We start from the raw sequence: 72,089 nt of genomic DNA on the forward strand, positions 1-72,089 counted from the left end.
CAATCCATGTATTAGAATGTTTCCTTTTATTGCCATGAACTGGCCAGAGAGCTTTGGCTACTGGGCAGTACAAAAATGGAATGAATGATGGAATGTTAATCGAAATCATAACATGAATATGCTTTGGAGCTTATTAACCCCCAGTGTAATGATTGAGCTTTCTAATTAAAATGCACACAAACAATGAATTAAGAACTGGAAACCAGCCTCAGAATCTGGAGCATCCCAAGAGGCACTTCATGGGACTGCTACAACAAAGCCAGTGCCCCAAGGGTCTGTCAGCCTCCTGGCCAAATATCAGGACCTGGATGACATGTCTGAGAGGAAAGGCATTGCCACCTCATCTCCTCTGTGCGTCTGCCCCATTGATTCGCAGTCTGGTGCCAAGATGCCATTTGGGAAGACTTATCTCTTCAGCTGCTACAGCGGAAAGGACTGCCACTCAGTCCCTGTTCTTCCTGAGAAGGCATTGCTAAATGGTTCCTTCCTCTACCACACACCAGCTCTCCAACCCCTAAATAGGGCTTGAGTAGGTAGCATGTAGCAGAGCCCAGTCACTCCCCACCCCATGCGCCTGCTGATGACATCAGAACACCCAAGTTGATGCTTGGGCACTTGCCTAGAGCCTCTTGGCTAGAGCAGTGACCGTTTCTTTGCCACTCTTATTGAGGGCTTCCAGAGCCTTTTATCATGACCATGATTTAGCATCTTGGGTCTGGATGACACACCAAGTCAATGGTGGGTTAATAAACCCACTCCAAGCCTGGCTTATTGGGCTGGCTTATAAACTACACCTTGGGAAGCTGGGGGCAGGTTCAGATTACATACTAAGCCCCCCCCCATGGCACAGTAAGGTGTGCCATGAAAAACCAATAAATGTTGATCTTCAAAGGTTATTTATTTAAACAATTTCTATACTGTACCAAATTAGCCTCTATTAAGAATCCTTTCATCTCTAAGAGAGTCTTAGTGCTTTGCTAACAACTTAAATCTTGTAGCTTCTGCCCTTCCCTTCCCTTTAGCTGCTGAATTTCAGCCTATACAGATTACAAAGAGAACCTCTTGGTACCGGTATAGTTCTGCATCACTTTTTTCCCTGTGTTTTATTTATTTATTTTTCTATTTATATCCTGCCTTTTTCTTACAAAGGGCTCAAGGCAGCTTACATCATTCTCCTCCTCCATCTTATCCCCACAACAACAACCCTGTGAGGTAGGTTGGGCTGAGCGTCTGTGACTGGCCCAAAGTCACCCAGTTGGCTCCATGGCTGAGCGGGAACTAGAACCCAGATCGTCTGAGTCCCAGTCCCATGCTCTTAACCACTACGCCACACTGGCTCTCACTGGTGTTCACTGGGGGAAAAAACCCCTTCCCCATTAGTGAGTGCATGGAGAGACGTTGCAACCTTGTCCCCATGCGCTTGCATATGGAGACTGCTGGGCAGAATAAAAAGAAGGGAACAACCTCCGAGTTTCCTCCCTGCCCCTCTTGAAGGCCCCTCTGAAAGTCCTGCACAAGATCTTCAAATCCTGCTTGCTTCGCTGCCTTTTCCGGGCTGCCCAACTTTAAAAAAAAGCTCCAAACTCCCGGGCCGGAAGCTCTGCTGTAGTCAGCTGACTAACAAGTCATGAGCCTGGAGGACTGGGTTGGGTCTCAGCGCGTTGTCTTTTCCTTGTTCCGCTGCCCTCTTTTTTGTAACTGTAACATGTTTGCTCTCCTTTTGCTGCCTCTGCTGCATGCAGGATTTGGAACGCCTGTGAGTATATTTGTGCCCCCCCTTCCCCCACGCCCGATCGCGATCATGGGTCGCTCTTCGTAGAGGAGCGGGGGTTGGGGTGCTTCCTTAATTTATGCACAGAGAGAAAGGCTCGGAGCTGCTGTGCAATGGAGTGCGGTGTAAATGACTTGAGTGCACAGCCCGAGGAGAAAGTGGGATTCATGGGAGACGAGGGCTGGCTCGGGCTTGCGAAATGGGAGGGAACCGATTGTGTGGACTTTGTAGCTGTGCAACGGGGCCTGCGTAATATTTTCAGCGGAGCATTCATTCAAAGAAAAGAGCAAAAGCTACGGAATGGTGGGGTACGTGCAAGTTTGTCTTTGCTTTCTCCTGCGTTCTGCAAACTCGGCTTAGTCCGCAATCTTGTAAGGGGGTTGCGATCTTGCGAGAGGGAGTCATGTGCGGCCAGACAGAATTGCACGAATGACCTGTTAGCTTGTTCTGCTTTTGCAACTTAATTTCCGAAGTACACTAGTTTAGTTCCCATTGTAGAAAGGAAGTAGCTAGTGGTTTGGGAAGAAGGTGACTGGTTGAAGAACCTAGTGATTGTGAAAATCCTCTTACGTTGGTTTTCGTGTGTGTGTGTGTGGGAGAGAGAGAGAGAGAGAGAATGGGGGGTGCTACTACCTTATAGTCTGGGAAAGAAGCCTTGGGACCATTGAATTGCAGCATTCAACAGAATTTAGAAATGGCTTCTTTCTTATTTGAAACAATTTAGGAAGTTCAAAGCACACGTTTCAGATAATTACAGGTAGTTGTTTAGTTGTTCCCTTTTTAGCAGCAAGCATCTAGACTCAAACCTGTGGTTATATATGCAGTGTTACTACTAAATTATGCAATTCATGTACTTTTTCTTTTTGCTTCTATAATTGCATTTTTAATTCTTTTGCAATGATGTGGGCTTGCCAGATCCTTTAATGCAATGTATCTACACTCTACATGAAAATTATTAAATAATAATTGTTATATTCTTATTAAAGAGTAAAAAATGGAAAGTTACCACCTGAGTACAAGCGGAGAGCGCTTATTTGCACAAAGATTACATTTCTTTATATCATATTGTGTGACTGTTTTCCTAAATATTGCAATCATTGATTAGTGTAACACATGGAAGCAGGTAGCATTGATTTTTGTTTCATTTTTGTAGCAATAGCATTTACTTTTGACTTTATTACATTACTGCTACCTGGAAGGGCTAATACATACAGCCACACGTTTGTAGCATTACTTTCTTTCCTAGATAACGCCAACAGGGAGACAGTATAGGGGATTATGTGTCCGGGGATTATGTCTCCAAAACTGTCATCACTATGGGGAAACTGCTCCTACATGGAGCAGTCTGACCTATGGGAATTTTTAGCTTTAGCAAATGCTTATTTCAGATCCCAAGAACCTCTTTGCTGCTGTAATTTAGAATTCTGCAAGGTGACCCAGTTCTACTGCTAGCAATTTTTTAAAGGACAATCCTATTCAAGTTTAAGTAGAGAAAGGCTGTAGCATACTGGAAGTTATAGGCCTGTCTTCTGTCTAAATTTGCATAGGACTGTGCTGTCAGAACACTTTCAAACCTCCTAGTTGTTGTTACAGGCTGTCAAGTTGTTTCTGACTTATGGTGACCCTATGAATGACTGTAGTCCAGAATGTCTTGTCTTTGACAATTCTGCTTAGCTCTTGGAAACTCAAGATTAAGAGTCCTTTTTTTAATAAGTTTTATTCAAAATTATAATCGTAAAAACAAAGAAAAACTAAAAACAACATCAATCATCTAAAACATTGGGCCTGCTGGGTCAGTCCCCACATTTTTTTTCCATTTATGATAATTTAAAAACACATTTAAATCTATACGAGGTCCCGTTTCTCTAACCAATAGTAAAGACTAAGAGTCTTTCATGGAACTGATCTGTCTAATATTTGGTCTTCCGTTTCTTCTTCTGCCTTCAAGTCTGTCTAACATGATTGTCTTCTCCAGTGACTCTTGCTGTCTCCAGACATTTCAATTTACAGCTCCTTTCTGCCACTGATGTGGTATCACCTAGATATGTTAAATTATTGCTACATCTTCCTCCAACTTTCATTCTTCTGGTCCTTATGTTCTGAATACAAATTGAACAGATAGAGAGATAAAATAAACCCTTTTCTGATACCTAGAGGAAAATATTTTGTGTCTCCATTCTGTGCTAACAGTAGTTTCTTGTTTGCAATACAAGTTACACATCAGGCCAATCAGGTGCTAAAGCAAACTCATTTCTGTCAGAATCTTCCATAGCATCTCATGATCCACGCAGTCATATACTGCATAGACTGATTTTCTTAAATTGCTTGTGCTTAAATACATCACATTCAAGTATCCAATGTATATTTGTGATATAATCTCAAGTGCTTCTTTTTTGAAATCCAGCTTGAGAATGAGGCATTTCTCATATATAGGTTAAAACGAAAGTTGAACCTCCTTGTAGCTTGTTATAAGATGCTTAGGCATGACATGAAAGCTACCACTAGAGACCAGATGAACTATGTAACAAGGTGGTTTATTAAAGAGTTATTTTGTACATGAGGGAATATCAATATTTGCTTTGGGATTTCAAAAGAAGGCTTGCTGATTCAAAAGACCCTGATGCCAATAGAAGACTCTTAATGGCTTCTTTTACCTAGGCTTTTGATAAAGGTTCCCATGACATTCTGATTAGCAAACTAGCAAAAAGTGGGCTAGATAAAACAACTATTAAGGTGGATCCACAATTCGCCCCAAAATCAGACTCAAAAATTGCTTATCAATGGCACCCTCTCAAAAAGGGGAGAGATAACAAGAGGGATGCTACAGAGTTCTGCCCTGGGTCCAGTGCTCTTCAGCATTTTTATTAATGGTTTGGATGAGAAAGTATAGGGAATGATTATCAGATTTTCAGATGACACAAAACTGAGCGATAGTTAATACCCTAGAAGTTAGAAAGACAATTCAGGGTGATCTTGATAGTTTAGAACACTGGGCTGAACACAACACAATAAAATGCCAAATCCTACACCTAGGAAAAAGAAACAAAATGTATTGCTACTAGATGGGGGAGACTCAGTTCAACAATAGTAAGAGGGATCTTGGAACTGTTGTAGATCACAAGCTAAATATAAGCCAATAATATTTTGTGGCTGCAAAAAGGACAAATGCTATTTTAGGCTGAATTAATGTTACTTCCAAACCACATGAAGTGGTAATTTACCTATACTAAACATGGGTCAGTACTTCTGGAGTACTGTCCAGTTTTGGGCATCACAGTTTAAGAAAATACAGACAAGCTGGAAAGGGGGCAGAGGAAGGCAACAAGGATGATTCAGGGTCTGGAAACAAAGCCCTGAGAGGAGAGATCTAGAGAAATGGGCATGTTCTGCCTCAAGAAAAGAAGACAGAGGGGTGATATGATAGCACTCTAAAGTACTTGAAAGACTGCCACAAAGAGGAAGGACAAGATCTTTCTTCAATCATCCTAGAAAACAGAACACAGAATAACGGACTTAAGTTACACTAAATCAGATTCTGGATAGATATCAGGAAAAAAATCCTGACCATTAGAGTGGTACGATGATGGAACCAATTGCCAAGGGAGGCTGTGGGCTCTCCCACACTAGAGGTATTCAAGGTGCAACTGGACAGTCATCTGAGAAGGATAATGTAACTTGGTGTCCTGATGGCCCTCTGGCCCCTTCCAGCTCTACTTTTCTTTGATTCTCTAAGGCTCTACTCTACTCAAATACATCCACAACCTTGCCCAGTTCAAGTACAGCCTTTCCCTGACATGACAGCTCCTTCTGTGCACGGGGGGAGGGGGGAGGGGGGTTGTGTGTGTGTGTGTGTGTAGTGAGCCGCCCCGAGGCTTTGTTGCGATGGGGGCGGCATAGAAATGTTTTAAGAAATAAACAATTTTTAAAAAACTGCTTGACATGATTATCTCAGTTTTAATACCTGCTTGCATAACACAGCCAAATGCTCCCTGATCTTCATCAGTCATATATGGTTATCCCACAAAGAAGGAGAAATTTAATATCCAGGCCTTAGCTTTTTGCTTTCTCCTCAGTTTTCTCATAATGTGTTTATATCACCAAGCAACAGAACTTATAACCGACTTACTAATAATTGAACACTACTTCTGAAGTGCTGTTTTCTCATATTCCAAGTCCCTAACCAGTCAGTACAGGCTTTAATTGATCCAGGCGCCATCCAAAAATATCCAAGCAATCTTTTCTGCTCTTCAGGATATCACCAAGCAGACACAAGACTTCTAAACCATAAACACTGGGCCTCAGACCTACACAGATGTCTTTTAGCTTCTTCAAGGCCAAACAGAATATTTATAGAACAATGGTTTGATACATGGTATTTCTTTGATGGAATGCCCCAGTTAACCGTGGCTTTATCATCATCACATCACCATCATTATCATTATCATCATCATCATCAGATAACTAAGGTCTATTATATGGTCACATACCATGTGGTTCAAAAGTCTTAATTAACAGGAATAGGACATAAAGCACTGCATCTTTATTAAGAGGAGAGGATGGTGTTGGAAACTTCTAATTTGGAAAGTACAATTTTTACTGATTATAAAGTTGCATTATGATCTATGTGTGGGCAAAGCTCTGAGTAAGAAACAAGTTAAAGCATTACACAGAAGTAATAGTAAAAACACTATTTTGGGGAAGAATGGTATTAGCAATGCCTATAATTGTTAAGTTTATGCACATGTGGATTTCAAGCACTCTTTGTCTTCTGTAATGCCTATACATAGGTTGTGACTTTTACTGTCATATTATGGCATGAGTGAGTAAGAGTAAGAAAAAGCTAACAGAACTTTTAGCAAGGTTAATTCTGCTCAGGATGAATAAAATGGATGATGGATTTATTGTATTTTTGAGGAGGTAGTTTTCAGTTTTCCAAGGCTGTACTAATGCAATTGTCAGCTTCTGATTGCTGGCGCTGCCATTGGTTTTGAGCAAATGTTTATGGTCCTTGAGAACTGGAAGTGGCATGACCAGTACAGCAATCACCCTTTCCCTTTCTTTACTCACCTAATTGTGAGAAGTCACAGTGGTGCTTCTGTTAATCAGGATTAAGAAAGGAATATGACAAGCTTTGTCCAGATCTTCAATAATATTCTGAAATTCACTTTTGCTGCTTATGGGATCACATAGGCAATACCACAGGCCACACAAATAGTTGCAGTAGGTACCTTTCTGGTGTTCATTTTATTTTAGATCTTAGATTCTGAGCTACATCACCTTTTGACTTTATTGAAGTATGATGGGAGGAACATGCTGTTTATATAAACTTCTCATTTCCCAAAGCAGCTCACAAATGTAACCTCACAAGTAACAATCCTGAAATTGTGCAGGTGGAGGGTTGAGCAAAGAAAGTTAGTAGGTTTAGTTTACAGCTGAGATTTGAATTGGAGATGTGAAGCTTGTAGCCATTGCATATCCATTTCCAGTAGCAAAGTCATGAAACAGGACTTTCTTGAATAATGGGTAAATGGGTGTTCGGGACCCAGTGCATAGCAGATATTAGAAACATACGAAGCTACTTCTGCTGAATCAGACATTGGTCCATCTATCCCAGTATTGTCAACACTGACTGGCAGTGGCTTTCCAAGGATTCTTTCCTAGCCCTACCTGGAGAAACTGGGAATTAAACCTGCGGACTTTTGACTTCTGTATGCAAAGCATGTATTTTACTACTGAGCTACAGAAATAGTAGCTGTAATTGAATTGCTTCAAGGAACACTTAGATTTGTATTGTTTCTCCCCAGGGATTATTTATAATTCTTGTAGTTCCTTGTTAAACAACTAATACGTATACTTCAAGAAATAAGAAGGTGGAAGGAAAATGTTTTAGAATTGGACTCCTACTTTTGAACTGTTGGGATAATGCTGCATATGCTTTCAAATCAATGTGAATCTGAAAATATTTTGATTTACTTTTTATCCTATACTGTATTAATAAAGTGATATCATCAGTTGCTTTAGTCTGCACACTTGAGTATTTTATTACCCAAAGCTGATGGTAGTTCCTGGTTTCAGGCCAAATTGACCAAGAAATCTCTCCAGAACTACATTATCGTTGACTGGAAACTGTTGTAGAACAGCAAGAAGAATCTGCAACCATTCAAGACTAGAGATGCACTTCAAGCAGTTACCACTGGAGGCAAAAGTTGCAGCAGTTGCTGGAATTGTCTTCTTCTCCATGATAGTATCACGGACATACCTGGTTGAAAGGACTGAAGGGAAAAGACTGAGGTGGCTGTTCAGATTGCAGATGGTATTATTTGTTAACACTCTGATGTTCATAGGATCTCTTCACATATGGAGAAGCACAGTGACTGTGTTCTGTAGATCGCTAACTATCAGCCCCTTCTGTTTAATTTTATGGAAAGCAGCTGTGTTTGTGTTCCTGATTTTGGCACACTCAAGCTTTTTTACTGTGCTGTTCCTTGTTGCAGAGGAGCCCTATTACTTCTCTTTGGTTGCTTACACTTGTCTTGGAGGCTATATCATCCTTATTTTTTTCCTCTTCGCCATAGGTTCTCTGGAGCAGGGTTATAAGCTCTTGGTTCAAAGAGATCCAAGTATGAGAAAAATTGATAAAAATAGCAAACTGACCATGAAGCCAGTTCTAGCAGTGATGATAACATTGGCATTGACTGTTCTTGGGCTGCTCAATGCTTCCCAGCCTCCTGCAGTGAAGACGGTAGTAATTCCTGTTCACAAGCTGCCATTGTCTATGGATAACTTGAAGGTGGTATTGCTTTCTGATATTCATCTAGGGCCCACTGTTGGGAAGACCAAACTCAAAATGATTGTAGAAATAGTCAAAGCTTTGGAACCAGATGTCACAGTGATAGTTGGTGACCTAACCGATTCGGATGTGAAACACCTTGGACCTGCTGTGGCACCTCTTGGTGAGCTGGACTCCCGCCTGGGCACTTACTTTGTCACAGGAAACCATGAGTACTATACCTCTGATGTCAACAATTGGTTTGAACTGTTGAAGTCACTCAGTGTTTACCCCCTCCACAATGAGAATGTAAAGATTATGTCGCCCAAGGGAGGAGATACAGACTGGTTGTGTCTAGCGGGCGTGGATGATATTGAGGCTGATGTGCTTCAATATACTGGCCATGGCATGAATTTAGAAAAGGCTCTAGGAGGCTGTAGCGCTGATCATGCAATAATTCTTCTTGCCCATCAGCCGCTTGCAGCAAAAAGGGCTCTCCAAACTCGGCCGGATATAAATTTAGTCTTGTCTGGGCATACTCACGGAGGGCAGATATTTCCCCTGAATATTGGTGCCTATTTCTTGAATCCATTCTTTGTTGGTTTGTATAAAGTTGGGCAGAGTACCTTTGTGTATGTCAGCCCAGGAACCATGTATTTTGGAATACCAATGAGATTGGGCAGTAGAGCAGAAATAGCAGAAATCATTCTGCATTCTGCCTCATCTGCATAACTGCATTGGAATTTATTTTTATTTAGCTGGTACAATAGATAATTGGGTGCACAGAGTCCATTCATTGTACAGTACCAAAGATTTCTTTGCATTGCTGCTAGATAAGTGCTTTGTTCTGTAAATCAGGGTGTCTCCTTTTTTAAATAGAAAAAAGCACAATGATCAGTACCTGTCTGCAACATGGCTAGAATTGCTGAAGGTCTTTGATAAATAAACACTGGTTTAATTTATTCAGTTTGGGAGTAGATGGATGCCACTCCTGGAATGATAAAAGAAAACAGTATAGAGGATAATGGCTGAAACTTATTAATAGCTTTTTTCCATCTTCTCAAACTAGGATGAAATTCCACCCCCATCCCCAGATTAAGCGTTTTCACTGTACACTCAATACACTGACTTTGACAGTGGCCAATATGAGTTAGTCAGAAGAATGAGTATGTTTTGTGAAGATTTAATATTCTGCATCAGCCCAGGCTTCTCCATAAATTACTGTGTGAAAGAAACAACTGTCTGTCTGTCTTTCAAAGTTATTTCTCTTTACTTCAAGCATAGTACCTATTAAAACTATACTTGAAATCTCAGTTTTAAAGAAGGAAAGAAAAATATCTTGGCACTAATGGGACAAGGTAGTTGTATGACTAACTTAACATTAATTTGTTTTAATAGAATTAATGTCAGTCATGGCAGCTTCTTTGGGACCTCCTTATTTAGTTTCAACTTTCAACATTAAATCAATAATCTGGAAACCTGTCTCATTAATAGCCATTGATCAGACCATCAAACTTGCATTTAACTGTTGTGTGCCTAACCTAATTCAGAAGGAAAAACTTCAGTTTGTTTCTTCTTGTGACTTCTACAACCGGAGTGCATGTTCAGCTTCTTCTTCCTTTGTTTTGCAATTGATTTGAAGGCAAACGTGACTCAAGTGCAATCCTAAGCATATTTACTCAGAATTAAGTCCCATTGTGTTCAATGGCACTCACTCCTGGGTAAGTCTGTTTAGGATTGCAGCCGTAGAGTGGTTTAGAGCACAATCCTATGCATGTTTAGCCAGAAAGAAGCGCTGGATCGCACCCTTAGTTCTTTGCATTAAGGGAAGGGTGCAGTCTAATCAAGATGCCTGTAAGCTTCCAACTTGGAGGCTTATGGGATTTTAGTACAAAATGGGAATAGTGGCAGAGATAATATCCACTTTGCTGCTCCTTTTGCTCTATATTTTTTCTAGATAGTCATTTCCAGACATCTGGAGTGGGAGGAAGGGTGGTTGCAGAGGACACATAACTGTGGTATCCTTTGCAATCTCCTACCCGTTGTAACACCCCCTTTTCTAGAACAAAAAATTGTTCTGGATTCTTTCCATTGATGCTACAAAGACAGAGATTTATTGCTCTCAGGTTCTGTAATACAGAGTCTTGGTATGAAAAACATGTTTTTTTAAGTCAACAATTTGGTAAATAAGAACTCTTTTTGTACTTCCAAATACAGCTTTTATCATCTGGTGTATGAACAATTTTGCCATGTTTCTGTTGCCTCCCCTCCCAACTCCTTACACAGCCATGATAATCAGGTTAAGTGTGTTTTACCACATGGAAAGATTCTGCACAATAACAAACTTTTCGTACAACTGGTTCTTATCTGCAACCTCTATCTAGTTGGTTAGGTGCCCTTTCTCAGGCTCCTTCAACTGCTTGGATCTCTGAGGAAGTGGAAAGTTGAAGTTATTCACTCTGCAGAATGTGTGTGCCTGAAAAATTAGCACCCAAAGTTACTGGAACTACCTCCTTAATGCCTTTTTTTGCCACAGACTTAGTGAAAGCTGTAAGAAATAAGTTCTGACATTTATAGAGTATCTCAGTTTGTTCTTGGTACTTCATGTAAAGATAAACGAGAGAGTGTACAACAGCTTTCCAAGCCATGTCTATATTCATATTGCAAATTGAGGAAGAAGACATGTTAAATCAGAGCAGAAACCACAAACTTTAGTAGCAGAACAAATAATAAGGGAGCAAATAGACAACAAATGCATAGTCCCTGAATGCCTTCTCAAGCAGAACAGCTTCCTTCTGATGTTGGAAGGATAATACCTAAAATATGTTGTGTTCTTATTTTCTTGAAGAATGTGTTCCATTTGGCATGTACTGCTTCACTAGGGCTATCCAAGTATAACTCATTCTGAATGATGCACCTGCGACACACAAGTAGTGGCCTGATTCTGTGTAAGAATAAATTGAATTGCATGTTCAGAGTAATTCCACTTTGTAATAAAATGTCTGTGGTGTAATTACATTGAGTTGTTGCAACTGTTGTCCTTATTTTTTCCTGCCTGAGGTCAGAGTGGGTTACACAATGGGGGCATCCACTGAGAAAGTTATTCAAAAGTGGGGATGGGAGGGGGACAGGGAAAAGGAGCTAGAAGAGGTTAGAGATGAAAGATGTGGTGAACGGCAGTGGAAGAGAAGAGTCAATAATACTGAATCGGACCTATTATTTTTCTGTACCAGATGAGTATATTTTGGCCCATAATATTTTCACTGGCAAATATAATTTGGCTCTCAAGAATGTGTTCCAGACTTTGCGGGGTGGGGATGGTTCAGGCTAGCCTATCCTGCTCACTTGGCTGACTTTGCAATACACAGCTGAACATGTGAATGGGAGAGTTCTGCTACTCTCTGAAAATCAGATGGTGATAGAAGGTTATTTGGGGGAATGTCAGGGCAGTCTGGACTCAGTGAGGGACCCTCAGTCCTGTGCATGGCTGGCTGGTTTATGCTGAGAGTTGTAGGTCTTTTTGCAGTCTAAACATGCCTATCAGAAGGCACATTACTTTGGAACTTGGGACTCCCAATTCGTTGTGTTGCCTATTCCCTGTTGCATCCTCAGCATCTGTAACACAGAATCATGGCCAATATAAAGAACATTTCTGCCTTAAACCCTTTGTGTACATGCACAGCATACATATGAATGCACAAGCCACCTAATCTTACACATTTTCCTTGGAGTTGATATCTTTGATTTTTTTCCCCAAGCTCCTGTTCCTTGAGGGTTGCTGCTGCATTGTTCATGGAGATGCTGGAATTTTAACAGCTACATGATCATCAGAAACTCAGTAGGCTTATTTTGCCTTAATCCTGGCTTTCCCAACCCAGAAAGGGGCTGTATTCATTGAACTTCTGCCTTTTCACATAGGCCATTCTCATTTGCACTAGGGGCAAATTCCTTCTGGGGAGAAATAACAGCTTTGAAGGGTATGACAATTTAACTAGTACTAGGAGACCACATGCCAGAGTCCTAATCGTGATTAACCTCCACTGCTGAACTGATTTTAAGGGTAAAAACAAGAAGTCTTAAATGCATATGGGCACATTTAACACATTATCCACTGTTGCCTTCTGGCCATCATGTTTGTGCTTACTGCAGTCCCACTGAACTCAGTGGGTCATCTTACAAGTAATCATGCATAGAATAGAGCTCCATGTTATGCCAATTATACATACAGATGGCTAATCTTCATAAAATTATGTCTTTGTTGGCTGAAGCATATATGAAAAGCTGGGAAAGGTTAACAGTAGCTGTGCTAACTTGTGCTAGGAAATGCTTCTATTACATTCAGAACATTATTTAATCAGGAACAATGATTTGGTTCACTAGTAACATTATTCATTAAAACTTGGTTTGTTGAATCATGGGTTGTCATTGTGTGCAAACCCAGAACTAAGGGTTGTTAACCAGAAACAACCCACAAAGCGAATTCATTATGATGTTAGGCTGTTTTAACCATGGGTTGTCATTCTATATGGGCTCAGAATTGTGGGTTATTTTGACAGGCTACAGAGGGAGCAGACAAGAGTGGTAAAAAAATTCCAGCCTCTTCAGATCCTGGGTAAGATAACAAACCATGGTTTAAATAAACTATGGGTCAGTGTTAAGAACAAACCAGGATAGTGGAGTTCTAATACAGTGATGGATAACAGTTGACTTTAGCAGAGGTAGGGCAAATATATTGTAGGAATTCTCCATGGCTCTGGTGGGTGCTAGTTCACCTGAAGATTCCATGTTACCAACCCTGGGTAATGATTGTAGAAAGTCTTACTTTGCTACTTGCATGGTCAGCAGACACCTACCCATGTGGTGGTGGTGAACTATAGAGCCGTTTTGCCCAGTGTAGAATATGGGAGCCAAAAGTGCTGAAAAGAAGATTGCTAACTACCTTCTTTCCAAACACACATAACCATTTAATGCTCTTTAACTGAAGCCAGGTAAGGCCTTTGTAGCGTCTTCTATTTCTGTAGCTCTGTCCTCTTCTTTCTTCCCTGTAGGAACAGGTGATCTGGTATATTTTTATGTAGGTGGGTTGTGGATGAAAAGTCAGCAGAGGAAATAGTTGGAAAGAGCTGCAGACAGAAATTGTGTGCCCAAAAAATAACTTTCTCATTCTCAGCTTCTGATGTGGATGAGCTGTTGCTATCAAGAGCCAGTCTCTTCCTCCTGCAGCCCCTCTCTTTTTCCCCTTTTCTTTCCCAGCATATCACAATTAGAGGCTTCTGACTAGAGTTGTTTATTATGTTAAAGCTAGCCAGCCCAGATGGGTTTTGTGATAAAAGGGAGTAATATAACGGTCCTTGGCAAGAGGTGTCCATCAAGACAATTGTGAAATTAGTTCTTGCCCTTACTAGGAACTGAGTCCAAACAGAGTTCCTCTCCTCCCTTCCTACCCCAAACAGAGCTGGCTGCACCTTTCAGGAGGTTTGCACTACTCATAGCTCAGATTGCAGGAACACCAGACCTTACTTATTGGTCTACTTACTTGAGTGAATGTCACACTCCTGGTCTGATAAAGTCTCCCCTTCCCACGGCCTTTTTCCTTGATGTCCACAGTGCCTCCCCAAACCAGAGGTAGTCTGATTCTCACCAGCCACTTAGCTTTTCTAAACTTGACATTTCAGCTAAGCATTCTAACCCTGCCCCTTCTTCTGGTTCAGATTCAACATCTGAAATATCTACTTGGAAATACTCTATTTTGGGAGAAGCTGAGCCCATTACCTACTGAAAATGTGGTTAACAAACCTAGAACAGCCTATGAATTGTGGGTAGTTTGCTACACCATGCTAATCAACCACAGTCACTGATTTTGCATGACACATAAGCCTCCGTGACCACCTGTTGCAGCCTGAATGTTCAAAACTGGCTTGCAGGGAGGTGTTTGCAGGTGGTGATGTAATCTTTAAGCTAAGTGACTTTTGTTCAAGGTCCAAGAGCACCTTAACAAAGCGTTAACCACCAAAGCAGTTAACATCAAAGCAGTGAATAAGTACACGCCCTCCATCACCATATAGATTTCTGTTTGTTGATTGTGAAGTCTTGCACAGAGGAGCATTTTGCAGTGGTTGGTCAGTTGAGTCCCTGGCTCAAATCCCCCTTCACCGTAACTATACTGTTGAGTGCTGTTCTTTTGGTAGAAGTACAGGGCACAGATCAGATCAGATCACTGTCGGCTGTTGTGAGAATAAACGGGGAAATCCATAGTAGTATCCTTCAAGCTGTGTCTTAATTACAATGCGCACGATCACTAAAGATTTGGGGCAAGATCTATGTATGTGTTTCATCATGTACATGGGATAATCTTGAGAAGCATTGGGTTCAAATAAATACGTAAATTGAACAACAAAGGAAAAAGATGTAAAGACGAGGGTGCCCAGTTGCTTGTTTTTTTTCCTTTTGGAAAGTTATATACATAGCGCTGCACAGATGGAGTTGCAATCTTTTCCAACAGCCATGGCCTGAGGCGTGTTGACTGTGAGACAGAGGAATAGTTCCCTTTCCTGTTCTAAAATCATTGTATTGCTGAAGACCATATCAAAATGTTCTCTTGGGAGATGCTGCGATAATAGATTGGTTGGACTAATGGGAGGATCTGCATTGCTTTTTGGACACCCCAATGCATGTATTGCTATTAATCCTGAACTGTTGTTGTGCTGTTGTGGTTGTTACATTGCATTAACAACCTGCCTGTGAGGTAGATTATGCTGGGACTGAGTGACTGAACCAAAGTCACCCCAAGAGCTTTATGGCCTAGTGGGGACTAGAACCTGGATCTCCCAGGTTCCCAGTTCAGCACTCTAACTACCACTACACATTGGGTGATACTGTAATGCTAAACACGTTTACTAGGGAGTAAGCCTCATTAAACACAACGGGTCTTCTGCATATCAACACAATCCTCACAATGTTCAGTTACTGCTTCAGATTATTTCAAGCCTGTGCAAGTACTATCTTTGCAAAGAAGATGTAAGGAATGTTATTACTGAATGGCTGCTGTCTAAAAATATCAGTATTACTGCTTCTGTTGTGTAGAATTGCGTAGAAGCTCTTACAATTTTTAGGCTGTTAATCAAAGTCATGTCAGTATTTGCTTGCTTCAGAGTGTGCTAAAACTAATCAGTTTGGAAGAACTGGGATTATTTATGGGCATTGCAATAGGGGAATGACAAAAACTTTTTAAATTATTTGCTCAAACTGCTGCCCCCTGAAATCATCTTGCTTTCAGACTGTTAATGAAACTGTTTATAGGCACTGCTTCAGTTGTGTAACTCATCAGGCATGAAGCATATTATTAGCATTATATGGGCAGTTAATCTACAACTCCTTCTGCATCTTTGGCTAGGATTCCTATTGTAATGGAATATAAACATTGGTTTAATTATACAACACAAAGGCATAAAACATCTTGATATCATTTAGTTGCCACTCGGGATTATTCTAGCTTGGTTAGATATGCTTTATATGCATTGTTTCATCAATGCAATATTAGCCAGTATGAAGTACTTTACCTGGTGCTATTTAGAATATTCTCAGTATTATTTAGTGTCACTATTGGGCATGCTCATAAACATTGCATTAACTGGTAATGTGGAAAGTATGGAATACTTCACCGTTTTTGTTATTAGCTATTTTGTAATTCATTTCGTATTGTGTAGATTTATGTTAAAAGGCTCCCTCTGTTTGTTGGGAGGGGAGACTCATGATGAGGCATTCATAAACAAAACAGAATGATTTACAGTGCAAGCTATGCATGTGAACTGAAAATTAAATCCCATTTATTTCAGTGAAGCTTACTCCCAGGTAAATGCAGCCTTCATCTACTTTGTTATCAAAGGTTGTGCAAACCAAGGCTGTAAAACAAGAAGAAACTTTTTTGTACAGGTGTTTCATTTAAATGAATTAAAATATGCAAAGGACTATTTAAACAAAGCATTGAAAGTAAAATTACAGCTCTGGAGAAAAGAGTTTCCCTAATTTGAATTATTTTGATGGAAATAAAATAGGATTTTAGTACAAAGGCCAAGGCTTGTAACTTGAAGCTTGTAGCTTCAGTCCGAAACAGAGATGTAGGATAGAGCTATTAAGGATATAGGAATGATTGTAAATATTTGTTTATATTGAACCCTTGGTGTCCTCAATACTTTATTGGGTTTGGTTGTGGTAACAAGCATCGTGTAATTCTGGGGCTGGGTAGGTTATATTAGATATTATGCACATATTAAGACATTTATTGTGGCATTTGATAAGCAGAAGCTTTTTGTATTTTTATGTGATGTTTAAGTTCTGTATTATTGCAATGTTTTTGTAGACTGAAGATGAGAGAAAGTGAACCATGGTTGGAGTGAGGGAAGTAGAAGCTTATCTCCCTCTCTGGCATGCTTCAAGCATGGGCGATGCATCTGTGTTAATGAGCTGCTATTTCCCAAAAATAAAAGCTCCTCTCTTTCTAACATCTTTGCAGCTCACATCCCAGCGAAGCTTTGGGATAGATTATGCCCGCAACTGCTTCCTGAAGGATGGCAAGCCATTTCGTTACATCTCCGGCAGCATCCATTATTCTCGTATTCCCCGGTATTACTGGAAAGACCGTCTCTTGAAGATGAAGATGGCAGGCCTTGATGCTATTCAAACGTAGGTAGCAATGGCAGTTCTCCAACTGCGGTGCCAAGGGATGAGGTGGCTTCTGAAGATAAGATATTAATTGAATTTTGTATCACCATCACTGGCATAACACCAGCTCACGTGGTAATATATGACTGTAATTAGAACCATGGGAGGAAAAAATGGCTGGAGTCTATTTCAAAGGAGAATTTTAACCTGAAACTTGTTGTGGAAACTATGTAATACAAATGGTTCCTTTAAACATGTTCTCAGTTCATTATAGACTGGCTACTTAAAAAGAGCATGTCCATACACTCACCTCGGAATATATTGCATCTACTTTCCATATGCTGGGGCAAGGCAAGAAGAATCAATGCAGGCATACATTTCGTTATCTGAAAATGGACTGGCAGTAACTTGCTTTATCTGCCTTACAAAAAAGCAGAAATGTATATACTGCACTGAATAAGAAGTTGCAACGCTTTATTGTAAGCTGTCCCAAGACATTCTGTAGGGGACAGGATATAAAACCTTTTAATACATAAATAAATAAACAGTTTCTCAGCTAATTCATATTCTTTGGGGTTGTTAAGATAAACTGATTTTTTGTACAGAAATATGTTCCTCATGGTGCATTCTTAGAAAAAGCCGCTAGAGTGAGCTAGATACATATACTTTGCATCATGCCTAGTTGGAGATACTCCTTTCAGAAGAACCCAGTGGCACAGTCCCAATCTTCAGCGTACAAATAAAGAAAGCATAATCCATTGCAAAGTTCTCTTACACAAACCGAACAGATGTAAATGAGAATTGCAGAAAAGTTGTGCTGAAGAACTACAGTGCTGAGCATATTCTGTGATCCCATACTTTCTAAGGAGAATTCATTGGATATAGGATAAAACAGATCTGCCATCATCAACCTGATGCCTTCCAGGTGATGACAGAGCAGCCAGGCTTTTGATGGGGACCAGTAGATATGATCATGTAACACAGTACCATCTGTGCTGGCTACCAGTTGAAGTCTGGATCCAATTTAAGGCACTTGGGTTTAGGGCTTCAGTATCTGAAGGAGCGTTTCCTTCTGCATACACCTGCCCAACCCCTAAGATCTTTGTCTGAGGTCCTTCTCTGGGAGCCCTCTTTGAAGGAGATTAGAAGAGTGGTTAACCAGAAAATGGCCTTGTCTATGGCAGCACCCCAACTCTGGAACCTGCTTCGCAGAGAGGTACACCTGGTGCCAATGCTTTATTCACTTTGGCACCAGGCCAACCCATTTTTATCTCCCATATATTTTAAGGGAATGTTGTTTTAATGTTGGCTTTATTAGATATTTATATTCAACTTTTGCATGCTACCATCTTTTTGTATTGCCGCCCTGAGACTTTTCTATAGGATGGGATAGAAATACCTTAAATAATGAATAAATAGCACACAACATTCATTCATTCATTGATTCATTCATTGTGCTCTGTTTCTTTATCTCTCATTCTCCCCAGCCAATATGGTCTTGGGCACAATGCATGAGGGTAATAGTAGTTGTAGTCCAACATACCTGGAAGGCTCTAGATTGGGAGAAACTGGCAAAAATTATATCTAGGCTTCACAAAGTTGTATCCTGTGTGTATTAGGAATGTATAGACTTTGTTTACTTTCCATTCTGTTCGTGCTTCACAGATTGTCAGGTGTGTTTCCTTCCATTGTTCAGTGATGAACAGAATTGGATGCTTTAAACAAAATTTCATTCTACTTGTGCAAATGTGCTTTAGTTAATGTGTGTTAGTAATAGTTCACATTAATTAATATGCTTTTGTGCTGATGCATATTAATACAACTTCCTACCAGAAGTGAAAAAACAGTCTGCAAGTCCAGGGAATCAGCATGTGTCAGGAAAAGCCAGTCTACTGGAAATCTGAAGGTTGGAGTCAAAGAAATCCTAATTCGTTTGAATTTGCTTCAGATTTTTCTGATACCTTTAGTGTGTTCACATTTATTTATTCTTCTTAAAGAAATCTATTTTGGGCTGTTCATGGAAGGGTTCTTTTTTTACCTGTTTATGTTGTATAAGTTAATGTAAAGCGTTCAAGCAATAAATGACTGTGTCAGATCCTGCTTTCTTTCAAAATCTGCTTAGGAATCTTTCCTAATATTTAATGCTATAGCAATTGTACATATAAATAAAACATGATTGACTGTAGCTCTTGAGTTGCAAAACAAAAAATCTTTCCATAAAATGTGAAATGAAATATTTCTTGAAATGTTGGAAAAAAGAAGTGCTAGGTGTAAATAAGCACCATATTGTATGCTTTATGTTATATAAAATATCTGGTTGGTTTTGGGAGTTTAATGTTTCTTCCTTTTAACTTTAATTACATAGATTCCCCCATTTTGCTGCTGTGCTAATTTCTTTTGAGTTGGGAACAGAGAGAGAGAGAGGTCAAAAGTGCACTGGAATAATCTAGGGTATGATCTTGTGCATGTTTAGACAAGAGAAAGGTCCTACAAATTCAAGAATGCTGGCTGGCAAATGATGAGATTGATAGACCTTTTTCTGTTTAACCATGCATTGGATTTCTTTCCTACTTTATTATAACCCACTGAATTAAGTCAAAAAACCTTTTTTTAGGACAATCGGCCCAATTTAATTTAGAGGAACTGTTTAAACCATCTTCACTGAATAGCCCATCATTCCTGATTGACACATAATACCAGGTGGGACACTAGTTGTATAGTTGCCATTCTGAAGGTAAATAAACTGAAACTCTGTTTTCAAAACCATGAAACAGATTTTAAAAATGCTCTGGCCTGGATCCAAGTGCCTACAAGCCAGAAGCAGAAGAACTGTGTTTGGCTAATTGAGAGTGACCTGGATGAAACAGATGAAGGAGTGTAGCTGAAGAAGGCTGCACTTTTTCTTGTGTGATTTGCTTTTCCAACTGCATGAAAGAGCATGTTAACTAGTTGCAATAATTCAGAGTGAAATTGTATTGTTATTGACATTTGGAGCCCCAGCCCAAGAAGATAACAACAACAAATGTGGTCTCTACAGGTATGTGCCATGGAACTTTCATGAATCTGAACCGGGAGTCTACAACTTCACTGGTGACAGAGACCTCGAGTATTTCCTGCAGCTTGCTCAAGAGGTTGACTTGTTGGTCATACTGAGAGCTGGGCCATATATATGTGGAGAATGGGACATGGTAAATGTGTCTAACTTTATTTGATTTAACAGGACCACACTTGAATTGTGCATTATCCTGAATACAACATACACACTAGCTTCCATTCCATGGTTGTAGAAGTATAAAGTGCTGTGGGGAGGGTTGTCACTGTTCATAATGGTGTGATCAAGGGTACCGCCTTATGTTTTCTCAAAGGAGTCGGAGGCTTTTTACATTACTGTGCTCTCATGATGCCTCACCTGTAGTGGTTTAGTCATCCTCCAGGACCCCTCCTGTTTAGTGCAACCATTCTGATATTTAAAACTTGCAAAATGAAACTAGGATATTTGTGCAATCTCTCATGCCACAGTATCACCTAGTGGTTTTATAATGGAACATATAAAGAAAAATCCCCTGGGAAAAAACAGGAGTAAGGGATCTGATCTTAATCCCACAAAGACTCTGGACATCAAAGCCTTTGTAAGCGGTGGGTTAAAAGCCTCATGTGGAAAGGCCATGAATGGCAGGCATTATAATCCCCAAGAATTGCCTGTGTGAACTCAGATGCTAGTACTATCCAGTTTTCAAACTGGGCCGAGGTGACTTTTGAAAGTAACATCAATCAGTATAAAAGACAGATAGAGAAAGGCAGTTATGCCCTCCTTGCCATTGGCGTGTTTCTAAGTCTCCCCCTGCCAAAATACAGAAGTGTAGCTTTGTGCCTTCTCTGGCAGTAGATGTCCCTCCAGATCTAGTAAACGGACCTTTGCTCTTTTTGCCATAGTTGGAGGACACTTTTCAGAGTGCAGCTCTGCTTAATATGAATGGTGGGATGGTTGCTAGGGTGGCAACCTTGTATGATGGCTTCATTTTGAAGATGAGATTTTTTTTTACCTTGTCCCGGATGCTAAGTCAGTTCAATAGTTCATAAAACTGAACTATTAAATAATTTTAAAGGCCATGGCTATTTTTCCTGCTGACCAACTAGAGTGGATATTCTCAAGAATGCTGTCTCTGTATTTCCTCTAAAGGATATAGGTTTAACATAAATTAATTTTTACTTCCTAGGGAGGTCTACCTGCCTGGTTATTAAAAAAAGAATCTATTGTCCTTAGATCTTCAGATTCAGGTAAGGAGGTCAAATGACTCAGCAGAAGTTGTGTGGTAGTCAGCAGTTGGATGGTTTGGAACTAAGATGTTAAAATAATTGAATCAGCTCATATGGCTGAGCTGATCTCTCATGCCATTCCCTCAAGTATGGACACATCTAAAGAAATGTGACAGGATTGCTCTCTGTCCAGTCCCACACCCAGCACAGTTTAGAAATGATTACATGGTAGAAGAAAACAGAAAACAGTGACCAAGTCCTTGAAATTATTTGAGAAACCAGAGGGATATATTTTTGGAAGTTTTGGTCTGATTCAAGTTATTGCTCAGCCATGAGTTAGGGTCGGTGTCTGTTTGCCAGCTAGCTCTATTTCACAGGATGGTTGGGAAGATAAAATGTCCTGAACTCCCTGGGGAAAAAGTAGGATGTAAAAGAAACATTGAGTTACATCTGAAACAACGAAAACAGACCATGTGTGCAGTAGGAATGAAGGTCCTGAATGGACCTTTTCAACAATGGAAAGAAGTAGTAGAGTTCCCCAAGAAACTGTACCGGGACTGTTTCTGTTTAGCTCATTCATAAATTATTTGGAATTGGGGTGAGCTGTGAAGTAGACAACTTTGTGGATAATGTCAAATTATTCAAGAGGCTGAAAATGATAGCAAACTGAAGAGTTTCCTTGTCCAAACTGGAGACAAAAACTACAGCATGGAAGATGAGAAATGGGCAAAAAAATGGAAGACTTGTCAAAGGATGCATATTGGGGAAATAAAATACAAGTGTCAAATGCTGAGATGGTCCAGATCGTGTGTGACCAGTCAGGAAATAAGTTTCTTTGGTGCAGTACCATTTATAATACATAAATGACTTTCTTCCTATAAAACAACTTTTTGCTAGAAATAGTGATTTCATGTATGTGCTTATTTCTGCTTACAATTTTTTTTAGATTACTTGGCAGCAGTTGGAAGGTGGATGGGGTTCTTACTACCAAAGATGAGTTCTCATCTTTATCAAAAAGGAGGTCCAATTATTATGGTGCAGGTAAAATTATGTTTGAATTAAAATTAGCACTGACAATTTCAAATATGAAAATGAATGCTAAAGTCCTGACTGTCATTAAAGTACTTCTTTTTAATTATCATTCTTAAAGATTTTCTCTCTTCAAAGTTGGTTAATGGAATACCAATTGTATACCCAGTTTGGGATATAATTCTATATTCGGCTAGGCAGTGCAAGTGTGATTATTTGGAAACTGTATACATGGAATTATTTATTTCCAAGCAGCCAATTGCTGAAAATCCCAAGCGAATAGTGTATGGTTTAGCAGTTGTGCAACATTTGCAAAATCTGTTGTGACTATCTTTATTTGGAATGGTTCCTCATGAGCAGATGTAAGTCATACTTCCCTGTTCTTGCCATTTCTTTCTTTCTATCTATCTATCTATCTATCTATCTATCTATCTATCTATTTATACATGCAAAGGATTGAATTACAGGATTTGCAGGAGGGAGAAGTAGCTATTTGGAACATCCTTGAGAAATGAAACTTACACTAACACCGCCATGCAACATAAAGTAAGAAAATCTTTTACATCATAATAGAATGCAGTATAAAAATTATAGCCAAAATGATAACTGTTAAAAGATAGCAGCAGCACTTATAATGTAATAAAAGGCTCTAGGCAAACATCTTTTGTTGCAAATGGCTTCAGAAATCTCCAGCACTGCTAGGCATTTTTCTTTCTCTGCATCCATGTAGTAGAACAAATTGCTTGTAAGGCGGCTTCTGACAAGGATATTATACATTAATTGCTATTAAAATCCACTATCATCAGATAAGAAATTGATCCAGTTGCAAGAGAGTTAACCCTAGAAGTACCTTTACATTAAGGAAGAATTTATTGAAGTTTGCAAATCTTTGGGGAAAAAAAGTGATACAGTCAGCTCTGACGCTGCATGACTTTGGGGGAATTGTTGTCTGTGAGATTGTGCAACGTTCTCTTGGCTTTTTGCAAAATGGTTTGTATTTTCTTTAAGTTTCAGTGCAGCAGGATTCTTTGATTTTATAATATTTTTCTTTCTTTGCAGACTTCTGCATAGACTTCTGTCTGCATAGACTTTCACACGCATTGATGTTTGTTAGTTTTTCTTTCTTTCATGTTGTGTATTTACATTTTTCAGGTTGAAAATGAATATGGAAGTTACTTTGCCTGTGATTTTGATTACCTTCGTTACCTTAAAGACCTTTTTCGTCAGCACCTTGGGGATGAAGTGTTGCTGTTTACCACGGATGGTGCAAGCAAGACTTTCCTGCAATGTGGAGCTCTTCAGGGCCTTTATTCAACCGTGGACTTTGGACCAGGTTGGTGGCAGATTTATGCTACTCACTTACTTGAAAATAAGTTTCTTGTACATAATGTGGTCCAAGCACTGGGCAGTTATATCTTTCCATATATGTAGGCTCTACCTCTGTTGCCTGGGTTAAGTCTTCTGCTAGTATAATGCACAGAAGTAAAACTGTGACCGATTCACTGAGCCAATCTAAGGCTTTTTATTCATAGATCACGCTATAAAATTGTGGTTTTGGTCTGCTTGACTGGAGTTAAAATCTCAAAGGCCAGCCTGATCCCATATTAGTTGAACCAATGGACATAGCCAAATGATTCCCCCTTTCTGTGTGTGCTGCTGCAGTGTTCAGGTTAAAGATTCAGCTCAACCTACTTGTGCAGGCTTTTCCGGTTGGTGTTTTTCTTCATACTTTTTCTACTTCTCGAATTTGCTTGATAGATTTGCAGAATTGAAAGGGATGTCAGAGGTCATTTAATCCAGAGATGAAGAAGCTGTTTCATTTTAAGAGTCAAAATTGCTTTTACAGAAGCTTTCAAGGGGACTGCATTGTAGTGTAAAACTCAGAACTGAGCCAAAGGCATGTGGCACTGGGCCAAAATACTAAAAGTACCAGCCTATTTTATCTTACAGCTCCTCCTGCTAATAAGTAAGCTTTAAGAGAAAGATTTCAACCTTTTGGAATGGGAAAAAAACTTGCATAAAAGTCAGGAAACAGGAAAGGGAGTAAAGCCCGGAAAGGGTTGGATCAAGAGCTGCAGAGAACTGAATTTAGTGCCTGATTTAGTCTAAGCCTCTGCTCAATTACAGCTTCCCCAACAGATGGCCATCCAACCTCTGGTTAAATACCTTTAGCAAATGTAAAACTACTGCCTGCTGAGGCGGTCTGTTCTGCCAATGAACAGTTCTCACTGTTAGGAATGTTTTCCTAATGTTAAGCTGAAATCCACTTCCTTGCAATTTCTACCCGTTGGTTCTAAGACGTGCCCTCTGGAACAGCCAAAAACAAGTCTCCTCCATTTTCAGCCTTTTAGTTGTCAAAAATGTGTTTTAACTCCTCCTTTTCATTTCTCTTTAATCATATCTTAAACCAATCCAGCATTTTTAAAGAGGTGTCCTTCTATTCTTGCCTGCCAGCCCTTTACCCTTTTGTGGTACTTTTAATGTGAAAATGCCTATTTATTGAGACCACATGTACTTTGGGTAGCTCTGTTTAGCACAGTAGCAAAGTAAATATGTCCTCATCTAAACAGATTTGAAAAGGCCAATTTTCTGTGTGTGTTTCAGAAATTTTCTGAAGGTGTGTGGTGGAGAGACATCGCAACCTAGGAATCAGATGTGACTCTGTTTTGTTGATTTTCAGGTAGCAATGTCACAGCGGCATTTTTAACGCAGAGACGCAGTGAGCCCAAAGGCCCGTTGGTATGAAAATTTCCCCCCATGTTCATGCAGTACTGCAGATGTGAATACATGACAGCCTGAAGTTAGTCATAGTAACTTCGTACTGGGGAAGGCTGGTTTCTGTGGAAAGTTGGGCTTGGGTTGGTTGATGGTACAGCAGGACATTCCAATAGTACTGGAGGGTTACCATGACCAGGTTTGCACAATTAAAAGAATTGCATGATTTATCACCAGAGCTTGCCAAGTGTGGTTAGGCTGAGTGTGGCCTCACGTATCAGCCAAAGAGGGCAGTATGAAGGAAAATTTTTTTCCTATGATGGCTTGCTTATGAGCTTGCTGAGAATAGCCAGCTGGCCTCTTTGGGAAGTAGTTCTGCATTTTATCATAGCTTGCTATCTTTCTGCTTTATACTCTCACTCTGTTTCTTCTTTTTCTATGTTTGTTTGTTCAGGTCAATTCTGAGTTCTACACTGGCTGGCTGGATCACTGGGGCAGGCCTCATTCCACTGTATCGTCATCAATTATAGCTAAAAGTCTTAGTGAAATCCTGGCCCGCGGAGCCAATGTTAACATGTATGCGAATCACATATATTTAAATCAGTACTTGAGAATTTTGGGTGAAACATCTGAGTGCTTCTTTGCTTCTCTTTTCAGGTACATGTTTATAGGGGGAACTAATTTTGGCTACTGGAATGGTAAGGTGTGTGTGTGTCACTTGTCGTTTCACTTGTCACTTGTCGTTTCAAACTGTCACTGTTGCTTTCAGTACTGCTTTGTTTCTATTTGAAAGGAGGAGGAATATAATAATAACTTGCAAGGTAAAATAAGACCCTATTTTATTCTCCTTTTTTAAACAAAGGAGCAAGGAACAACTAAAATGGAATGGCATTAAATGAAGAAGTGATAGAAGAATATCACTTACTGGGCAACCACAATCCAGAGGTTCACTTTCAAGAACATAGAAGTCAAGCAAAGCATAGAGATATTATCTTGGTAAACGTACTTGTTCCTATGCTCAGCTAGTCTTCTTGGGATGTGAAAGACCCTACATGGTCCACTCTGGGAAACAAGATGCTTCAGCACATGGACCATGAAGTACAGTTGAGATTCTTCAAAACTAAATGCTACTTTTATTAATCAACAAAGATATTCAGGCTGGAGGAAAAACAATTTAAACACTACCTTGCTGAGAGGTCGTATGAAAAGTACGTTATATACAACTATATTTTTTCCTCTTTGTAGGAGCTAATATGCCTTATATGGCTCAGCCTACTAGCTATGATTACGATGCACCACTGAGTGAAGCTGGAGATCTCACAGAAAAATATTTTGCTATCAGGGAAGTCATTTCCATGGTGAGTTTATTTCTAAAGCATTGCTGGCATAAATTGTTCTTCATGGACTTTGGCTTCCAATTTATTAAGGAATTGTAAATGATTGTTGCTCAACATGTCTGAGCTCTACCACAGTGTGATTCAGCAGAGCAGGAAGTGATATGATTATTCAGTCCAGAGTTAGAAAACAGAGGATCCACAGAACACATTCCACCAGCCAAAACTTTGTTTGCTGTTATAACAGGGGTAGGCAACTTGGTGTTAAGCGGATACTTTGGGCTGCACCTCCCATAAACCTTGACTGTTTCATTATCTGGGGATAATGAAAATTGCAGTCCAGAACACTTGGAGGGAACCACATGGCCTAACCCTGCTTTATGGGATACTGTGTAAACAGGATGAGGAAGATCCTTGACAAATTTGATAAAGGCCACCAACCTGTGTTGAAGAACATCAAAGGGGTACGGACAGCCACCCTGACATCATTTGGTCCCCAGTGTGTGTGTCTGTTGGAAAGAGGATGTTTCTGCATGGATACTGGGAACCAGCCTCACTGCATACAGTTTTGGGTTGTTACCACTGGGAAAGGATGTGGAGCAGACAAAGGTCTGTGGCTGAACTCAATTGAGGAGCTTCCCCAGTGGCTCTGGGAAGCTGCCACAGAGGCAAAACATCTGGGATTGAGACGGTTCAGGATGCTTCATGTGTACGGCACCCTCCTCAAGGTGCTGTGCAGGTGCCCCCCCACCTGCATCCCCTACTGCTATCTCTGACAACAGCAAGATTCTAGGAAGGCCTGCCATCCAAATGTACACTTAATCAGCTTAGTGCAATTAATAAGTGATGCAAAACTAAACTAAATTAAATGGTTTGAAGTCGCTTTGTTGCTGGGTGAAAGGGGGCAATATTACAACTTTGCTTCCCATACTTTGAACAAAGCAGCACAGAGAATAGGAGTCAGGCTCTGGCTGAGACAGGGAGAGCCAGTGAACACAGTCTATCATGCTCTTCTATTGCACATTCTTTTCAGTGGGGCTTGTGCAGGATAAATTCCTATTGATTTACACCCCTAATCATTTAATTGTGCTAGAAGCTAATACGGGATTCGAACTACAGATACCACAAACCAAGGAAGACCATGCATTGGTAAAATGGATCTATAAAGACTATCCTTCTCATAGATTAATAGGATGCTTTCGTGACCCTGTGTACGTGAGAATGAGGAAATTGGTTCTTCGAATCTCAAACAAATTTTTGTTCTTATTTTAGTACAAGGAAATTCCAAAGGGTCCTATACCTCCAACAACTCCCAAGTTTGCCTACGGAGAAGTTCCACTGGAGAAGGTAAATAGGTGCATATATAGTTCAGTAGATAATTTCATGTGCATAGGGTGGGTGATACTTTTTTTTCCTTTTACGGTTTAGTATTTAAAAAAAGAATACCTGTTCACTCTCAGCAGTTTAAACATGGTAGAATTCTGTGAGTTGTAGTTGCTGTAATTTTGAAGTTGGAGACAGTTTTTCTTTAAGTTATATCAGTACTGATTTTTGCAACATGGAGTTGAAGAAGTCTGTACATTCCAATTAGATATAGCAACATCTGGGAAATTTAGTTCTTAGATAAGGAGATAAATTTGCACTGCAAGCATGAGTATAATTACAATCTTAGTGATACTGCTGTGAACAAGCCACAAATTCACAGTCCATAAATTCACCTTAACAACGTGCCCAGCAGATGAATTGTTTGAGCCCCACAATGACCAGCACTAACAGGCAAAGTGACTAAACATTTCTTTTATCCTCTATAATACCGTGCGCTTTAGGTCTCTTCGAAACCATGATTTAAAATTCCCGCTTTGTTGTATGCATTCATTGTGCAATCTTATGCATGCATGGACAGACATAAGTCCAACAACTCCCAGCATCCCCCAGCCTGCATGCATTGGATTGCACACTTAATTATAGTTGCAAATCATTCCTTGTTTTTGCTCCACTGTAGGTGGGCACAGTGAGGGAACTTCTGGCCAACCTGTCACCATCTGGACCAATTAAAAGCATCTATCCCTTAACATTCGTTCAAGTGAAGCAGGTAAAAGCTGGCTTCAGCACAGTTTTTGATTTAGCATATTGTAAAATTCATTAAATGATGCATGCCATGTGTGATAATTTATATATGTAACTTTGGTGAGATGTGTAGCATGTGAATGAAGCAGTACTAGGTGGGAAGCAGAGCTGTTTGTTTCAGAAGGGATTGGACATGGAAGGTGCAATCCTACCATATTTAGACGGCACGGATGGGAGTTGCAGGGCCTTCTTCCATTTAATGGACATCAGATTGGGTCCTAAGAGTGATTGTCCTGGAAAGAAGTGTGAGGAATGAGAAGCTTGAGTAAAAAGATGCTGCAGTGTAGCAAGTGGACTTTCTCTGTCAGGGGGTAGATGGGTAAGAGTACTGGGTAGAAGGAAGGATATTTATAAGGAGAAAGAAGACCAGTGTACAACTACTTCAAGCAGGTGAACATGGGTAAGCAAAACTACAGGCCATGAAAATTTCCCTTAAAGAGGTAAAGTGGCAGACCTTAACAAAAACCTCTGAATATTGAATAGGTAATGTTTCTATTTTTATGTTAGACTAAATTCTTGGAATTTAGGGTGTGCTGTAAAATACTCTAAAACTATGAAAATTAGATGTACTGATGCATAAGATAGGGATGTCTGGTACTGCTTGCCATTTTGGCTGACTTGTCATAATAACTTTTTCTGTTAACAACTTTCTTCCCACTTTCTTCTTCAAGTACTTTGGGTATGTGTTGTACAGAACTAGGCTGCCAAAAAACTGTTCTGAGAAAACTCCACTGTCTTCAACGTTTGATGGAATTCATGACCGCGCTTATGTCTCTGTGGATGGGGTAAGGGGAAACAACAGAATATCCAGCTCTCCTGCTACTAAATCTTCATTAGATTTTTCTTTCATTTGCATTTATTTTCTGAGGAGGGACATGCCTGATGAGGGGTTCTTTCCCCATGGCTGGACTAGAGAAAAGAGAGGGATTGCCTCTGCAGTCATGTGAGTCTTTCGAGGTGCTTAGAGGTTCTTGGAAGCACCAGACAACTGTAGAGACAAATTCAAGCATAAGAAAAGGACTGGGGTTTCTCCTTTTCGTGCTGCCTTTCTGAAGTCCTTTGAGTGCCTTGGAAATTCAGCATGACTGATCCCCTGCCCCCTCTATGGGTCCAAACCAAGAGCATAACTGGCTTTGAGGTGGCCCTCTGGTGCATATACATTACTTATCACTTGATGAGTGGCTGTGATGCATGCAAAGCAGATTGTTCCTAACTTACATTGGTTGGCTGGCATGGGAGAGGAGTAGTGGAAATGACTTGGACTATGTTCCTCTTCAAAGCACTTTGTAATTAAGGCTAGAAATAGCTTTGCCAACTAGATTGAGCCTCAACATCGAGTGTGTTAGCATCCAATCAGATATAATGTTGGCTCTGAAAAAAGCAAGTTAGGTCAAAGAGCAGATGAGCTTGCAGGATGCTTCCAGTCCTATAATTATGTTTGAGGATGTTACATCAGCATCAGGACTCGGAGATCTATAAGAGAATGGAAGACGGTACTTAGGAAAATCAAAACAATGGGTGAGAATATGATTGATAATAAGGGTTGCGTCTGACAACGGATCAGGGCTGTCTGAAGCCACTATCCACTTGGGAAGCAATTCCATCTGGAAGATTCACTTTCTCACTACGTTTCAACTATAGTTTCTTTTTTACAAAAGAGCAGAACACCAAGAAAATCATGAGCTATTTTCACTACCTCAGAATAGTTATTTTCAGTACACCTACCAAGCACATCAGCTTGTATTTAGGCCATTTAAACTTCCTGAGCATAGAGGGTGGGGAAATTTAAACTTCCTCAGAACTTGTTATTTGTTTTCCCCACAAAATATGAAAGTATGAGTGATTTTGTATGACAAATGTCCAGCTAACTGAAATTATGAGTAGACAGACTTGAGGGTGGAAAAATGAAGTTCTTACTAAATCCTCACATGCAAGTGCAAAGACATCTAAAAACAGAGACACAAAGGATGCAATCCTATGCATATTTAGACAGAAAACAGGCCTTGAACTCTCTGGCTGGGTCATGCTGGAAGTTGTAAACCTTTGTTTCTGTCTTTAACAAGCATAGGATTCCACCTTAATTCACACTACAGTAATTTGCCTTTGTACCCTGTTTTTAAGATTTTAAGTATTGATTCTTTTTTTGTACAGATTCCTCAGGGAGTCCTTGAAAGAAGCAAAGTGCTAAAGATTAATATTACTGGGAATGCTGGAGCATATTTGGATATCTTGGTAGAAAATATGGGCCGAGTAAATTATGGAAGATACAACAATGACTTCAAGGTACATCTTTGCCTGGTATAATTGTCCTACAAAATGTAACCATGTTGGTTTTTGTGGTCAAACAACATTTGCAATGGTGTGGGGTACCTGCTGGTCCTTTGGGAATGGAAGAGCTGGGAGGCTTGTTGACTTCTTTAACTAGAAAGGAGTATGTCACACTAGCACAGCCGTTCAGTGGTAATCCACGTACTGATGCAACAAAGTACTTGCCTATGGTGGAGGTGAGTGAAGGGTACTGCGCACAGTGTACGATTTGGTTAATAACCAACATGTACATGAGCTGCAGTTGAAATCATGCTAAAGCAGAAAGCCTTAACAGGAATCATTTCATGGGGAGAGGTTATCTTGAGCTACCTCCTTCAGGGGCATGAGCAGTTGTTTGGATGCTGTTGGCCTCCTTGTATATGTGTTAGATTAGTACAGAGGGCTCCCTGACACCCTTCTAAATTTGTGCATATTTGAGTTAGGCAGAGGGTACAGTATGGATGTGTACTTTTTCATCCTAATCTTTGTAACCTGGAAGTCTTTGTTCATCCCATGTCTGCAGTTGATAGTCGATTGCCATGGAATACTGCTTGACTTTTGGGTTCCTTAATGTTCCACTTGGAGGAATGTTACGGGCTCTTCTTGACTCAGCCTTTCTATTTTCCAGTTATCTCCCTGATAATAAAAATAGGCTGTCAAAGAGAAATATCCTATAGTTACTTCCCAAGTGCTTATTTTCTCCCCATGATCCCTGCTAATTCTGTTGTCTAAAGAAACCTCTTAGTGGCCAAGCTCGACAGGGAGATGCTCACAGTGACCATCAGCCACTGCTCCATTTGTGGTGGCCACTTTCTTCCAGTCACAGCGATAGGATAAATGTCTATTAGATGTAGCTGACTGAACCATGTAGAGCCTTGTTTGACACAGGTGATCCTCCATATCGATTGATATGCTGGAGGAATTGGAGAAAGAAAAGAAAACAAGCTTGTCACTATGCCCTTAGTTAAAACATAGGGGAATTGAAAAAAAAATGCTGGGACATTACTGTGTGTTAGCCAAAAATAAAACCGTATCTTGCTTTAGTTTTCTTTAAGAAACTTACCTTTTAAATATGCACAGCCTTCCACAGGATGTGGAAACTTGGCATGTGAAGCAAAATGTACTGTAAGGTTTAAAGGTGAGATTAGAATCCTAGATTAACTTTATCTGACAAAAGATCTTTCAAACTGAAGCCTCAGAGCAGATCGTGTTTAAGCTACTAAGCTGAAAACTTTTGTACTAGAGAACTAATTTTTAGATTTACCAATTCACCTTCACTCATTAATATTGATATACCTGTTTACTATTCAGATAAGCAAATAAGAGCAGTTCAAGTTTATGTTTGTGATTCAAGGGTTTGGTTTTGATTATGTAATTATGGCTTTTTCCTAAATTGCTAAAATATAGCGTTGATGTCTTGGTGCAACTCTTCTTTCTAAATGAAATAATATGCCCAACCTTATTTTGTACTTTTATTGAACTTGAAAATTCACTTTTTGGAAATTTGAAAAACCTAGTTGCATTTAATTTATGTGACTTCGAGTAGTACTTCATTTGAGGCCAGGAAAAAGTATGTGAAATTAATGTCTATTGTCCTGTTTCAGTAGATAGTACTCCGTCTTATGTTAGAGTGCAGTCACATACACATTTTCCTGTGAATAATGCCCACTGAACTCACTTGGAGTAGACTTTTGAGTAGCCTTGGAGTAACTTTTGAGTAGACATGTGTAAGGTTAGTTAGGTTAATGCCTTTAAATGGTGACAGTGTTCATGGGAGAATAGCTGATTAGGAGTACATTATTTATTTTTTTAAGATTATGTTCAGATACAGTTTCCTTTAATGGATTCTTGTGATGATGTGTTTCCAGAGAACATTATATTTCAAAATCCAATTTCTGATTATTCGTATTGAACTAACTATTTTACTGCGGTAATCACAGGAATGCTGCAAAGTAGAAAAAGACAAGACAAATTGCTACTAAACTAAGTAATTTCCTGAGGATGTTTCTTAAACTGTAATAATTTCTTGTTTTATACCAATGAACCTTTAAGAAAAGTCTGGTTTATTTTCCCCTTCTTTTATTTATTTATTATCAATCAATTTGCAGGGGCTGACTTCAAATGTAACTCTTGCTGAGGAGATACTCATTAACTGGGAGATATATCCACTGGATATTGACCGAGCAGTGGGCCAGGACCTCAGAAATGAGAAGACTGATGGGAATCAATCCAGCTATGATGAGCCTACTTTTTATATTGGCCATTTTTCTATTCCTAGTGGAATCCCTGACTTACCGCAGGACACCTTCATCAGGTTTCCTGGGTGGACAAAGGTAATTTTCCTTGTCATAAAAGGTTCATTCAGTTTCTAATTTCAAAATCCTTTGCCTTAAATTAAGTTTAGAGGTGTTGTTTATTGGCAACTCTAATGCTGCTAATTCCAGGCATCAGCTGTAGTGGCAAGACTCTACCTTATACTAGTAACATTTGTTAAGTGATTCAACCATTAGAAAGGGTTGCTATGTGCCTTCAAGACATCAACTTATGTCAGCCCTATGAATGAGTGCCCTTTAAATGCCCTATCCTTGACAGCCCTTACTACCTCTGGGAAATCCAAGGCTGTGGCTTCCTTTATGCAATGGATCCATCTCATATTTGGTCTCCTCTTCATCTGCCTTCAACGTTCTTTAGCATCATTATCTTCTCCAGTGCCTTCTCATGATGTGCCTAAAGTATGATGGCCTCAGTTTCACCATTTTTACTTTCAGGGCAAATTCTTGTTTGATGTGATCTAAGACCCTTTTGTTTGTCTTTCTGTTAGAAACCATAAAAGTCAGTGAATAATGGCCCAACAGTGGCCCTGTCCACATTCTGATAATTTAAGAAGGCCATGTCATTAAAAATGTAATTAACTTGTGCATTTTTTGCACAAGGTTGTACAGAGGCATCTCACACATATTTAGGACCTATAGATGCCTAGTGGCTGAATCTTAATGTTGATTAATTTATGCTGGTATCCTTATTTTCAGAAAATAGTCCTTTGTTATGTAAGGTCAAATTAAAACTGCCAGTCTTCCATACATACAGCCATTGTGACCTTCCATCCAAAATGCCTGAGCAACTAATACAGCTGATCTTGTTTAAAAAGACCATGCCACAAAAGTTCTTACACTAGTTTTCTTATTATTATTATTATTATTATTATTATTATTATTATTATTATTATTATAACATTTCTATGCCGCCCCTTGCCGAAACCTCGGGGCGGCTTACAACATGATAAAATACATTGAAATACAATAGTACATAATAAATTACCATTAAAAATAAAAATACAAAAAAATACATTGATTTACAAATACAAAATTAAAATTATCAGTATAAAATAAAAATATAGGAGGAGAAAGAAAAGGAAGAAGAAGTTGCCCAGGCCAGATCATATGTTTTAACAATTGAAATGATGTTTAAATAAAAAGGTCTTTACCTGGCGCCGAAAAACCAGTAACGACGGTGCCAGGCGGACCTCTTTGGGGAGTGAATTCCATAGGTTGGGCGCCACCGCAGAGAAAGCCCTCCTCCGGGTACTTACTCTCCTAATTTCTTTCATGGAGGGTTCCTGGAGAAGGGACTCTCCCGCAGATCTCAAAGGGCGGTCGGGCATATACGGACGTAAGCGCTCGTTCAGGTAGCCAGGACCCAAGCCGTTTAGGGCTTTGTAGGTCATAATCAACACCTTGAATTGGGCCCGGGCTTCAATGGGAAGCCAGTGAAGCTGATGGAGGACTGGAGTCACGTGAGCATAACGCCCCGTCCCCGTCAGCAACCTGGCAGCTCTATTTTGCACCAATTGAAGTGTTTGGACTGTCTTCAGGGGAAGCCCCACGTAAAGCGCGTTACAGAAGTCTAGGCGGGAAACATATACAAATGGATAGAAGAAAATGTAGAATAGGAAAAAAAACTAGTAGAAACAGGACATACTAAAGTTAAATAGACAAAGTTGCCAAGGGAATTTTAAACAAATACATCCTATGTATTGCAGCCCCCAAAACTGACTTTCTTCCTATCTTCCCTATGAGTGTTTACAAAAAAGAAATCATTATTCTATATATCAACAGATTTTCTAATCAGTTCAAATTCTACTGCTTTCCTTTTTCTTTTCCAAACTCCCCTGAACTTCCATTTGTCATGCTAAGCACAATAAAATTCCCATTTGTCATTAGAGTCTTCTAACCCATTTTCTATTTATATAGTTAGTTAGCTTTTCCCATCACTGCATATTCTGCTAATCTTTTTCTCCATTCTTCAATGGTTGGGGGCTCTGGTGATTTCCATTTAGAAGCTATTGTGATTCTTGCTGCTGTAGTCATACACTTAAATAACTCTGACATGTTTTTTAAAAGAGTCTCTGGAACGATATTCAAAAGCATGTTCTTGGGACTCACAGGAAACTTAATTGTAAAGATTTTCTTCATTTCGGCATGCTTATACTAGCTTTCTTTTGGGACAAGGAACATAAATTCAAAGATGGAGAGGAAAGATCGAAAATTTTCTTATCCATTGTTGTTTCTGATTATAGGCTTTTGTAATTTTGATTGCATTCCTGTAGTTTCTTGTTTAATGCTTTTCATGTAAACTGTGTGAATAATACAGATTTTCATATGCAGTCAGACTATCTTGCTATATCCTGCAGATGGCTTTTGCCTCTAATGTGTCACTCAATCATCTTACATCTGTAAGGAAGAACCTTAAAGGAAGTAGTTACTTAAGGCAGTGGTTTTCAACCACCAGTCCATGGACTAGTGCTGGTCTGTGGGAGATTTCCTGCCAGTATGTAGGGGGCCGCATCCTGTTTGCCATGGACCTTCGTGAGGGCTGGCTGTATTTCACCACCTCTTTCTCAGTTGGCATCACATTTATGGGGGGTGTACCAGTGCTGCCAGGGAGGGTGGGGAGGGGAGAGAGAGCTATGCTGTGCCGATTTCAGTATTTTGTTATTTTGTTGGCATTTTTTGTTGCTCGGTTTCTGCTTGTTTTGTAAAATGTTCCTTTTTTTGGTATTGGGTTTGGAAACTAATGGACAGAATTCTGTATTGTGTATATGGTGCTTTTTGTTTCTGACTCAGTGGTCCCCAAGTTGGTTCTCCTGTTTTTGCCACTCTCCAACTATGGAAAGGTTGAAAACTACTGGCTTAAGGGAATCAGCAAACTGCGTTTATGTAGATTATTGTCAAGAAAGAAGGAAGGAACAAGGAAACCAGTGATTTAGTTAGAGCTAAGACCATGCTCAAGCCAGGGTGATCCTCTTCCTGATTCTTGCATCTCACTGCACCTTCTAATTAGAGAGCACCTTCTCTAACAGGTGGCTTCTCTTGCCCTTTGATCTGTAGCAGAGGCCTTGCTCTGTGCCTTTTTTTTGGGTTGCAGCTTCCATTCTGGACAGGATGGAGTATTGTAATCCAAAGCATCTGCAGATTGGGCAAAGTTGGGAACTGTGGAGCTTCTGGAAGCATGATACCATGGTGCATTTAGCAAGGTGCAGTAGGTCTCTTTACCATCTATTCTGTAAAAACCTGTTGTTGGTTTTTTAAGAAAGCTTTTCCTGTAGGCTGATAGACTTTTACATGGTTGCAGCATTTTAAATCATAGATTTTAAAATAAATGACTTGCCTAAGACAAGCCCACCTGGATTAGACTGCAGTGGCTGAGCAGATGAGTTTGAGATGCCCACATAAGTACAGTATATACTTATATTGTAATTCCATTTCCCTAGTGAATCATATTTAGGGACGTACTGACCTCTGATCCTAAATGTAGCAGTTTAGCCATCATGACTAATATCCATTGATAGCCTTATCCCAAATGAACTTATCTAATCTTCTTTTAAAGCCATTTAAGTTGGTGACTGTCATAACTTCTTGGGACAAGGAATTTTGTGGTTTAACTATGCACTGTGTGAAGTGTTGCTTTGTCTTGCCTGTCTTGAATTTCCTACCACTCAACCTTACTAGATGAGCCAAGGTTGTAATATTATGATGCTATTTTGCATGCCTTTATTTGTGTTAAATTGTTTTGTGTGTTGAGTGAATTTGCAGAAGACGTAGCACAATTTAGACCTGAATGCAACAAATGCTTCAACAGTAAAACATGACCACCTTGCAGAAGAGAGAGTAGTAAATTCAGTTTGCCAAAGCCACAGCCAGAGATTGTTTTGATACTGTTATTTCTGAGGTTGCCACTTATTAACACCTTGCTGAGAGCAACCAATAGTGTCTTTGTCCAGAACAGCACCACTAAGTGTGAAACTTTTTAATATTCATAAAGGAAATGTTTGATGTATGATTTGGAATATTTTAAAATATGGTTTGCAGTATAACCTGGTCTAATTCATTTTTATACTGCTACAAGCTCAGCAGAACTGCATCAGAATGTTTACCAGTTGCCTAAAGACCCATCCCAAAGGAACCAACTTAATCTCCCTTTGGAGGGAATTCCACAACCAGGAGTTTAATGAAGCTTGCGTCATGCGGTTCTCCTCTTTCGGTCCTGAGGGGAATGCTGGTACATTCCCAAAGTCCCTGGCTCATATCCCTCTAGTCTCTAGGTCACAACCTGTTGCTGACACTGGGACAATGCTTTCTGCTAACATTTCCTTTAGCTGTATTTTTTATGCCACACATGACTTGGTGTAATGCAAAATATGTATTTTTAAAGGGAAATTAAATTCTCTGTTGAGAATGTCCTATTTGTCTTTTTTAATATCAAGTAGAATTCAGGGTTAGGTTGGTCAAAACTCTGTTTCCTTCTAATATTCTTTTGCTTTGCAGGGACAAGTCTGGATCAATGGATTCAACTTGGGACGCTACTGGCCAGTCCGTGGTCCTCAGCTGACAGTATTTGTTCCCAGCAACATACTTGTTTCATCTTCTCCAAACAATATTACTGTTCTGGAGTTGGAGAAATCTCCTTGTGACACCCAGAAATGTTTGGTAGAGTTTACTGACAAACCCATTCTCAATGCAACCTTGTACTATGAAAACAGCAATGAGATGTTGTTCAGTAGAGATGTATGGTTGGACTATATGTGAGTAGATTAGATTGCTTCTTTCATTGAACCAGGCTCCCCATTTTGTATACACTCAGCTATGAGGATGAAAAAGCCAGTGTTTCAGAAATCCAGAGATATGATTAAACAGTGGAGATTCTATCGAGTCAGTGGAAAGAATCAAATGGTATTACTTCTTTTTTAAAATAAATAAATCAGTGCCATTCTTGCTTGTAATTAGCAAGAAAAAATACAATTCATTGGATGCTCAATGGTTTAATAAATAAACGGAATATCAGTTAAATAAACTGTTGAACACAAATCAAAATCTGTGGGTTTCTTCTTATTAACTCTGGAGTTTGCCTTTTAACTTGTTGCCCTTGTAGTCACACCGAGAATGTATAGGTTCATATTTTTACTGGAAGTGCTAAGGGCAGTGGTGTATACATTATATGAATGAAAGTAACACCATAAGGGTTCTTCAGATGACTGCATTGTGGGTTCTAGAACTCCTGCAGTGAACAGTGGATTGGCAGGGTGGCTTGTTACTCACAGACATTCTTCAGGAAGCAGTCTGGGTTCACACAGCATGATAACCCACTGTCGATGGTTACCTACAATGGGTTGCCATGTTGTTCAAATTGAGTCAATTTAACCTATAGGCATACAGTATATGCCAAACTGGATTATTGATATTGGTTTGAGTCTGGTTGTTAAACAATATTCTTTTCTTCTACATCCCATTGCAAGCTTTCCATGTCATATACAATTCCTTGTTTTCAGAGTATCTAAGTGACTTTATATGGCATCTGTCTGTCAATAGGAGGTTGTCCACTCAGGTCAATAGGAGGTTGTTCCATTTCATTCAAACCCAGATACTGTGAGTTAATTATTAGTTTAATGGAAGATTATTTAGCCTCCAATAATTGTAAGTTAACTTCAGGTTGGTTAACCTAAAATCAACCCATGTGGTTGTTCACACATTAAAAAACCCATCAGTTTAAAAACTGATGGGTTGTCATACACAAATGGGTGTGCCGTAGTGTCTGCCTCTTCTTTTGTATTGTGTGCAGCATGACATGCAAACCTGGGCTTGTTTAGGGGCTGGGCAAACCAGCAGTTAATGCATCAACAAACCTTGGGTTTGACTGCTCAGTCATTTGGCCCCTGAACCAGGCTGACATGTCACAGTACATAACCTACCAGGGAGCCAAACTTGGGCCATGCTGTAAAGTGGAGGCAGAGGCTTTGTTGCTGTTATGTGCAAACCAGGACATAGTGTTTGAGTTGGAGTAACACTCAGCAGCCTCTCATTGGCCCAGTCAGAGCAGCACCACATGGAGCAGCTGTTGTGTGCACCATGGCAAACTGTGGGTTAACACAGGATTTGCTGCCATCATGCATGAACTCGAACAGTGTTGCAGTCAAGTGCCCAAACCTATGTACATGTCTGTTAGGAAAAGGCTTGTGAATATTGACTGTCAAACCTAGATGGCAACTGATGGGTTGCTTTTACGGTAATGTGAAGTGTTCTTAAAATGATAGGCATTTTCTCTGATTTACATGTGTAAACACTGTGGTTTAATGATGGGCGTACCTTCATAGGATAGAAGATTAAACCTAGGTAAAACTACAAAGATCTATTCATTTGATTCTAATGAATAGGACATCCAGGAAGAAGACTTTCTATGTAGAATGAGCTTGTAGAAGAGATGTATTGTGAACTTTGAACTGAAACCTGTGTAACCTCTATTTTTGCACATTTTGGTTGTTTCCACATTAGCTGTTTGACTGGAATTGCCATACTTTTGTTACTCACCTTTTACTGAGAATTCACTTATCAACCCATTGCATGTTGGCTTGTTACATGTTGTTCTTCCGTATTTTAGATCTAATACATGCTGGTTTTCCCCTTAAAATGCTGTTACTGCACTAGCCTGTGTAAGGCGGATCACTGGGTCTTTTCTTGGCTACTGGGCCTTTAACTGCCCTGGAACTGCAAATCTGGGTTATCACACAAGATGACAATCCATCATGGGTGGCTAACTGTGGTGGGCTGTCCTGTCATCAAAGTCAAGACTGTTTCCCACAGGGCAGCTTATCTTTTCCAGATAAGCCACCCCAGAAACCCATGGGCTGTTCTGGGTGTTGTTTTACTCATGATGGGTTGTTGTGTCATTTGATCCCAGGCAACTGATTCCACCATGAATAAAGAGAGCTGGTGAGTGAAGCAAGAGTGATTGCAACTCCTGGCAATCTTGCCTGTGCACCACCAGTGACAGATTCTCCAAAGTCACTGGTTGGCCACTGCCTTAAAAATGTTATGTCCTGAATGTGCAAAAGTTTTCAGATTTTTTTTTAAACCTATTTAGTCAAACTTGAAAATTGCACAGCATGTGGGTTCCAAAATGAACCCACAAATTGCCTGAGTGAAATCCCAGGGGTTGCCTGTTGTCAGAGTGCTGCAGGTACCAATCCTAGACATTGATCCAGAGATGCTCCAAACAGGAGAGGAGGATTGGCTTTGTTTCTCCTGGCAAAGTCAAGGGAAAGCAATGCAATGGATGATCTTTTTGCACAAAAGGGTTGATTTGATCATAACAAGATCCTCATGATTTTGAGTGCCCCCCCCTTCCCCACCACAGGTCCCAGTGTTCCCAACCTTTCCACCCAGTCCTGAGACTTTAGGCACTTGGAAAGGTGGAAAAGTATACTCCCACCCGTTTCATTGACATTTGCTTCTGACAGCTGTCAGAAGTAGGTTTTTTCTTCTTCTTTGTTTAAACCACCACTACCAGCACAACAGAGATTTAGGCAGGGCAAAAATAGTAGCTTGTACAAGAAAGTGTACAGATTTAATATACTTAAGATAGGAAGATGTACCAGTCTAGATGAGATTATACACCTATGGAATGCGCTCCCCAGAGAGGTCTGCCTGGCGCCGTTGTTATTTGTTTTTCGGCGCCAGGAGACCTTTTTAACACTTATTTTAAGTGTTAATTTATTGTGTAGGATTTTAAAATTTTTAAGCCGAGATGCACCAAGTTTTAATATTTTTAGTGTATAACTTTGTTTTTGTATAATTTTGTATATTTTTGTTTTTGTTGTAAGCCGCCCCGAGGCTTTGTTGCGATGGGGGCGGCATAAAAATGTTTTAAATAAATAAAAATAAATACAAGTGATCTTATTTAATTAATTGGTGATTGAATTGGTTTCATTTCAACCTCCACTTCCTTTTCCTCTGTTTCATATCTATTACGTTAGGAACCTGCTGGCAGGGAGTGTCTTGTGTCTTATCTTTACGGAAGTAAGCACTGAAAAATGAGATGGAGTGGATAAATAATTAGTAGTTGTGAATGGGCAACTGTAATGCTCCTTCTGCACTAAACATGAAACAGTTATACACTACTTGGAGGAAACATTTAATTAATGTTGATGGGGACTTCACTGAACAAGATCTGATTAGACATTCTTGGTCATGGTGAAGACCGCAAGCATAGATAATATGTCCCAATATTTAAGCACAGAGTGGAACCATCACTTTAATTCCACTTCTAGCTGCTAAAATTATATTTAAGAAATACTAAAAACACCGTAATGTAGAAGCAAGCCTAATCTCTGTTCAAGTTTAAAAAGTAACCTATTATTGTTGCTAAATGGGAGGATTTGGGGGGGGGGAGTTGCTTCTATCATGAATCCTCCTTTCATATGCAGACCAATTTTTTAAAATTATTTTAACAGTTGTTAGCAAATTACTGGCTTTCCTGATTACTTTGCAAAACCTGTGTAAGAGGAATCCTAAAATAAAAAGAAGAGCCCAAAATTTAAAATCCTGATCCTGTGAATGTATCCAAAGCAACAAAGAATGCAGTGACTTCTAGTAAAGAGTTAAGACTAATTAAGGTTTTGAGAAAAAGAAGGGAAAGGATAGAAGGGAGATAAAGGCTGCAATCCTGTGTATACTTCTCTGGGGATAGGCCCATTGGACTTGATTATACTTAACTTCCAAAATTAGAGGTAATTAAAACTGGGCTGCATGAAGTGAGAAGTCCAGGAATGCCTTCATGGGTCTTTCATGTATCCTTGTGGGTTGGATTCAAGTCCAGGGCTCTGCAACGTAACCCCTCACCCATGAGCAGTAGCAGAAGCAGAGACATGCATGGTGCCATTCTTTGGAACAACACACAACCCTTTAGTCTTCAGTTCTGTGCCCACTTACTTGGGCAGAAGCCTAACTGAAATAAACAGGCCTTCTGAGTAAGCAGGTGTGTACTGAACCATGACGTGCCTTCTGAGCTGTGCTCCTCATCCTCATCTTTGGGTCTCAGCCCCTCATACCTTATTTATCTATTTTTTAAGGTGCCATTTGCCACCACGGCCTGGCAAGCTGGGATGGGGAGAAAGAGTGGAGCAAGGAGGGTGATGGTGGGGAGACAGCGGTAGAGCACTGGAAGGAGGCAAGTAGGAGAACAGCAGGGCAGGAGGTTATTTGGCAGAAAAGCAGCAAAAGAAAGCTCTTTTGTGCCAAGCTCAGAGCTGTGATGAAACCGAAAGCAGGTGAGTAGATTTACAGCCTCACAGAGAAGAGCTCTAAAGAGACTTAGCGTTCTCTAGTGCTGCCAACTCATGCATTCATCCATACCCCTGCATTTGAATATCCAGCAAGCTTCGCTTACTCCATGTGATCATGCGGTACTGTTGGGTGGGTCTACCACAGTCCTTCCTGCCTGCCTGCCTGCCTGCCTGCGTGTCTGCGTGCCTATGTCTGCAGGTACAGCTGTTCAAAGACCTAGCAGTTCGTTTTCTGGTGGAGTACAGATACCAGCAGTGGAGTGGTGGGTGCATATCCTCCCCCTGTGCCATGTGTCCCCCCTACAGAAGATCTCTTGCAGAATCATTCTGCATTGTACCATCAACCTGCTTTAAAAAAAAGACCAAATCAGAGAAGAATCTGTCTGATATAAGCAGTAATTTGAATACATGAGCAACTTGATAATTCATTTCTATAGAAGTCTATATACACAAGTCACTTTGCTTAGTCTTCTCTTTGCAGCTTGGGTGTAAATGAAGGGACCCCAACTTCTTTTGACTCATTTGGGAATTTAAGTAACTCTGGTGGGAATCACAAAATACCAAATCAGTGAAACTGCTTTGACATCTGCCTGTCACATCTGTGGATCTTGGGCTGTGTTTTATTGTTCTTTTGAATTATGTGTCTGTTATTCCTGGAAATAGAAATGGATTCTCTGTGCTCTTTTAACTGCTTGAAAGCAGAGGATATAACATTGTAAGGATAAAAACTACCTCCTAAAATCCAGTGGATTCAGGAGCTTACAGCACTTTTCATGATTGAACAGGAGGCATATAAACACTATCTTCAAATGGATATTTATTTTGAAATTTGGTCTGCTTTTGTTGAAGCCTGTGTTTCATTGCTAGGAAGTAGCATTCATTCCATACAAGTCTGTGTATGCATATTTTAAAAATGGAAACAGAGCATTAATTGAACTTGTGATTGTATGGGGGCATCCCACTGGGGATGTCTCTGTGGATGCTCTTAGGGTTAAGGAGATCCAAAATATGGATTTCTCATTCCACAGCCCCAAATTGGACTATAGTACTGCATGCAGTGGAGGGGAAGGACATCTGGGCATTTGATCAAATTTGCCACTGCTAGCAATTACATTGTATACTAAAGCTACCTTGTATATTAAAAGTGGTTTTGTACAGTATAGCACTTTTCTTCCCCATCAGGAAATTATTCCTATGCTAGGGAACTACATGCTAATATTCCCAGGAAGATCATATGGTTCATAAAATAGTGTAAAAACTAACTTATAGTGTAAACTACTATCAGTTTACAAAACAGTGTGCAGACTTTTGAACTGTGCAAAAAAGTTATATGGTTTTCTCCTCTTTTTTTTTATTTGTAGGTTCCAATGTATAAAATCCTATCAAAAATGAAAGGACTCATTTAAGAGCTCCAATTCTCTTCCTTAAGTACAGTCTCCCTCAACTAGTGTGGCTTAGTGGTTAAGAGCATGGGACTGGGACTCAGGCGATCTGGGTTCTAGTCCCCACTCGGCCATGGAGCCAACTGGGTGACTTTGGGCCAGTCACAGACTCTCAGCCCAACCTACCTCACAGGGTTGTTGTTGTGGGGATAAGATGGAGGAGGAGAATGATATAAGCTGCCTTGAGCCCTTTGTAGGAAAAAGGCAGGATATAAATTGGGGGAGGGGGGAACCCTGCCCTCCAGATGTTTTGGGCTTCAATTCCCATTAGCCTCAGCCAGCATGGCAAACAGTTGGGAATGCTATCAGTTGTGGTCTAGAAGAACTCTAGGGTGCCAGGTTGGGGAAGGCTGTGCCTATAACTGTCATGAGACAAGGTTCATCTGAGCAGTCAAAAGCCACAGACTTTCCTTGCAAAATGTTCTTTGATACTCCCAAGTACAGTTCACCCAGAATGGGTCTCTGAACATGCACAGAGCAGTTTGGTGAACCCAATCTAGTGTTTACCTCCAGGAACTCTCCTTAAGTACATTCATGGGCCCCATCCTTTTCAGAGGGGCCTTCTGTAAGCGACCACACCTCCTCTCTGCACGTCACTCAGTCAGTTTGGCCTCCCGCCTCTGCTGATGCCTTGTCATGGGGTCAAGACCTCATCTTCAGTGACCCCTCCCACTGGCTTGGTCATCTTGGTCATTCCCAGAAATGGTCTGGCTCAGCCAAATGCCTGGTCTTGACATCATCTCCTCCACCTCCTGCATCTCAGAATCTTGACTCAACCCATCATGCCCAATTTCACCGTAAGATGTTTCACGTTCTGATTCCATTGTCTGGGACTCAGCCAGCAGCCCATGAATACAATTGCCCAGGACTACCATCATTTTCACTCTGCCTCCTTGAATTAGTCAGACAACACAGCTTGCTGGTAAAAGTGGGTTGGTGCATCAGCTCTGAGTCAAAACAGATCTTTCACTGTCAGCTAGTTCTAGTACGCTGTCGAAGAACTGGCATAAATGATGCTGCTTCTGGTAGCATGTTCAGAGCTAGTTTAGCAGTGGGCAAAATGAGCACTTGCCTTGGGTTTTGCAGTGCTGAAATGGCCTCTCAAATTTCTCTGCCTTGTTTTTGGCAGAAAAATTGGGACTATTTCACCATAATTCTCCAAAGGATGGAGTAATTCTTGACAGTTTCTCAGATAAGGGCTCTAGCATAGCTTCTTCCTCTCTCATTTATTTATTTTGGTACTTTTTTGGTTGCACAGGCAGGCTGGTGTCAATTTTACATCCACCACCAAGCAGGTTAAGAGAGGGACAGTGTTTTGCTGAACTCTAGGGAGAGGCAGAGCTAGTCCTCCCAATTTCTTTAAAGTTTTCTTCCCCCATGAAAAAAGATTCCATTGCTCTATCTCATTATCAAAGTGTTTTATCATGTAGGTTTGTGGTGTTTTGAGCTCACCTAACCAGTACAAGCCAGCCAAGGAAGCTGTGTGTTTCCTTTCTATTACACTTCTTTCTGTTGCGTTGCAACCTCTCAGGTAACCTACACTGCCGGGTCTTAAAAAGCCCAAGGAGAGGAATTATGCCATGATATCTTCCCCTGGGCTTTAACTGAAACGTGGGAACTCTGGAGGCTGCCAGTTTTTGGAGAAATAATTGTACACCTGCACAGATTTCTCTCCTGACTTCTCATTAAGAAGAAGCCCTGAATCCAGCCCATGAGAAAATCTGTAATTCTTTTTCACCACTGAATTTCTTTCAACTTGTTTTCTATTGTGCTGAATGAAAATGGTAAAAAATGTTGGGGGATTTTTTGGCAGAGTCCTAGCTCTGAGTGCCAGGCTGAGTTCAGAGATGATGAGGGTTTGGGTTATGCTGTCTCCAGGGGGGGGACTAAGAGTGCCCTGCTATGCATGTTTAGACAAAATAACTCAAACAAACCCTTATTACTCTGTGAAATGACCAGGAACACTGGTAGTTGTAGACCTTTTAATCTCTCAATAGATATAAGAACATGTCCCGAAGCAGCAATTCTATGCAAATTTGGACATTTAAAAGCAGCCTACAACTCCCAGCAGGCCCTGGATAGGAGTTGTAGGCCTTTTTTCCTGTCTAACCTTAAATAAGGTTGTGCCCTAAGTGTTTTTAATATACTTTTCAGGTTGATTGGCTACTAACAACAAGTTGTTTGGAAGCAGACTATAACAATATATTAGCTTTGGGATATTTTTGTAATTCAATGTTATTCAGCCTTGATAAAAAATAAGTGGAATGTGACGCTACTCGGAGGCACTGAACAGTACTAATGAAGACTATGAGCAGTATAAATTATTAAAAAACAACAACAAACTTATATGTTGAAAGGGAACACTGAAGATTTTCCTTACCTCATGATGCTACTTATTCTTACGAGTGCAATCAGTCAACACTCAGGTATACCTGAGTGTAATTGTACGTGCTCTTCCTTTACTACCTCTGTAAATGTACAAATCTACATATGTGTTAGAGGTGTTAGTTGGAAATGATCTTGTTGGTCAGATTTTAAGATAGGAGGCATTATAACAAGCATAGCATTTCATGCTTATTTCCTGAACAGCATTTTCCTTTCATCACTGTAAGAATGTAAGAAGAGGCACACTGGATCCAGCTAAGAACTATCTAGGGCTAGGCCGTCATTCTGTTCACACAATGGCTAAGCAGCTGCCTGCAGGAAACTCACGAGCAGGACTTGAAGGCAAGGCAACAGCACCTCTAGCCCATGTTTCCCAGCAGCTAACCTAGCCCTATTACTTCTCATACTGGAGGTAGCATAAAGCCATAATCCATAGAAAGCCAGTGTGGTGTAGTGGTTAAGAGCATGGGACTGGGACTCAGGCAACCTGGGTTCTAGTCCCTGTTCCACCACGGAGCCAACTGGGTGACTTTGGGCCAATCACAGACTCAACACAACCTACCTTACAGGGTTGATCTTCTGGGGGTTAAGATTGAGAACAGAAGAAGGAGAATGATGTAAGCTGCTTTGAGTTCATAAGGAAAAAAACAAGATATAAATCAAATCAAATCAAATCATTCATTCATTCATTCATTCAATCAGTCAATCAATGTATTGGTCCAATTCCCCTTTAAAGCCCTCTAAATTGGTGGCCATCACTACTTTCTGTGGCAGTGAATTCTTTCCTCCTTTTATCTGTTCTGAATCTTCCAGCAATCAGCCTCATGGGATGACCTCAGATTCTGCTGTAATGAGAGAGGGAGAAAAATGTCTCCCTGGTCACTTTCTCTATACCATGCATAATTTATATACCTTTATTTCCTTTTTTCTAAGCTAAACTGTCCCAGCTACTTCTCATAGGGGAGATGGTCCAGCCCTTGATCCTTTTAACTGCTATTTCCTTCCTTTTTCCAAGTCTGTAATATCCTTTTTTACCTGCAGTGATCAGTATCCCAAGAATAGTTGCCCCATAGATTTGTACAGAGGGGAGAATGATACTGGCAATTTTATTTCCAATTCTTTTCTTAATTATCCAGAACATGGATATATTTTTGCTCCGATCCAACCACTTTACATGAATCTCTTTGGCCATTTTGTGAGAACCATTCTCCCAGTTTTGAGAGCTCCTTCTAGTGTTCCTCACCACCTTTTGTTTGTTTTGACCACCCTAAATAATTTGGTGCCATCCATAAACTTGCTGTCTTCCTTGCTCACTCTTAATTCCAGTACTTGCAACTGCCTATTATAGCTCCCATTTTGATTCAGCAACAGAGGCTGCTGATGCATAATGCAACCCTGATGAACTGTGTGACATGCATCTCCCTCTGGGACTGTCCCTCTGGGACTGCCAGTTTTGTGTGATGAACTGCCTATGTCTGCGTGTGGCATGGGACCCATAGCAGGGTCAGATGTGCAGTCCCCGTTGAAAAAAAGCAAGACCAATGGTGCTTCATTAGCATTCTTAACTATATAAATTTGAATGATGATGGGTGCAGGCAATCTATGTCTCATCTTTTCAGGTGCCTCGGTTGTTCCCTCTGCCGAAATGCACTAGACCTGCATTGTAACAGCAAAAAGGGCCTTTCCAGGACCATTTAGGGAGGATAATTCCCACTTTTCTCATACATAACTCTAAATTGTCACATAACCATGACTCTTCCCTATGTGAGCAGTTTGACGTTCTCCTGTTAAACTGTTCTGGGTAGCTCATGTTTCATCAATAAGGTGAAAGGATTGACTGCAACTATCATCTACTTGATGGGCACCACTTTCTATTTTTGATTGAGCAAGCAATGCCTCTCCAGCTGAAAGGAGGAAGACCAAGGCAAGGTGTGTGCTCATAGAAATTGTACTTCTTGAAGAAACTGGGAGATTTTCCTCTTAACATGGAGCTCTCATGGTGTTCCATTCAAGGAACTGTGCAAATCCACACTTCCTTAACTTCCACAGTCCTGTAGTAACACCAGTCATACAAGCCAGTATGCTTTCTTATTCTTTTGCGATAGCTATAGCAGTCATTTCGCTCCAGGTGTTTAGAATTAATTTTCCTTTGTATTTTATTTTCATACAGCTTGCATAAACTCATTATAGACCTATCCTTTTCACATGCAAACTGTTTATTAAGAAATATATTCATTATAAAATAGCAGTAATATTTCAAAAGCATTAACAGTCAAGCAAAAATAGAAATGTCTTTACAAGTTTTTACTGAACACACACATTTTTGAGAACAATTTCTAGACATGAAAATACAGAAAACACTTGGGCATGATGACAGGGATATAAAATCTTCTCTTCTTTTACAAAAACGGAAAGATGAACAACAGAGTCAATAATATCCTCATGTGTAGAGCCAATATTAAAACAAGGAGAAGTCAGGCAATGTGCATAACAAGGTAATATAACTGAAAACCATACACAATTAGTGCAAATTGAATAAAGTTCTACTATATATAGAAGAAAAATCCCAGAAGATGGAAGGACTTTGCAAGCAGATCTTATATGGTGACTTGAAAGGAAACCCATATAAGATGATTAATCTCTTAGCAGGTACTTGAGTAATCACATTTTTGAGGAGGTGTAAGCTAATAAGCATAAAGCACTTAAAATCTGCATGACTGCACTATTCAGTGCGCTTGGTGCTGCCATGCATAAGGCTTTTGTTGCAAGGGTGGTTTTTTTGTCCATATATCAAGCCTCTGAGTTTCAGGAAAGCAAACTGATCACTAGCCTGAATCAAGGAATATTATTCCTTTGCTTATTCCAGATCTTCAGTCACTGAAGTTCAATGCAGTCAGACTGATTAATTTTATGCCATATCTTTCTCCAATTTGATTTTTTTAAAAAAATCCTCTTCACACTGAATTTCCTACATTTGCTAGTTCCCCACAGAGCAATATTTTTGGGCCTGTGGGAACATTTAGAAAGCTGAGATGCTGTTATAGGCCCAGGCAAAATACTGGCTGCTCTGTGATCTGCCTAGTTAGATTTTCCAAGAAAATGGTTGCATGGCCTGGGTTTGGGCCCCAAATGCCAAGGCTCATATTTGTTCCTACAAAGCAAAAGGTGCCCATTTTACAGAAAGAAAAACTGGTGATGTTCTGATTGTTCTTCCAACAATCAAAGAGGCAAAATACTCCCTCCCTACACACCACAAAGTAAACAGACAGGCAAAAATACCCCTAAACCAAAAAGAAATGAACAAAAATGCCTCCCTAAAAACACAACAGCATATTTCAGCATTTTCAGAGAGGCTCTTCATCACTTGTGGACTGAGTGTAGAGTGATCCTGATGATTCGAAGTAGACGGTATCGGGGAATCCACAGGCTTTGCAAAATATTTTTGAAAAGATGTAGTTCTTAAAGAATAGTTTGATGTATTTCTTGAACTTTTGTCCCATGAAGAAGTAGATAATAGGATTAAGAGAGCAGTGAAAAAACGCTACTGTTTGAGTTACCTGAATTGCATAATCCAGGTTTTTGCTGATTTGGCATTCTCTAATAATGCCTATATCAACCAAACACTGTAAGAAAAGGACAATGTTATAAGGGGTCCAAAACAGGAAAAACACAAGCATAACAGCAAAGATCATTTTGACAGCCTTCTTTTTCTTATTATTTCTGCAGCGCAGCAGGGTCTTCACAATCTCTGTATAGCAAACCAACATGACAATGAATGGCACAAGAAGGCCTAAAATGTTGGTTTCCAAGGCAGTGAAGAGATTCCATGTTGTCTGATTCTTGAAGTACACTAGCTTGCACATTGTATAATTATACTCACTAACAGATTGGCTGAATATTATTTCTGGAATAGCAGCTGTACCAGCAATCACCCATACAACAACACTAGTCACAATGCCATGGCTGACAGTTCTTGCTTTCAAAGCAAACACAACATGAACAATGGCAAGGTACCTGTCGATGCTCATGAGTACAATGAAAAAGATCCCACTGTAAAATCCAACCTGGTAGACCCAAGAGATTAGTTTACAGAAGCCATTTCCAAACACCCACTCATCAGCCACGAAATATGACCAGAAAGGAAGAGCCAAAACAAAAAGCAAGTCGGAGATGGCAAGATTGAGCAGGTAGATATCCGTCATGGTTCTCAGCCTCTTGTATTTCAGCAGCACCAAGACGACAAGGAGATTCCCTGCCAAGCCAAACAGGAACACGAGGGAGTAAAATGTGGGAAGGAACCAAGAACGAAAACGCCTCACTCCTGCTTTGCTGCATGGGGCTGGGGTGTCATCATAACTATAATCATACACCGAATACTGCGTGAATATCCTGGTGATGTTGTCTGCTTCAGGGATAGTTGTCATTTTCCTGTGAAACCTAAACAGAAGGATAAAATTTGTCAAAAGCAGACCATGCAGGCAGAGAAGCTGAAGGGGGTGGGAGACAATTTCAGAGAATTTCTCCAGGGGCAGGAGAAATTGTCCAACAGTTTTGCACACGTAAAGCTCACCATTGGCAGGGCATATAGCACAACTGTTTCCTTTAATTAAAGGACTCCCCTGCCTCCCGTTTTGATTTGGAGAACCTCTAGGGAAGGGCACAAATTAATTTAAGAAGGAATTTTGAGGCCAGTTGGATGAGAAATTAATTGGCTGGCTTTCTATTCTGGGAAATTTAGATCCATCTTAGGAATTATTTTTAGAATTACACATATATATGTGGATGTGCAGATTCTTGGCATGTGGTCCCGGACTCCCAAACCTGTAAGTGCCTAGCAATGGCCCTGGGAACAGTGATCCTACAGAGAAGGACACATTCTTATGCCACCTCAGGTAAACACCACCACTCCCAAAACACAGTCCATGAGCAGTCGTTTGACATTTTTTCCTCCTCTGAATTTCCTTTCTAAAGCCATGTATTTGCTATCAAACTGAATGCAAGTGGCTGAAAATGTGGGAGACATTTTTGGCGCAGCACTATTAACATGGGAAATTTCCTTTCTTCCCACTCAAAGTGGGCTTAAAATGCTATGCAATGAGGGCTTCTGGACAGGGAGAAGGACCAGATAGCAGTTGATCCCTGTGGATGAGCACGACTTACAGAGTAGGGCTGGCGAAGCCATAGCACACAAGGCAAATGCTTCCAAATGTGCCCAGAGCTCTTCTCCCCAAATCAGCAGTGGATTTTAAAAGATATATTTTGGGGCGCAGTAAATGGCGTCTGCAGCTTGAACATGAGTGTAGGGATAACTTTGAAACAAACTAGATTTATAACACCCAGTTCAGTAGAGACACCTTTTCCCCTTCACTTTTTCCTACCAACAAAACCACCAATGACTTCCTTCTGTTTTTCTCAGTGCACTTAGTGATGTCTTGCATAACATTTTTATTGCAAACAGGGCTTATTTATCCATATGTCAAACCTCTGCGTTTCAGGAAGGCAAGCTGATTCCCCTGACCTGTTTCATGGGATATTATTTCCATGCTACCCCAGTTTATTCCAGATTTTCAGTCATGGATGTTTAATGGAGACAGATTGTAGGGGGCACAGTGGGGATGCAGCCCTCTCCCATATCTGCCCTCTCCTGCTCTAAATTTTGTTGAGCCCCAAACACCGTGAGCAACTGCCTTTTGGTGTTTTGAGTCAGTTACTGAAGTTACTGACACACCCCCTGACTGAAAAAATAATTTTTAGGTTCATTTGAAAACTTTTTGCTGGGAGGGAGGTTTTCTGTGTTGGGCAATAATAAAGAAGAATTCAGAAATCCAGAATTTAGTGTAGCCCATGCCTGGGTATTAAGGGTTGCATCCAGCTGTGTTATTCTACTTACTCAATCATGTTGTGCTAGTAAAAACTAGATTCTGAACTATGTATAATAAGAGGATCCAACTGAAGTTACATCTGCACAAGCATATTGCCTAGCTCCTTTCATGTTGCATGAATGCCACAGCCACTATGCAGGATATTTGCCCAAGCAGTCATACAAATTTGCCCAAGCAGTTGAACAAATGTAATACGCCACTGTGTGTGCAATGGGAAATTCTGGTGAAGGTCTGCTAGCCCTGTTTGAGTTTCAGGAATGACACCTCTGGTGTTTGTCAACCCTTAAAAGTAAAAGGGGCAGCAAAGAGTTTATGCTGCTTTCAACTCCCATCTTAAGTTCTAACATAACTCAATAAATGTGTAAACATGTACCAAATATACTCTGTTAATGTATGCAAATAAGACTTTTGATTGTGTCTACATGAGACAGATCTGTGGCTAGGAAACTGGGTTACACATCAGCACTACAAAGTCGCCCAGTAGCGTTATTCCTTTTTTTTAATGTGGTATGTTATGGGGCTTTTAGGGAAATGAAGTGTGGGGAGTGGGGGATGACATTGATTGTAGCAGCCATGCAATTTATTAAGGTGTAGAAGTGCTTGTTCGGATGTGTGTGTGTAGCTTTCAAAGAATCTGCAAGTTGTAGTTCCTGCAGGAGGCATGTGGGGTGGGCACTCTTATCTCTTACTGCAGGCTTTGTAGCTGACATTTGTAGCTCTGCATGTAAATCACTGAAGCCAAGTTTCTGTTGATCTGCTCAACAGGTGTCATTTTTAGACGCAATTGCCTTTTAAGGCTTGTAAGACTAGAACCTTCTTTTGTGATCGCTTCAACGTAAGGGACATGGCGGTGCCCCTTGGACTTTTTCATTAGCATAAAAAGTCCAGCATTAATTCACCATGCTGTATACACAGATACAAGCTGGCAGTCTTTCTTAGTCTTTCTGATGATGAAGACTGCATAAATCAAAGGCTGGGCAACACCAGAGGCTGAATATTAAAATTTATTCCTCTTCCAACCCATAATCAAAGACTATGACCCTTCAAATGTCCAGTTTCTTCAGCCATACCAGCAGATTTTAGTGTCTTTGCACTATTAACAGCAGCATTAACTTATCCCACATGTTGGGGTAACTGACCTCCCCCCCCCCCCTACACCTTACATTCTTTTTTTATTTTTTACATAAATCTACAGTCTAGTCCTCCTAGGACATCATCAAACTCTGCCTAGTAAAAAAAAAAAGTACATACATTTCAGTCTCCTGCCTTTTAAACACCATTTCTCTAAGCCAAAGCAACTCTAGGGCCAAAAATATCCCCAAGATTGCATAAAAATAGCTTTGTGGGGTACTTTTATATCCAAACAAAGGCACAAATGATGGTTAAATATAGGCCATCTTAATCTCTTTTGAACCCCAAGAATCTGAGCAAACAGAATCAAAATCTGTGGAAAGAAAGCTTCTTTATGCTGTTTAAATTTTGTAAGTCAAACTACTGCAATGCAGTTTAAAGGTCAATCAGTCCACATTGATAGGCAGATTTGATTGTTATGCATAGCTTGTGGAAAAAAAATTATATTACCTAAAGCCATTTTTATGCTGACTGAAACCTCCTGGGGGAAACTTGCAGCCAGAGCAAGCGTCATTCATACGCAGCATTTGCCTTGCTGGAGGCATTTGTGTATGGGGTCCAGAATGGCCCCTTATGTGACTAATGCTAGGTTTCATATTGACTGTTCCAGTGAGAGGTAAGATACATGTGGGAGAGAAATATGTAAATATCTTTAGTTATAGTAGAAGAGGCCCTGGTCTTATGGGCCAGGATTGGATATGGCTGCTGAAGCTCCACTGGGTAAAACATCAGCAAAGAAGGCAATCCTAAACATTTCAGCAGGATCCAAAGCACTTCCTGAAAAATGCCTGGAGTTATCCAGAGAGCATTTGAGTACTCTAAAAGTGGTAACAAACAGGATCTGTGTGAATCCAGATGCTAAAACACTTTTTTGAAGCCCTAGTCAGTACTATATGCTATAGACTGGAAGACAAATTAAATCAAGTTTAGTCTAAAGACATTACTGAACCCAAACAGTTCTCAGAGCAGACTGCTCCCATAGACTTGGTGTTGAAATCAGATGGCAGTATAAGGCTTTGTGGAGACTACAAAGTCACTACAAAGTGAACTCTGCAATGAAGTTGAACACATGCCCAATTTATACAGTTGAAGATCGATGTGAGATGTGGGATCTGCCCCTAGAAACTGAAGAGCCTAATGCTTTCCAAAGAGCTTTGGGGGATTTTCACTTGGGGTGACTAGGGCTCCTGTCAAAATCCTGGTCCCTCTATATAATATGGAACTGAGTAGAAAAGTTGTCACAATCACACCAAGCACTTTTTCCCCCTTGGCAGAGTCAGATTAGCCTGTTGGTATGGCTTGGAGTTTTGAGCATTGAGGCAAGTGGGACATTGATTGGAATGTAAGTGGAGAAGGACTTGTGAAGAGTCCAGCTGAACACTGGTTCATCCTCATTATTGAAGTTACTGTGCAGTGGTTAAGGTGGCAGAGAAGTTACTTTTGAAAATCTCCATTGCAACTTCACAGTTTTACCAAGCAGGTGCTTTCAGGTGCTGAAGAGGCTATTACAACCTGATTCTGAGAGGTAATTGGTCTCACCTTAAATAACTTGCTGTGATAAAAATTGCATGAATTTAAATATAAATATTTAAATCCATGCCATTTAATTATAAAATTATCTGTGTTCAGCATTGGGTTCTCCTATTAGGACAGTTCCTTTAACTGAGAGGTGCAGAGCACTGTCTGGTCCAGCTATATTGGTGAAGATGCAGACAAGGTGCTTCAGAGAGATTGACCACCCACGTGTATGATTCAACCCTTGATCCTTTTGACTTGCTACATCTAATGAGGAGATGAGCACTTGGATCTGTGAGGTTCTAAGTTCCTTCTTGGGAAAAGGTGAATTTTCCTTCTTCACAGAAGCAGTAATCAGGCCACACTTGATGAAACCTAACATAGACCCAGAGGTGGACAACCACCACAGGCCATTGGCTGACATATTTTATTTATTATTTATTAAAACATTTTTATGCCGCCCCATTTGCCGAAGCCTCTTGGGCAAGGAGAAGCATGCTTGGTTGCTGATCCACTCCAGATGTTCTTCGAAAAAGTTGAATTTCTAGATCCATTTCAGCCTGAGTTTAGGTCCAGTTTTGGATCAGAAACTGCTTTAGTTGCCCTGTGGGATTACTGTTGCCAAGAGAGAGACCAAGAGCACCACGTTCATTGTCCTGGACCTTTCAGTGACTTTTGATGGTATCCTTCTGGTTTGGGAGATGGGACATTGCTTACATGGGTAGCATTCTTGCCTGGATGGTTACCTCCAAAATGTGGTGATGGAAGATTATTGCTGTGCTCTGTGGCACAAATGTCACAAGTTTCCATAGCACTCAGTTTTATTCTTCATGCTATTTAACTTTTGCAAGAAGCAGCTGGGAGAGAGTATTCAGTAGGTTTCACTGCGATAAATATGCCAGTGATACCTGGTTGTACCTCTCCTTTTTGTCAAACCCAGGTGAGGTAGCAGAAATCCTGACTTGCTGCCTAAAAAGAATAATGAATTGGATGGATGGGCATTTCGCCCCTTTTTGCATGGTTAGCCTTCAGACTGATGCATGTTTTGCACTTTGTCCCAAGTGCATCACACCACCTTTTCTGAGGGAGAAGGAGCTTTGACAGCTATCTGATTTGACAACGTTAAAATGAAGCTAGCTGATTACACTCTGAATCCTTTTAAAAAGGCGGGTTTTGAAGGGCAATGGGGGATTTTTGACTGGGTCATATATAGTGATATGTCCCAGAGAAAAGCCCCTATTGTCCTGTCAAAACTCCCCTTTAAAGGGTTCCCAGAATTTTAACAGCTGGCTTCCTGTTAAAACGGTCAAAACTCTTTTTCTCCTGAAATAGTTTTGGAATGGACTTTTGTACTTTCCCAAACAAGTCTTGTATCACCGTGAGGGCTGTCATGGTAAAAAAGAGGGAAAAATTATGATCTCACCATGAAGGGAGTGTAAATCTCACCTCCCCTTTTTGAGAGATCACTTATGTGTTTGCTTTCCCATGACAGCTTGACCTTCCACTGCTGACAAGAGAAGGCAAAGGAAAGAAAAGGCCTATTTGGACCCTCTTTTGGTCAATCTCTAGGGTTGGTACCTGCTGCACTCTAACTGCAGATACTTTCCTAACACTGTCCCACTGAAGGTTCTGATTTCTGCCCTCATTCAATTGTGCAATTATAAAATCATAATTTTAAAATAAAATTATTTATTTTTAAAATTTATTTATTTATTTTTCATGGGTGAAAAATCACATGTGCACAATAAAAATAATAATTTTTAAAGATTTTTGCAGACCTTCTTTGCATGCAAAAATAATTTTAGTAATAATTTCTCAACCAATGACTGCTTGGATTATAGCAGCACATGAGCTTGGGACTACCATTGGAACATGATCACCTGCTCAGATTTCTGTATGTGCTATTTAAGGTGCAGGGCAGAAGTGAGAAACAAAAGTTGCCATCTCTACAGTGCAGTAGCTGTGTGGAAAAACATGCACATTGTTTGGGCAGTTGTCAATTGGTGTGCTGTCAAAGGAGAAGTGAAGCTCTGATGGTATTTTTGGTAGTGAAGACGGGGGCTGAAGATCACCCACTTCTCAGAGAGGTCAACTTGGTTATATTCCTCTTCCACATTTCCATCCTTTCCTGAGACTAGATGCTTAGGAAAACTGAAAAGCACAAGGTACTTTATTTACTGGATCATGGTATGTGAGAACTACCAAAACTCAGGCTTCCTTTTAGAAAAAGTTTTTTGCTAGGGCTAATATGGCTTGGCTTGGCTTGGCTTTGATAGGGACATAAACAGATTTCATGGCTGCATACATGCTTACCAACAGCACAACCGCAACCGCCAAACATAAGAAACTAGAACACACTCCACTTAGCCCTGTGAAAAACCAGAAATGCCTTCCATAAATGCTCCTTTAAAATGAAGCTAGCTGGCTTTTACAGGGTAAAAAATGTGATCCACTCCTGTAAATGCAGTGAATCACATTTCCCCACTTTGTATCTGAGGAAAGGGTGGAAAAGGTGGAGGGTACCAGGGGTGGCGGTTAATAATTTGGAGTTGCATTACTGTACAATGCCAGCTCTTCCAAATGCTTGAGCTCCTGTCCTCTCCTGTCCTCTCCTCTCTGGACTACACCAGCTTTTCATTCTGCTATTTCTATGTAACACTTGATTCACCATGATCTACCCTCCTTGAAAACAAAGAACATCAACAAAAATCTTGGAGAGCAAAAGAAAGAAACCCTGGGAGATGATGATGGCATCTTAAAAACACCCACAAACTACCACGGGTGAAAAATCACAAGTGCACAATAAATGCCTCATGTAGAAAATCCTCTTAGTTTGGATGTCACAATGACCCATGTTTTTCAAAGCCCTGGTTTACCAGGAAAGAAGTGAGAGGGAACGATCATTCTGGTTCTTGCCACCCCTTTGCCTTGTTTGCTGTTGGACAGAGCTTAGCAATCCAGGGATGGCCTCATCCCTGGGTTTTTTGGTGTGATGACCAAACACAGATTTCTAGGTTCCTGGGGTGAGAGGAGAACCCAGAGCTGTAACCCAGGAACAAACCGTGGACATCCAAATGTGCAAGAGAAGACGTGACTCCTATGACAACAGGGCTTCTCATTCAACGCAGCAGTTATTTTGAGCTTTGTAGCAGCTGTCCATGGTGCTGAACCATGGTGCCCCACCCCATTGGTTCGCCACCTCTATCTTGGATAACTCCGGTAATGTTCAATATAAAAGCTGCAGCAGATAAGGAGACACACTGACATAGGAGTCACCGGATCCCCCTGAACCTTTGTGATTCTGGTAGTGGAAATATTTTTTCTGTAACAGCGGAAGACTACTGTGCCTTTAAGAGATGCACTGGGGTGCAACCAGGGGTGCAACTTGGGGCTGAAGTCCAGGGTCCTGCATTCCTGCCTGCATCAGTGAATGGCAGGTGATGGGGCAGAGGCGGAGAGAGCCAGGGTTGCACATCTGGGGCCAACCGGGACTGACACGGTTCACAGCAGCACATGAGCAAGTGCAGACTGTTGAGTCACCCCAGCCTGGGACCACCACTGGAACATGATCACCTGCGCATATTTCCACATGCACTATTTAAGGCTCAGGGCAGAAGTGAGAAACAAATGTTGGCCTCTCTACGGTGTGGTAGCTATGGGGAAAAACATGTGCACGATGACGACTTCCACTCTGTGGAGAAGAGGTCATGTGCGCCCATTCACATGCAGTGCCTGGCTTTCGGGGGTGTTGAAAATGTCATTTCTCAGGAGTTGATGAATGAAACTGTTGCCCGACTTCGGCAGCAGATGCACACAATTGGGTGCGTACGAGTAGTTGCCCAGAGGCTGGGACAATCGGCACCAACAGACATTAGGGAATTGTGAACTTAGACAGAGTGACCGCACAAAGACACCCTGTATACTTGAACAGAATGGCATTTTTTCCCTTTCGTTCTTTCATGAAAATTAAAACCAATGCATACTGTCTCTTTTCGGTAATTCTATGCATGCTTACCTTGTAAATTGCAACAAACTCCATTGGACTCCAAGGGGCTTGTGAAGTACCAGTAAATAAAGATCCATTGTGCATACATTTTAGGCAATTACAGCTTAACCATCCCTTAAGATATGTCTTATACTATTTAATTTGAGAGTAAATGCCACTGAACTCAATGAGATGTCATTCAGAACAAATAGATATGTGTGCTGCATTTTTATTTCTACAAAATTATGCAACTAAGTTTCTTCACTCCGTAAAGCAATATATATAAATGATAATGTTGTAGCTTTTCTTGTATGCAATCATATATATTATTTTCAGTCTTTCAAAGCATTCAGTAATTCAGCAGCAGAAATATTAATTCACTTGTATTACTCAAACATAATACAAACATAATAAATATTCCTTAAAACTATTTTTTTGTCTTCATAGGGTGGTAAAAAAAGTTACTTACCAGAGTGTGTGGGATTATCTGCCCTCTGAGGAAGTGGTGTATCAAGTGAGGCACAATTAAGTTTAAGTATAGCATCAAGGTGGCTTTTTTTTTTTAATGCTGTGACATGTCGTGTGGGCCGTAACAGGTCTTACTCATATGCAGAGTAAGCCCATTAAATCAAATCCAGCACAGCTAGCTTAACAGATATAATTTCAATGCGGTTATGCCGAGATCCAACCCTGTGAGCTTTATACATGAGTTGCGGTAGAATTAATCATAATCTACTCCCGAACTTTGAAATTACTTTCACAACCTTTCTTCATGCCCCTTAGAGCTGATGAGACACTGCTTTTAAGTCAGAATTAAAATGTTAGTTCCAAGTAATATTTAGCATAATGCCATATAAGCCAGCAATATGCAATCTGTAGCTAAGGTTTTACCCATTATAAGTCATATAAGTAACAGAATCAAAGAATTGATTCTATTCTGTCCAGCAGGACAATTCACCTTATTTACAAGATTATTTGTTCATAGTTTTTGGTTTCTCTTGTTCTTATATTGCAAAATATACTACAAAATAATATCTTCATATATATTAATAGCAAGCTTAGGAGCTGGTTGTGAGGATGACTTGGCCCAATGGGGCTACTGAAAAACAAGTTCAGTAGTGGTATGCTTGGTGGAGTGTCAAGGGGTGCAGAAGAACTAAAATAAGAGGGGAAATCTAAGGGAGTCAAACCAGCCAAACAAGAACTGCTCCCCCGAAAAAGCCCCACGAGTATCAAACGGTGACTTTCTGTTCCGGCAGGGCGGTGCCTGAGCACAGAACATTCTGAATGTTGTGAAAGAAAACATGGTGGATTGTCTGAATAGGAGCATTTTCTTGCCCTTCCAGGTAGTATTCACAATGAAATGAAAACCTGTTTGCATTCTCATTTTGACTGAGCTGGCATGACACACTAAGCCTCCTGGGCTTACGAACCCCAGTGGGTTAGAGTCTTCAGACCTTGGCACACTTCCCATGCTATATGCGCCTTGAAGCATTAGCCCAAGCCCAAACCCCTCATTCCCCTGGTGGTGCCTGGCAGAAGTGACCCATCTTCCCTGCTGTCTCCATGGGCTTCTCCGCTGTGTTGTGCCTGGCCTATGCTAGAGAAGTCTGAGTGCAGTGCGGCTGGTCCTGCCCTTGACCAGTGTTGCAGCAATGAGCAATGGCAGCTGCGCCACTTGGCTTGCTCTAGAGGAGGCCTAGCAGGGCACAGGGAAGTTCTCCTCTGGTGCCTCCATCAACTGTCTTTGGTGCCGGATGGGAGCCGCACAGTGGGCTTGACAGAGGTGACTTGAACACCTCACCCCTGCTGAGATGGGCGGCAGCATCTGGCAGTCCACACAACGGCTCTCCAGGCCTCCTTGTTCACCAGGGTGAGGGCTCTCGGGGACTCCTGCTCTCTGCTTTGCTCCCCTCAGCCCAAGGCCTCCTAGGATGCCTGCAGGGGTATGGCGGGGGGGGGGGGAGGCCAAGCAGGGAGTATCTTGGGACCCTTGCTGTGATTGGTTGGGCACAGTCTCAGGGGTGGCGCTATATTTATGGCCCTTTTGGGCTTAAAGTGTTGTTTGAACTGGCCTCTCAGTAGGCATCATGTTTTCCCTCTTATTCAATGCATGTATATGTAATTGTATAAAACTTGATAAAATAACTGATAATTTAAAGATAATGAATGCAACCCAGCCATTACGATGCACACGCAGGAACAGGAGGGGACAGGAACTAATTGTTATTGTTGTTACATGCTGTCAAGTTGTCTCCTGCTTATAGCAACCTTATGAATGAAAGCTCTCCAAAATGTTCTTTTCTTCACATTGACTAATTACAGTAACTGACAGATTACAGAATAATTGAATTTGACTGGCCTGTATAGGAAGTGACTGAAAGTCTAGGATGCTGGTATGGGTATCACCCATAGAAAGGATTTTCTGATTAAAGGCATAAGCCAGTCACATACTATACAAAGAATGCCTCTACTTGAAAGGTTGCACAGTTTGCATTCAGTTCAAAGTAATGAACCACAAGAAGTGAAAGTCCAGTGGGCTTTGAAATTGCCCATCAGTTATTAGTATTTAGTCTTAGGCAGAACACTATGCTGGTGCTCTGGTGTCAGGATCTGAGCAGCTCCAGGGCTCCACCCGCTGTCCAAACTTTAGAAGGACAGTCCTGGTAATTGGAGGATTTGTCTGAAACTCTGCTGCAGCTGCCAGGGCGTTCATGAACACCACCTGGGAGCCCTGAGAGAAGAGCTATTTAAAAGCTGACTCTTCCCTCCAGAAGCTACCTCAGCAATATTAGTCTTTAGTGTACTGTAGTCCATTCTTGTGTTTATATGTTGTTGGCCTGGCTCACTCGCTGCTTGTATTGCCCTACCTCTGAGTTCCTGACCTCTGTCCTGCTCTGACCATATTCTTGCATATGGGACTACACCCTTCCTTGTTCCCCTGCCTATCCTTGGTTCTGATCTTGTCCTGGTTTGAATTACAACTTGGATTTAGTACTGAATTGGTTATTGAATGCCGGCCTTGTATCACCTTGGTTCCAGCTGCCTGGCTCTGAGTGTATCTGTCTTATCTCCTGCTGCCCAAGCCCTGGATCCCTGGTCAGAATCTTTCCCATTATGTTGAGAAGTATTTCTGTTTAAATGATGGGAAACTTCTGATTTTCCAGATGTTTTGGCCTACCACTCCCAGGCAGCAGAGTCCATGGTAAAAGTTGATGAGATGTATTCCAAAATGTCTGGAAAGTCACAGGTTGCTCACCCTTGTAATTTGTAGTAATTATTTCTAATTTGGTGTTTCTGCACAGACCTATGACCCAACTGAAGTACATCATGCAGTAGTTCCATTTCTCTGGAATTCTCCACCTTTAGAGATTTTGATACAATGTTGGTTTTGGCATCTACTGAAAAGGTCTTTGTTTCAGGAAGCCTTCCTTGGTGACCAGTCATGGTTTTAATGTTATTCTGTTTTCAGTGCTTTTAAAATTATTTAATTGGCTTTGTCTTTTTATTGTTCCGCACTTCAGGATCTGTCTAGATGTGGAATGGTAAACAACTGCTCTAAATTAATTCACAAATAAATATGACCCTCCTGAAACAGATGGAGTTTGTTTCAAGCAACTGAAGAGCAGGATGATGTCCTTTCAATTGCTGTGGTCTGTCTAGCGCAGGGGTCGGCAACCTTTAACACTCAAAGAGCCATTTGGACCTGTTTCCCACAGAAAAGAAAACACCGGGAGCCGCAAAACATCTAAAATGACATCTAAAATGAAGATAACCCTGCATATATCGTTTTTTACCTTTATGCTATGTATAATAAAACTATAGTGTGTTGCATTTATGAAATCAATGAACTGCTACAGAGAAAACAAATTTTTATTTCTGCATGCAACAAAAACATTTTGAACTCTGAAAAAAAAGACGCTGGGTTGAAGGTTATTTTCAAATAAAATAGTCAATGTCTATTTGAGTCCTCCTTGTATTTATGAAATAAAAAGCCGAACTTAAATTATCCACCTGCAGCAAACCAAACATGCCACCTGCAGCAAACCAAAAATGCTGTCTGCTTCTGTGTGCCCTCATCCTTTTATCACGTGTACTGGAGGGTGCAGTCAGCTGTCAACCTGAACAAAAAAGGAACTAATTGATACTTTCATACAGTAAGTAGAGTTTCTGCAATACAACAAATATAAATAATAGTCTGGTGAAATATTTAACAAACATCCCTCTCCCAATGTAATAATGTTGCTGGAATTTTTTAAGAATCTTCTTAAAACAAGGAAGTAGATCTATATCTTCATTATGATTTAGCTGCAGCTCTTGTTGAGTCACTAAAAACTGTTATTTTTAATCTTACAGTATAAATTAGTAGGATTCTTTTCATATATTTTGAATAGGAGAACAGCTTCCTGCAGAGTCAAAGTCAGTGCTAAAGGGCTGCATGCACTAAACAGCAAACCCCATAAGTTCGTCAGCAGTAAGAGCAAATGAATCTACCCACGTACCATTAAACGTTGGGTTTTCTTCAGAAATTTTTCTTCCATTTATCCATGGTTGGCCTACTGGGGGAAATCGGCGGGGGTTGCGGGTTGCAGATCCCAGGTCGCAGATATAGGTGTGTTTAGTGACTGATTAGAAGTTAAAGAGTCAAGTGATGTGAATTGTGACAGGTCCCAAGCACAGCTTTTAACATTCAGATGAAGGAGATAACATTTGGACAAAGAGAATCTTTTCTGCAGCATTTCGTGTAGCTGAGCGCCTGCCTGCAGGAAGCTTGTTCCACTCTTACCCTGCACAATAGCAGAGGAATGTAGCAATTTACTTAACCAGCTAGCATGGCATTCCTGAGAGGATGCCTCATCATCACCTAATGGTATTTTGTAACTCGGAGTCTGGGTGTGGGCCAGATGAAAGCAGTGCAGGCCAGATGAAAGGGCATGACGGGCCAGATCCGTCCCGCAGGCCATAGTTTGAGGATCCATGGTTTAACCCAAACAAGGCTGCCAGCATATGCTGTCTTAGCTGTGCTTGTGCTAGAAGTGCTGTCTCTTTTGAAGCCCATTTAGGAGGGCAATGAAATGCAGGACTACAACTTCAAATCAGGCTAGGTTACTCTCTCTACACCTGCTCCTCCTTTGTTTAATATATAGCCTGTTGAAAAGTTCTGGAGAAATTGGAAGCAGCCTCCTGTGACTTGTCGGTTGGTCCAAATACAGGGTTTGCCCAGCTGTGGATTTTTTCATATGCATTAGTACTGCTTCACATGCTTTCTCTGTGGAAAAAATGAAGTCATTATTCATTTATTGTTCTTCATGAAAAATCTTAACAGAAGTCTCCTGTCAGGGCTGATGTGATCCGAAAACTTCACAGAACAAATGTAGGTAACCTTTTGGGCCTATGGGCACATCTGGAAATCTGAGAAACTGCCTTTGGTGCTCGAAAAATGATTGCTCAAAGGAAGGACAAGAAAACTGCCCAGGGGCTTTCATGAGAAATTAAGGCAGCAGTTGGAGGCTTCCTTTGGCTCTGGAGCTATCTCAGCAAGAAAATATACACAATTTTTGAAATAAATGTTTGGAAGCATTTATTCTGTGAGCAGCCAGGCAAGCATCTGAGGGCAAAATAGTACTTGTGGGCTTGCATTTCCTGTTTCTGCTTTAAGGTGTTCAGATGTTAATTCAACCAACTTGGCATTGGACATTATAGCACTATAACTTGGACCCTGGTTTGAGAGGAAAAGAGGCATAATTGTTTTGAGGTATTAATAAAATAATTTAAATTCATAATTCTGTACCACTTGGACTCAATGGAAATAAAATTGGAGAGACATACACAGGATTGCCCTGGTGATGGGTTTAATCAGGTTTAACAGGCTCACAAAATGTCCTGTTTTAAAAATTGGGAAAACTCACCTTCCACATAGATTTTTGTTCAGTTTGTATTTTAAAATGGGATTATATCTTAAATTGGATGGAATAGTATTAGCTGGGTTGGTATCCTGCACAGAGAACCAATGCAGCAGGGTGGCTGCCTAATGTTGGACTAGGAAAGAAGAGCTCTGATTTCAAATCTTTATACAACCATGACGTGTGCTGGGTCAGCTTGGACCAGTCCCTCTCAAGTTTTAATCTACCTCACAGGATTGTGGTGAAGATAAATTGAGGGAAGGGAAGAATGATGCATATTGCCTTGAACTCCTTGGCGGAAAGGCAGGATATAAATGAAATGAATAATCAAGTGTCCAACAGATCCCAAGAGCAGTTGCTGTGGAGCTGTGATTCGTGAAGGAAAATCTGACTTTGGCAGATTTTGTGATCTTTTTTCCTCTAAAAAAAATGCAATTTTAGCAAAGCAAAACAAAAGCCAGGAGTGGGGACAAGCCAACAACACCAGTAAAAGGAACTTAACACGGAAACCCATTCATTCAACATAACTATTTGCAACTTCAATCATTAAAGAACAACAGAAAAAAATCATTCTCTTAAAAAATGTTGATTTAAGCTTACCACATATTATGTCTACATAAGCATCAGGATTACATTGATGATTGTAGAATACCTGTTCAAATGTAGTAACAACATAAGATCTCCAGATCATTTGATGGCATTCAAGGTTTTTACCCTTACAGACTTGAAGTATGATTCTCTTTGCAACTGGTTTTGTTACATGCGGCGCCAGGCAAAGACCTTTTTATTCAAGCAGCATTTTAAATGTTAATATTATTGAATTTTTCTGGCCAGGGCGGCTTACAACAAATAAATTAAATAACATTTTAAAATATATACATTAAATATTTATTTATTTATTAAAACATTTTTATGCCGCCCCATTCGCCGAAGCCTCAGGGCGGCTTAAAAATGTTTTAATAAATAAATAAATAAATAAATAAATAAATGATAAAATCTCTGACTTATGGAAAACCCTATGAATGGAAGCTCTCCAAAATGTCCTATCCATGACAGCCCTGCTCAGCTCTTGTACACTCCAGGCTGTGGCTTTCCTTAAGGAGTTGATCCATCTCATATTTCATCTTCCTTTGCCTCTTCTATCTGTAACTTTCCCTAGCATGATTATCTTTCCCAGGAAGTTCTGCTATATCATGATGTGTCCAAATAAGACATTTTTGCTTCTAGAGAAAGCTCTGACTTAATTTGATCTAGGATCCACTTGTTTGACCTTCAGTTGGTCCAAGGTATTTGCAAAGGGTATCTCTTCTTTCATTTTGTATTGCTGCATCATAGGGTTTTCAAGGTAAGACGATTCAGAAATGGTTTACCATTTCCAGAACTGACTTGAGCATCATTGCCATTGTTTGCAAAAGATCCTCAGCTAGTGTTACCTTCAATTACTGTTGCCGAGTACCTGCCATTCAGAAGTTTCTCTACCTCCAACACCATTAATGGAATCCATTCCCCTTTTGCTAATATGATCATTACTCCTCAAGAAGATGGATGCATCTTAGTCTGGTGACCAGTCTTGACCATTCCACCTTGGGTGTTCCCCAGAGAGGTCCGCCTGGCGCCGTCGTTATTTGTTTTTCGGCGCCAGGTGAAGACCTTTTTATTTAAACGTAATTTTAACTGTTAACAATATTCACTTATTCATCTGGCCAGGGTGACTTCTTTCCTTTCCTTTCCTTTCCTTTCCTTTCCTTTCCTTTCCTTTCAACTTCTTTTATATCGTTTATATTTTTTATTATTTATTTATTTTATATTTTTAATTTTACATTGTTATTTTTGTATTGTATTTTATTGTGTTGTAAGCCGCCCCGAGGCTTCGGCAAGGGGCGGCATAGAAATATTCTAATAATAATAACAATAATAATAATAATAATAATAATCCTGAAAGGAGACCAGCATCTGACCTCCAGGTGGTGTTGTTCTCAGTTTCTTTGACACACTCCACCCTCTGCCCTTTACCACATTAAGGTGTATATCCAACAAGGAAGTTACAACTGTAAAAGTACACTTTTGTTGTCCATCTGTTACTTCCACATCATGGGAATTTAAAGTATTCACAGTTGTTGCAGATTTTTTTTAAAAAAATGCTATAATTAGTAACTTCCAGTTGAAAAGATGCTACCTCACAGCAAGTGCACATCATAAGCCTCAGTGACACATTTTCCATATCGCACTGAACAGAAATAGCCCTTCTTCTTAACAAACTTCTGTGTACATGAATCACTTTTTTTTTTTAGTTGATTCAGCCTCAATTGTAAATCTTCAGATAGGGTACATAGGGAAGCTATAGTGCCTGTGAATTTTCCTTGTTCATGGGGCTTCTCTACATGAGGGGTTAACCTGCTGGTTTACTGAGGCTTTCCATTACATTTTTACTCCTACAATGAAAATGGATCTTTTACATGGATCTCCCCGCCACTCACACACCAGGTTTATCTACCTTTTTGTGTGTATTTCTCTACTTTCTCTCTGTTTTATTCATCAACCATAAGGTGGCAGTGTGGTAAAGCTGCAACCCAGCAAATGTTGGCTTTGCAAAAGGCTTTGGTTCCAATTTGTTCTAGTCTGAATTTTATTTTCAGACTTTTCTTTGTTCACCCCATCCACCTGCCCCTAAAAACAGGAGAGGCTCTGGAGGATGGCAATGTCATGAAAAGACCCCAACGACTTCTGTGAGTGAGGTCAAGACTACCCAGCAATTACCTTGTGCAGGGTAGTCCTGTGGTTCTTAGGGTCACATTTCAGAGGTTTAGAAGTCCCTACAGAGTAGCAGAAGATCCTGGGAACTGAGCAGCCCAATGAAGAACAGTGCTGTGTTCAAGAAGCATTGTCAACTTTAACAAAACTTTGTAGAGGAGAATAAAAAAAATGCACACCTAAGAACAAGTGAAGAAACAATTGCACACAGTACAGCTGTCTTAAGCATCTCACATTGGATATTTAATGGCACCACCACCCTTATTATAAGACTGACAGCATCTTATAGAACAGTTGCTTCCATCCTGGAAACACTGGTGAATATGCCATAATAGTTTTACCCAACCTGGGGACCTTCAGGTATTTTGGACTGCAACACCAGCATTCTGGACTATTGCCACACTGGCTAAAATCCAAAATATCTGAAAGGCTTCGGGTTGGCAAAAGCAGCTCTAGAGAGTAGAAGTGGAGACAGTGTGGAGGAGAACTGAGTGTATACAATCAGGTTTTATGCTTCTAAAGGAGGCTAGGCTACCCTCTTAATTTTTCACTTTTTTACCTTAGTGAACAAAATTTTGCATGGTGTGTACATTGAAGTACAGACATTTTCTTGTGGACTTGTGTATTTCTCCTGGATATGTACATTTTGTGTATGGTTGCAGATTTTTAATATCACCCTAACCTTAATCCTTTTCTGGTAGATCTGGTGCCCAAGAGATAAGACCTGGGCCTTAATATTCCCAGGTAGGTATGCCTAGCTTCTGATAAATTTGTATACTGACAAGGAAAAAAAAAAAAAAATCAGGTTGATGAGAAAAGCCAGAGAGAGTCTGCTGGGGATGCACAATCAACAGAACTTTTACAGTTTATTTACATGCAGGCAATCCCTGAAGGAACTACCAAGATGAAGTATGTACAATATGCTTTATAATCTATCAGTTACATACAGAGTGTTGGGAAAATTCAGCTAAATCCTGGCAGAAAAGGGATGCTTATGTGTCTTTGTGTTATAAAATGCCTGCACCCCTTTCTCAGGAAGCACCCAAAAATTCTAAGCTGGGTTACTGTTACTTTTGCTGTTACTTTAAGAAGTGGGACTTGATGGCTTCCTCAAGAAGCTGCCAGGGCTATTGTTTTTCTGATCAGTAAGAAATGCCCAGACTACCAAGTTAACAGCATTGCAATCATCCTCATTTGCATGCCAAGATTCACAATAATCCCTTGAAAGTTATGTTAATATCCTGCAATCAAATACCATTGTGTTGAGCCCCCTCTGCAGACCCCTCACCTTCTGATTCTGTTCACCTTGTTTCGTCATCAACTGCCCAACTCATGGGTCCTCAAACTACGGCCTGCGGGTCAGATCTGGCCCACCATGCCCATTTATCCTGCCCGCCTCAGAGGTTTTGGACTCACCGTGCCCAGCAAGTGAGGTGGTGGCTTGCTCACGTGGAGATTGTTTTGGACTCGCGCAGAGAAAACAATTGAGGATCCCTGGCCCAACTGCTGGGCCCATGTTACTCAGAATCTATAAAATACTCTGTGTATGTTCTAAAAGCTTGTAGTTGGCAGTACAGATCACTTATGGCAGCCTGCTGTCATAAGTGTTGGGAAAACTTGGATAAATCCTGGCAGAAAAATGTTGCTTCTGTGTGCTTTTATGTTATAAAATCAATCCTGCACTCCTTCTCAAAAGCACCAGCTTTCCAAGCTAAGTAACTGTTTAAAACTCACACTTTGCTGCCTGTGTTTGATCTCCTGAAACAATTACATTGATTGACTGGCTTTTTATCCCACCACATTAGCCAGTAAGGGTCCCTGAGTGGGTTACGAGGGAACTGCTTTTGAGGGAACTGAAGCTGCTTTAAAGACTAACACTGTCTGCATGCGTACCAAGCTGCTTTGTTCAGCTCTGCTCATATACCTATGAATAAATAGAAGTTACAAAATATTGACCATTTAAAAATAAGTGCTAGGAAACAATAAGGACCCTGCACTTAGACATTAAGCAAACTTTGCAGTAGCTGTTCAAGGAAGAACCGCTTCCTGTCCAGCAGGGTGGCAAGGAGCCATAAAATAAGGTTTGTGGAACTAGGCAATAGGATCTGCTGCCTTTTCTGGAAATGCTGAGTATTTTTGAGAAGTTAATCCCTCCCACAAGAAACTGATGAGAACTCTTTCTTCATGCAACTTCCCAGAAGGTATTGTGCAAGCTCAGCATGGGTGGATCATTATTCGAAACCTCAGAGCTATAATGTTTTCATAAATAACAGTGAGCACAGATATTGTCTGCATGAAACCTGCATCCAAATTTGCATCTAGATTCTAACACTTCTGTTCTGTTTGCAACTCTGAAAAGAGTGTAGTGGTAACTTCTCCACTTTTTCTATTTCCCATAGTTTTTGAAGGAGTGTTTAGTTATGTTTAGTGACTTTTAATATGTGCTAGAACCTTAAGAGTACAATCCTATGCCCTGTGCCCTTGGAGTATATGAACCTCTGAAGTCGGGTCATATGCATCCTCTACCAAGAGTGAAGCTCATTCAAAGCAGCCTTCTCGCTGTACAAGCCGTAAGGAAGGCTCAGCCTTCATAGTCCCAGCTTTGGGATCTCAAAAACTCAAGGCTGGGACTTGGAATAAACCTTGGCTGGCCACCCAGAAGATGTTGACAGGCCATGGCATTAAACCTATAGGCACTTGTTCCTGCAATTCCAGCATTCCCTGGCTACCTATGCCAGAACTTGTAGGAATCTATTTTCTACAAGGATGATGTACAGAATTATGTTCCAGTGCTTTATAAAGCTTTCAAGAGCCCTCCTTTGTTTCTTCAGGCATTTCATTCCTCTAGTAACATTATTATGTAAAATAATAAATATTTTATTGATTCATATTATTTTACATTTGTGTAATGATATAGACATAGGGTTTCTTGATTATATATTTGCTGGGCATTCTTAGAAAAGGCATTAGACATGAAATACCTTCCTATTGGTTAAATTTCCTGACAGGTCTTAGTGACACTAACTTTATATTTAGAGGTAAAAAAAACCCTGTCTGACCAAGATAAAATGAAGAGAACACAGGAATGACATACAGAGGAACTATATAGAAGAGCTGAAAAGATGACAGACTCCTTTGATGAGGAATCCTAGGAGGGAGAACCTGAAATATTAGAATGTGAAGTGAACACTGCCATGAAAGCACTTGAAAGTAACAAAGCAAACAGAACTATTTCAAGCTGCTCGTTCGGTGACCATCTCTGAGTGGGTGGCGAATGGTGGCACAGGCCAGATGGATGGCCATGGCGGGCCGGATCCGTCCCGAGGGCCGTAGTTTGAGGACCCATGGTCTAGGTCATACGGACTGCAATGAAACTATGACAGTGTGGATCATGAGAAGTCACAGACGGTTCAGAAAAGAATGGGATTGCCCCAGCATTCAATTGTCCTGACGTGTAACCTGTACTGTGGACAGAATGTGGAGAAAGAGAATTTTTTCCTATAGGCAAAGATGTCAGACAGGTGTATTTTATCTGCCTACCTGTTTAACCTGTACCCAGAAAATATAAGAAAAGTTGCAGAGGGAACAGAATCGAAAAATGGAGAAATTTACACCAATAATTTCAGATATGCTGGTAATACCATATTACTGTCTGAAAGGAGTATTGAAGTGAAATGATTCTTGATGAAAGTGAAAGATTAAAGTTCAAAAGGAGGACTGCAGCTGAACATTAAGAAAAGAAAAAAAATCACAAATACAGAAGAACTAAATATCTTTAATATCAGCAATGAAGGAATTGAAGTTGTGAAAGATTTTACTTAGCTTGACTCAATCATCAATTCAAATGGAGACTGCAATCAAGAAGTTCAAAGACTGAGCCTTGGAACGGCAGCAGTGAAGGAACTAGAAAAGATAAGCAGGTATACAAATGTTTCCTTGGACACCAAGGCCAAGATCATCCACACTATTGTATTCCTGGTATCTGTGTACGAGTGAGAAATTTGGACAGTGAAGACATTTGACATTTGGTATGTTTGAAAGATGATGCTGAAGGAGAGCCCTGTAAATACCCTGGACTGTCAGAAATATGAACAAATGAATTCTAGGTCAAAGCAAGTCAGAACTTTCCCGGGAAGCAAAATATATGAAACTGGGGCTAACATCCCTGGGCCATGTCATGAGAAGGCAAGACTCACTGGAGAAAACAATAATGCTAGGTAGAATCAAAAGCAGGTGACAAATATAACCAAATATGACCTGGCTTGATACCATAAATGAAGTCTTAAGCTTACTAGAGGTGGGCAGAGCTGTCAAGGGGGCCACTTTGGAGGTCATTCATTCACAAGTTCACCATAAGTCAGAGATGACTTGATGGCAAATAAAAACAACACACTTTCATGCAAATTCCACAGATGTCCATGGGCTTATTGAGAAGGGTCTGTGACTATTGTTCCTACATAGTTCCACTATGTATGTGTCTCCTTCACTTTCTAGTGAATGTTTCAGCGTTC

General features: G+C 40.4%; 2 protein-coding genes across 3 annotated transcripts; one reads left to right on the top strand and one right to left on the bottom strand.

Moving 5' to 3' along the window:
* The first annotated feature begins 1,627 nt into the window (after window positions 1-1,627).
* Window positions 1,628-38,340, top strand: GLB1 (galactosidase beta 1). 2 transcript variants are annotated; one of them, XM_044455532.1, is made up of 17 exons: window positions 1,635-1,756; window positions 7,847-8,084; window positions 17,053-17,222; window positions 20,239-20,389; window positions 21,419-21,479; window positions 22,405-22,499; window positions 23,640-23,820; window positions 25,168-25,226; window positions 25,657-25,778; window positions 25,860-25,900; window positions 26,448-26,560; window positions 27,809-27,883; window positions 28,539-28,628; window positions 29,335-29,448; window positions 30,815-30,946; window positions 33,079-33,303; window positions 37,795-38,340. In XM_044455532.1, the coding sequence occupies exons 2-17, from the start codon at window positions 7,944-7,946 to the stop codon at window positions 38,053-38,055; spliced, it is 2,031 nt and encodes a 676-aa protein (XP_044311467.1). In that variant the 5' UTR covers window positions 1,635-1,756; window positions 7,847-7,943; the 3' UTR covers window positions 38,056-38,340. The 2 variants fall into 2 exon arrangements, with proteins under 2 accessions (XP_044311476.1, XP_044311467.1); XM_044455541.1 differs by lacking the exon at window positions 7,847-8,084 and having other exon boundaries at window positions 1,628-1,756.
* A 10,326-nt stretch (window positions 38,341-48,666) lies between these two features.
* On the bottom strand, window positions 48,667-59,430 carry CCR4 (C-C motif chemokine receptor 4). Its single transcript, XM_044419160.1, has 2 exons — window positions 59,394-59,430; window positions 48,667-50,848 (listed from the first exon to the last, which is right to left on the bottom strand). Exon 2 carries the CDS (start codon window positions 50,833-50,835, stop codon window positions 49,756-49,758), a length of 1,080 nt encoding a protein of 359 aa, XP_044275095.1. The 5' UTR covers window positions 50,836-50,848; window positions 59,394-59,430; the 3' UTR covers window positions 48,667-49,755.
* Window positions 59,431-72,089: the final 12,659 nt, after the last annotated feature.

The sequence above is a fragment of the Varanus komodoensis genome, unplaced genomic scaffold, assembly GCF_004798865.1.
Source record: "Varanus komodoensis strain SLA01 unplaced genomic scaffold, ASM479886v1 scaffold10, whole genome shotgun sequence".
Classification (NCBI taxonomy): domain Eukaryota; kingdom Metazoa; phylum Chordata; class Lepidosauria; order Squamata; family Varanidae; genus Varanus; species Varanus komodoensis.

Bases quoted from the DNA above. Each gene is read 5' to 3' on its own strand.
- CCR4 (XM_044419160.1), bottom strand. From the start codon at position 50,835: ATGACAACTATCCCTGAAGCAGACAACATCACCAGGATATTCACGCAG.
- GLB1 (XM_044455532.1), top strand. From the start codon at position 7,944: ATGCACTTCAAGCAGTTACCACTGGAGGCAAAAGTTGCAGCAGTTGCT. The intron at 25,227-25,656 runs GTATGAAAATTT...TTGTTTGTTCAG, and splicing joins GTGAGCCCAAAGGCCCGTTG to GTCAATTCTGAGTTCTACAC. The intron at 26,561-27,808 runs GTGAGTTTATTT...TTCTTATTTTAG, and splicing joins TCAGGGAAGTCATTTCCATG to TACAAGGAAATTCCAAAGGG.